Source organism: Clarias gariepinus, chromosome 2, assembly GCF_024256425.1.
Source record: "Clarias gariepinus isolate MV-2021 ecotype Netherlands chromosome 2, CGAR_prim_01v2, whole genome shotgun sequence".
NCBI lineage: Eukaryota > Metazoa > Chordata > Actinopteri > Siluriformes > Clariidae > Clarias > Clarias gariepinus.
The window spans coordinates 51875247-51947335 of NC_071101.1; the positions used below are offsets into that span (position 1 = coordinate 51875247).

General features: G+C 43.3%; 3 protein-coding genes and 1 long non-coding RNA gene across 4 annotated transcripts; 3 read left to right on the forward strand and 1 right to left on the reverse strand.

Moving 5' to 3' along the window:
* The first annotated feature begins 1349 nt into the window (after positions 1 to 1349).
* Positions 1350 to 32143, forward strand: dse (dermatan sulfate epimerase). Its single transcript, XM_053487808.1, has 6 exons — positions 1350 to 1474; positions 25216 to 25665; positions 29236 to 29489; positions 29593 to 29832; positions 29966 to 30173; positions 30254 to 32143. Exons 2-6 carry the CDS (start codon positions 25247 to 25249, stop codon positions 31935 to 31937), a joined length of 2805 nt encoding a protein of 934 aa, XP_053343783.1. The 5' UTR covers positions 1350 to 1474; positions 25216 to 25246; the 3' UTR covers positions 31938 to 32143.
* Positions 32144 to 33354: 1211 nt separating this feature from the next.
* ndufaf4 (NADH:ubiquinone oxidoreductase complex assembly factor 4) lies at positions 33355 to 34713 on the forward strand. The gene is made up of 3 exons (XM_053488710.1): positions 33355 to 33613; positions 34167 to 34249; positions 34384 to 34713. Exons 1-3 carry the CDS (start codon positions 33478 to 33480, stop codon positions 34687 to 34689), a joined length of 525 nt encoding a protein of 174 aa, XP_053344685.1. The 5' UTR covers positions 33355 to 33477; the 3' UTR covers positions 34690 to 34713.
* A 2053-nt stretch (positions 34714 to 36766) lies between these two features.
* Positions 36767 to 41572, reverse strand: gpr63 (G protein-coupled receptor 63). Its single transcript, XM_053488048.1, has 2 exons — positions 41473 to 41572; positions 36767 to 38460 (listed from the first exon to the last, which is right to left on the reverse strand). The coding sequence occupies exon 2, from the start codon at positions 38309 to 38311 to the stop codon at positions 37169 to 37171; it is 1143 nt and encodes a 380-aa protein (XP_053344023.1). The 5' UTR covers positions 38312 to 38460; positions 41473 to 41572; the 3' UTR covers positions 36767 to 37168.
* A 28266-nt stretch (positions 41573 to 69838) lies between these two features.
* Positions 69839 to 71299, forward strand: LOC128517981 (uncharacterized). Its single transcript, XR_008357552.1, has 3 exons — positions 69839 to 69924; positions 70771 to 70817; positions 71002 to 71299. It is a non-coding gene; the product is annotated as an uncharacterized LOC128517981 (long non-coding RNA).
* Positions 71300 to 72089: the final 790 nt, after the last annotated feature.

Consider the following 72089-nt stretch of genomic DNA (forward strand, 5'->3'; position numbering starts at 1 on the left):
GTGTGTGACTGATCGCGCTTAGTTAGTAAGCCAATGTATTCAATCTATTTAATGATGTAAACTTCAAAGCACTTTTTGTAAGTCGCTCTGGATAAGAGAGTCGTCCAAAGGCCTAAATGTAAATGTAAATTATGTGCTACTTTGTGTCGGTCTGTCACAAAAAATACCAATAAAATATGTTTATGGTTGTGGTTATGACGTGAAAAAATGTGGAAAAGTTTAAGGGGTATAAATACTTTTGCAAGGCCCTGTATGTAGAAGCGAGGTCCACGCTTTCCTTTTCACCGATGGCTCTGTTACGTGATCGTCTCGGTGTAAGTTGAAACCTGAAAATGTAATCCGCTGTCAGGGGTAGAGAGTCTGCGCCAGGTTTCAGTGGAAGGGAGCAGAGACGCGTCTGGGTGAAAAGCGAAGGGTGCGCAGTGATAAATCCTCACAGGCTGAGCTTCACTAACACACACCAGAGCCCCTCCCCCGTCTGCGTCTCCTCCTCGTCTCACAGACGGCTGCTGTTCCTAAGAAAATCTCTAGAACCTGTCCTGGTTTGGGGGGACGGTGTGGACTGGTGAAGGGTGTTGAGCCGGTCTTCTTAAGTGAACATAATCAAAGAAAGAATTCGAATTACAACATAAATAACAAAATGACTTCAATATACAAAGACTATTTTTCTTTTTTTACAATAAATACATAGCTCCAAAGTGTTAAAAAGGTTTCATTTTGTACTTTTAGATTTCCGTAGTGTACTGTAGGTCAAGACGGCCTGTACTTGTCCTCATATACCTCATAGAATCTATTGTTCTTAATGCCTCACACACACACACACACACACACACACACAGGCGCCTCTGAAGTGTGTGTCTGAGTGATAGAGAATAAGAGATTTGATTTAGGGAGGTGTGTGTGTGTGTGTGTGTGTGTGAAAATGTTTTATACAATGAGAAATGCTCTAACACAACATGACTGAAACTGTCTACCTTTATTACTCTGTAGATTTGAATGATTATTCATTATTAACATCTGGATCTGGATGGACAGAACGTCACCTGGGTGTAAAGCGGTCCACATGAGTGATTTTATTCTACAAGTACTGTATAAGGGAGAGGTTTTATTTAATCCCCCGAGGGCTTCTCAGACCCTCAGATGGTCACGGTGGGTTTGAGGCAAAGCTGAGGACTTACTGGTGTTTTAGCTGAAGCTGCTTCAAGGTGAAGATTTCTGCTCCTCAGTATTCTAGGAGGGATGAGGCAGATGAAAGGGAAGTTCGCACCCTAAGACCGAGGCCACACACACAGCACTTTCACAACCTTAAAAGATTCAGAGACTGGGAGTGTACACTAACGCACCGGCTTCTGCAGAGTTCTTATGACGAGTCAGAAACGGCGGCTCACACGCTGCACGACGAGCTCCTGCAACCGAACTCACGGCAGCTCGAGGAGACTTTCAGGACGAGGGAGAAGACAATACATAAGGACTGGTGAGTAAATAAAGACGTTTTCAGACACACCTTACTGTGTGTGTGTGTGTGTGTGTTATTGTGTCTCTGTACTCAGTAAGGACTCACTGTTGACCTGAACATTACACAATTCCACACACTTTCCTCTCTACTTTTATGTTAACACGTGAATCTGATCGAGTCTCTGACCCGCAGTGTTCTGGTTCTGAATCAGTGTGTGTATGCACGCCTTTATGTATGACTGATTCATTTAGTATATGTAATAAATTACAATAACATAAATATAGTATATTGATAAATTGAGCGATTACACTGATTATAACATCATCCTGTTTTACACACCTGTCACCTCCTATCTTCATCATCATCTTCTTCTTCACAGCACACAGACTCATATCATCTCATCAGGTCCCATTAATCTATGTAGGTTTCTGTTCCTGGTCTTTCTTCATAACACACACACACACACACACACACACACACACACACACACACACACACACACACACTTTAGAGATTAGTTAGACCTGTATTTTTTATTTCGTTTGTATACAGTATACTGTTAAAGTGTGTTGCTGTGTGTGTTGCAGTGTGTGTTGTGTTGCTGCATGATGAAGCTCTTCCCAGTTAGATCGGACGTGTTTCTCAGTATTAGTTTTTGTAGTGTGTAAGTTAAGTCTGATGCTTATCATCAGCCTGGTCTGTAGGGTTACCTCCACCGCGCTTCACCCATCAGATCGTATCTCAGCAGATATTTCACATTCCAGCATTTATATGGACATGGTATAGATTCTTCACTTCTTCACTCAGACCTTCACTCCTGCCCTATGGGGGTTGTTGCTGGTGTTCTCCGTGGCCGACGTGCTCCATGTCTGGTTGTTAGTACGGCAGGTTTCTTATTTTTCAGGACAGTCCACAGTGTTGTGATGGATTGTTCGTCCTTTCTCAGCATTAGTCTCACTTGCTTCTCTCCCATAGACAGCTCTCTCATTTTTAACACCGCAATCTTCACAGGAGAAACTCAGGACTCTGTAAGAGAAGACGTCCAGAGCTATTAAATGTTTAAACAATCATGTCTGAGCAACCAGACAAATCCATCAGTCACATGTTTTCCGATCACTTAAAAATTAAATTGGGTTAAAAAAAAACACATTTGAAGGTAAATATCAGAAAAGCTGAAACTTCTGATCTCATTTAACTGCAGTTCTATCAGAACTCAGCCTGAAGATGTTCATCAGATCATTGCTGTTCATCACTTTTCCAGAGCAGTATAATGTCATCTTTCTCAGCACTAATCTCAGATGCTTCCTCTGTACAGATGATGTACGGCGCTACTCTGCACCATGATGTTTTATCCAGTTAGCAGGAAACACACCCTAACCCTAACCCTAACCCAGGCATCACCATTTTTCCTAGACTTAAAATTTCCTTTTAATGTTTTTAAAGCTTTTTAATAGTGTTTGGATTTATAATGCAGGAACCATATGTGCAGAATTGAGACGCTGTTCCCGATCCTTTGAGGGGAATGTGTAATGAAGACTTTGATTGAAGGAAGTCATCCTTGACAAGTTGATGATTAGTAATTACATGTTCATGGTTTCTGACAGAAGCAGCAGGGTCTGCACTTCATAATAGTGTGAGGGAGACACTGCCTGTGTCCCGCTGTCGCTGTCCCTCGCTCTCCCACACACCATGAAGTGCTTCCAGAGGCTCATCCTGAGCCACATCAGGACCTCTCATTAGACCCCTGCAGATTGTGTCTGGTCCCAACCACTCATTGGGCGACATCATTGCCACCATCCCCCACATTGCCTTCAGCCACCTGGACAATAAGAACACACGTGATGTTGCTGTGAACTGTACTGTGGATAAAATGAGTGTGAAAAACAACAATGCTGACAAAGGGGTGGTAGTAAAAGTTGTCAGTACATATCATCCGTCTTTAGTAAATCCATCAACAAAGAACGAGGACATATGGCACAATTCTTCTCGTAATTGAAGCCATAGTTAAAGGAATGTCAGTAGTTCTTCAGCATTGAAGAAATTCTCCTAAATGTTCTGCAGAACAAGTTTTACCTCATTGTGTTTCACACCATATTTGCAGGGTAGCGTAGGATCTGTTTGTGTCATGTGACAATGCTGCATACGCACCTTAAATGTTCTTTGAACAATACCAGGATCATCTTCACAGAAGACAGCAGGCAGAAGTGGCATCAAAATCAAACTCCAAACATCTCCACGAATTAATCTGTAATGCATTGTTTTTTCTTCAGATAATCAATCAATCAATTAAATTTATTTATAAAGCACATTTAAAACAACTTCCGTTGACCAAAGTGCTGTACAAGTATAAAACAATAAATTAGCAGGTACTATACAGGGTGTTAAAGTTTCATTTCTATCCGTCATGTCTATGTGCAATATGTTGTTGTCATTCATCCATTTAATAATAATCCAGATATAACTTCTGAGTATTATTTATTTGTTGGTTTACATCTCAACGCACTGGTATAACATCAGAGCTCGAGGGAGAAGCAATCACACACAAAAAAAACCAAGTACACAGCACTAAGTTCAACATTCACAACTAGAGTCTAAATAAAAGTCCCGTTTGTTAACACTTGCGCACAACGAACTCTCGCACATTTTTGGCATAGAACAGTCAGTAGTATAATCTAAAAAAAAAAAATACATAACAAAACATAAATTTATATGACTCAACACCCCCACTTGTTCTCATCATCTTAAGCCATGTACAATGTCATCACAAATATTTAGTTCCCAAACAGAAATCCTTTGAATTTTAGAATTTTAATTTTTGAAACAGATTTTGTCAAAATGTCTGCCACCATGTCTTCTGTTGGGCAGTACACAATATGTACTCTTCTCTTACTGACAGCATCACGGATAAAGTGATATTTCACATCAATGTGTTTAGATCTAGATCTATTTACTGGATCTCTACTCAGTGCAATGGCCCCCTGATTATCACCATACATTGTGGTGCAAGTGTAAACACTACTGTCCATGCCATTTAGCAGTTGAGTTAGGTACAGTACATGCTTTCCTGAGTAGTGTTTTCTAGACCAATGTATTCAGCTTCGCAAGTCGACAGTGCCACTGTCGGCTGTTTCTTAGACTTCCATGAGATAGCAGGGCCTTGTTCTGTCAGGCTGAAACAGTATCCTGAAGTGCTACGTCTATCTTCTACAGAAGATGCCCAGTCAGAATCACTGAAGGCTATTAGACTTAAAGTCTTGTCTGTTTTCTTGTAACACAGCTCGTAGTCAGTTGTTCCTTTTAGGTATCTCAGGACATGTCTAGCAGCTACTAAATCATGTGTTTTAGGCTTTGCAAGGGTTTGTGACAGTTTACTGACTATCCAGCTAATGTCTGGTCTGGTACAGGTCATTGCATGGATCAAGCTTCCAACAAGTTCACGATATTCTTTGGGGTTCTCAATCTCGTTGTTGTTTTCTTCCTCATTCATATTACACCCACTTTTAACTCACTTGGGGTAGCTTTTGGTTTACAGTTTGACATTCCAAACCTTTCAAGCATTTTGAGGATGTACTTTTTCTGATTCATTTTAATTTCTCCCTCTTTTTGCGCAAACTGAATCCCCAAAAAATAAGATATTTTTCCTAAATCCTTCATGTTAAATTTGGACTTCATTATTTCTTTAAAACTGTTGAGCTGATCATTACTGCTTGCTGCAATTATCAAATCATCTACCCAGATGATCACTATGATTGTCTCATTTTCAATCTGCTTTCTACAGTGATCAGACTGATTTCTTTCAAAGTTGTTTTGTTTCAAATAATCATTTAAAAGTTCGTACCAGTTTCTTCCAGACTGCTTTAGACCATACAGAGATTTTTCAACTTGCATACTAACTTGTCTCCTATGTCAGATGTTTCTTCAAAACCCTCTGGTTGTTCTAAATATATGTCTTCCTCTATTGGAGCATGTTAGTATGCTGTTTTGACATCCATCTAATGAACTAAGAAATTGTTTCGAGCAGCTATTTGCATTAATGCCCGTACTGAGGTGAGATTTGCTGTAGGAGCAAATGTTTCATGGTAGTCTATGCCTTCAGTTTGGTTGTATACCTTTGCAACATACCTAGCCTTGAAGATTTTTCCTGTTTCTGCATTTTCTTTAAGGGCATATACCCATCTTCCCCCTACTGTCTTTCTGCCCTCTGGTAGAGTTGTCAATTTAAATGTGTCATTTTCTTTAAGTGAGTCCATCTCTTCCTTCATAGCATGCTCCCATCCGGGAGCCTCAGGTGACATAAGAGCCTCTCTATAGGTTTGGGGGACTCCACACACTGCCCTGTAACAATAATTTGAGTGGTAATGTTTTTGACTAGCCGTGTCTGTTGGACCTGTACTGTTTTTGTTGTCTTCTGTGTCTACTTTTTCTGTCAGTTCCATCATGTTCTGACACCTCTGTATTGTCTGTATCAATAGTCTCCATGTTTCCATCTAGGACCCTGTTCTCTGTGCTTTCCTCACTTTGTGGGACATCACCACTGTTCCCACTATCCTGTGTCCTGTCTCTGTATTGTATTTCTAAGTAATCTTCTTCGGTTTGTGTCTGCTGTTCAGCACCGCTCTTCCTAATGAATTTCACCAATCTATGTTTTGACACCTTTTCTGTCTGTGGATTGTATACCAGATAGGCTGGGCTATTTTTACTATACCCCACAAATATTCCTTTCTCACATCTAGGATCCAATTTCTTATGATTGTGCTTGTACGCATAGCATTCTGACTCAAAAACCCACATTTTAGAATGGTCTGGCTTTCTTCCTGTCAACATGAAGTATGGAGTATTCTTAATTCTGTCATTATAGCATCTGTTTCGGATGTAAGTTGCAGTTTGGACAGCATAAGGCCACAGAACTTTTGGTAATCCCTTCTCTATTAGCAGACACCTTCCCATTTCAAAGATGGTTCACCATTGTCTCTCAGCTGTACCATTTTGATGAGGAGAGTAGGGAGATGACATGTCTTATACCCTTTTTTCGTAACAGTGACTGAAATGCATTGCTTGTGTATTCTGTGCCATTGTCTGATCTTATGCATTTGACTCTACCGTATGGTGCACTGTCTGCAAGGAACTTCTCTGTTGCTAGAGTAGTGTCACTCTTGTTCTTAAGGAAGTAAACAGATACTGCCCCTGAAAAATCATCTGTGAATGAAACTGCATACTTATATCCATCTTGAGAAGTCAATGGGACCTGCTAAGTCAGTGTGTACCAACTCTAGGGCCTCACCAGCTTTTGTGTCAGTTTTCCTATTTCTGTTGTTGATGAACTTTCCCTCAGTACAAACATTACAGTCTAATTTGGTATTACCTGTGATTTTCATACCCTCAACCACTTCAGGTAATTTCAACACATCACTAACATTACAATGTCCCATGGTCTCATGCCATGTTTCAACATCACAAGTTAGACTCACTTTGTCCCTGGACATCATATCAGTAACTGATGCATCAACACATTGTTTGTTGTTATTTACTGTTTTCAGATAGTACAGTCTCTCATGCTCTTCTATGCGGAACACAGCTCCATCCTTGCTTATCAGTTCATTCTGTCCTTCCTGGAAGATCACCCTGGCCCCATCTGTTGTAGCAGCTTGAACGGAGATGATGCTCTGTGGGTATGATGGTATGAACAAGGCCTTCTTTAGAGTGATCCTGACGCATTTCCCTTCCACGTCCAGCAGTAGCACCTCTGCGTCGCCCCGCTTTAATGCCATGTTGTTCATCCTGGCTCCATCCGCTAGCTCCATATAGTGTGATTTTGGGTCGAAACTTTCGCCAAATTTCGTGAAATCGTTCTTCTCTGTTAAGATGTGGGATGTTGCTCCACAGTCTACCATTAGTCTATTTTTTGTAATATTGTCTGGAAGAAATGTTTGACTGACTTTGAACACAAATGTTTGTTCTTTCTCATGCTCCTCTTGTTTTTCTGCAGCCTGTTTTGCTTTATCTTTGTGTCCGTCCTTTCTCCGGCGGCATGTCTCATCACTGTGTGTTGAACTTCTATGGTAGTTGCACCACTTAGGTACGCTTTTTTGGCGGCAATCGCGCGCAATATGACCGCGGTTTCCACAACCGTAGCAGGTCACGGATACTATGTGCACTTTCATCACATTGTCAGATTTGGGTTTATCATCAAATTTTTCTGTCTCTTCATAGCTTCTTAGTTTGCTTTTGAACTGGGTAAAAGTCAATTCTTCACTACTCTGTGTAGTATGGATAGCGAAAGGTTTATAGGAATCTGGAAGGCCCTTTAGGATCATAGCTATTATCAGACCGTCACTTATTACTTCTTTTGCATTTCTTAGCGAAGTCACCGCTTTCTCAGCTCGGATAATGTAGTGTGTTATCGTCTCGTCAGATTCCTTCTTTAACGAAGTTAGTTCAGTGTATAGGGCGATAATTCTAGGCTTACCCTGACTAGCGTAGTGATTTCGAAGTATTTGCAGAGCTTTCCTGCCGTCATCAGTCGCCTCTCGCATCACCAGTGACAAGCTTTTATCATCGAGAAATTTAATTAGTTCAGCGTAGCACTCCTCATTTGTTTCCTCGTCTATGTCCCCGGTAGACAGTATTGTTTCTTTTAAACCTATTATTCTCAGATGGCCAAGAAATTTTACTTCCCATAGTTCGTAGTTGTTTTCGTCTCCGAAACATGGTTTTAAAATGATTAACATTCTGGGCGGCTCTCAACTACAAAGGGAGGCTGTTCCACAGGCTGGGGGCTACTACCGGCTCTGCCACCTCTGGTTTTGAGCTTTGTTCTGGGGATGTGCAGTAGTTGATGATCAGAGCATCGCAAGTCTCTGGAAGAGGAGTACGGAACAAGAAGCTCAGACAGATAAGCAGGTGCCAAATTATTTAGGCTTTTTAAAAACAAGAAGTAATATTTTAAACTGGATCCTGAAATGTACAGGAAGGCAGTGAAGGGAGGCCAGTATGGGTGTGATATGATCACGTTTTTCCCAGTCAGAAGGCAAGCTGCTGCATTTTGAACGGCTTGTAGCCATTGAAGTTGTGACTGACTGAGACCTATATATAACGAGTTACAGTAGTCAAGGCAGGACGTGATGAAAGCATGAATTATTGTTTCAAACCGTTTAGGGGGGATATAGTGCTTAACTTTACTAAGAAGTTGGGAAAAGCTGGACCTTACAACTGAGCTGATCTGTTCATTCACCTTAAAGGCAGAGTCAAAAATTACCATTATTAAATAATAATGAACCCTGTTTAAGTCAGGTGCCATAATTTTATTTAAACACCTGCATATTCACATAACTTAGGCATGTTTCAGAAAGTTTTGTAAAATGTAAAGCATTTTTTTTTGGTTTAGCGTATAGGATGTGAAGAAACTTTTACATGTCGGATGTCTTGTAAAACTCCTCCATAATAGGAATCTTATTTGAGGTGCGGGTGACTTGTCTTTATCGACAAAGAACTGGTGGATCGTGTTGTTCTTCATTCTGTGAAGGCAGAGTGATGAAACCAAGGTCAGGTTAATAGGAGCAAACGCCAAATGAACGACTAGATAAGTGTGTGTCTCCAAAATGTATATTGTAGAATATCATATCATTATCAAGTAAGTACATGTTAGTATCCATCAGTGACAGTTAAAGAGTTTGTAGAAAGAGTTACAATGTTAAATCTAAAAATAATCTGCTGATCTTTAATGTAATCAGTGATATTATTATTATTATTATTATTATTATTATTATTATTTAAGGTTGAAGCCCACGTACATGTCTGTGTGTCTCTCTGTACAGCAGAACTCTCTGTCTAACTTATTAATACAAAGAAATCCCATTCTGTAAGGTTGAGTATCTTACGCCTTGTTTACACTAAGTTGTCCTTCTTTGGTGGTCAGACAAATACACTCCCTGTTCGGTAAAATTCACTTATACCACTATAGCATTCTCACATTATCCTGAAGAATTCTTTGATACACTTGAGAATTCATTTCCTCCTCTATGAGTGCAAGCTGGCCACGGCCTGAAGCAGCAAGCAGGTCCAAATCATGATGTTTCCTCCACCGTACTTTACATTACAAAAAACATTTTGCCAAAACTGCTGTGGAGTGTCAACGTGCTCTTTCACAAACTTGCAGCCATGTTCTTTTCAGTTGTTTAGACGGCTTCCTTTGTGGTGTCCTGCCATGGACACCCTGCTTGTTTGATGTTTTATGTCCTATGTAAGTCATGAACACAGATGATAGCCAGTTCCAATGATTTCCTCAAATCTTTGGCTGTCACTCAAGGCTGTTTCTTTACCTCAGTGATGAGTCTTCGTTGTGCTCTTCGGGTCATTTTGACTGGGCGTCCACTTTTTGGTAGAGTACAGATTAGCTGTGTCTCTCCACGTTATCGATTAGAAATATGAATCCGACTACTAAAGACAGATTCACAAGTAATCTACCGGATCTGTCCCAAATTCTTATTAGACCCCTAAATGCGGACGATCTGGATGAAATGACTAGCAGCATGGGTACTATTTTTACCAGTACATTAGACACTGTTGCTCCCATCAGATTAAAAAAAGTCAGAGATAAAACACTTGCTCCTTGGTACAATAGTCATACTCGCGCCCTAAAGAGAGCAACCCGTAACCTTGAGCGAAAATGGAGAAAAAATAAATTAGAAGTTTTTCGAATTGCGTTCAAAGACAGTATGTGCAGCTATAGACAGGCTCTAAAAACCGCTAGGACCGAGCATCTTAGCCAACTGATAGCAAGAAACCAAAACAATCCCAAGTTTTTATTTAGTACAGTAGCCCGCCTAACAAAACCTAAGATGCCCGCAGAGAGTACTCCACAACATTTTAGTAGTGAAGATTTTATGGACTTCTTTAATGAAAAAATCGATAGCATAAGGAAGAAAATAACAGAGGTTCAACCTCTAATAGCATCTCATGATCTAGTTCAGGTACAGGTATAGGACAGGAAGAGCTGTATAAACTTATCACCTCAGCTAAATCAACAACGTGCCTGTTAGACCCAATACCAACCAGATTTTTAAAAGAAGTGATGCTTACAGTTGGAGAGCCACTTCTAAACATTATTAATTCTTCATTATATCTAGGTCACGTCCCTAAACCTTTGAAGCTGGCAGTTATTAAGCCGCTTCTTAAAAAATCTAATTTGGACGCGAATGAAATAACAAATTATAGACCGATTTCAAACCTTCCGTTCATATCAAAAATATTAGAAAATATAGTATCAGCTCAAATATGCACATTGTTGCAGGAAAACAACATCCTAGAAGAATTTCAGTCAGGTTTCAGGCCCCATCATAGTACAGAAACTGCACTAGTTAAGATTGGAAACGACTTGTTTTTAGCTTCAGACCAAAGCTGCATCTCAATACTAGTCTTACTTGATCTAAGTGCTGCATTCGACACCATAGATCATAATATTCTCATAGATCGCCTACAAAATCATATAGGTATTCAGGGGCAGGCATTAAAATGGTTTAGATCATACCTGTCTGATCGATACCATTTTGTAGATCTAAATGGAGTACCGTCTGATGTAATGCCAGTGAAATATGGGGTCCCACAAGGGTCAGTTTTAGGACCTCTCCTGTTCTCAATTTACATGCTTCCCCTGGGAAACATCATTAGAAGGCATGGGATTAGTTTCCATTGTTATGCTGATGATACCCAATTATACATCTCAACAAAACCAGATGAAATACCCAAGTTGTCTAGATTAACAGAGTGTGTCCAGGACATAAAAGATTGGATGACCAATAACTTTCTTTTACTAAATTCAGATAAGACAGAGATATTGCTCATCGGCCCAAAAACCAGCACACAACAGCTTTCACAATTCAGCCTGCGTTTAGAAGGATGTACTGTTACTACCAGCTCAACAGTAAAAGACCTGGGCGTGATATTAGACAGTAACTTGTCTTTCGAAAATCATATTTTCAATATCACAAAAACAGCCTTTTTCCATCTTAGAAATATTGCCAAACTTAGGAGTATCCTATCCGTATCTGATGCAGAAAAGCTAGTTCATGCATTCATGACCTCCAGACTGGACTATTGTAATGCATTACTAGGTGGTTGTCCAAAATGCAGCCGCCAGGGTTCTCACTAGATCCAGAAAATATGATCATATAACACCTATACTATCATCCCTGCACTAGCTACCTGTTCAATTTAGAATTTATTACAAAATAGTACTACTTACATGCAAGGCTTTAAATGGTTTAGCTCCCACATACCTAACCAGTCTTTTAAAACGCTATAATCCGCCACGCTCCTTAAGATCACAAAACTCTGGACTTCTGGTAGTTCCCAGAATTTCAAAACCTACAAAAGGGGGTAGGGCTTTTTCATATTTAGCTCCAAAACTTTGTCAAAAACAGTCTCCCAGTTTAAAAGTAGACTCAAGACGCATCTCTTTAATCTGGCATACGCATAACTCATCCCATAACTTCATACTCCAGTACACCTATCCTGAATGGCAGCTACGCTAATTCTCTCCATCTGTTCTGTATTTTTCTACCCATCCCGAGGCATCTGGAGATTGTGCCAGCTTTAGTAGACAAAGGCCAACCCTGCGAGGTTTCTAAGGCATCTTGAGAAGGACCTGCTCCAGCTAGATTCTGCTTTATGATGGCTGGAGCTACCATCCTGCTCCTGTGCTTCCAGTGATCCTGACCCCATCTGCCCTCTGCACCTACTGCTGAACTGAATCTACACAACTTTTGTTATATTGAACCTTCACCTGCACAACACACATGATGTTATTTCTATCTGTTATCACCCAGATGAGGATGGGTTCCCTGTTGAGTCTGGTTCCTCTCAAGGTTTCTTCCTATTGCCATCTCAGGGAGTTTTTCCTTGCCACTGTCGCCGTCACCCTTTGCTTGCTCATCAGAGACATTTCATTCATCATTCATTCATTTCATTATTATCTAGACACATTTTTCTCACACATACACACTTCCAAATATTTTCTTTTCTTTTCTTTTCTGAAAAAAAAAAAAAATCTTTAATTTTTTTTTTGTGAAGCTGCTTTGAGACAATGACCATTGTTAAAAGCGATATATAAATAAAATTGAATTGAATTGAATTGAATAGAGTAGCCACAGTCCTTAATTGTCTCCATTTGCCTAACTGGTGATTTGACTAGTGAATTTCCAAAGTCTAGAAATCACTTTGTAGCCCTTTCCCAGCTTTATGTACATCAATAATTCTTGATCATAGATTCTTTGAAAGCTCTTTAGGGTGAGTCGAGGATGACATTAATGTATTCTTCTTGTGCGGAGCAAACTTAAACTTAATCAGATCACACTGTACGACAAATTCCAAAAGGTTCACATACTTTCTCTTGCCACTTTACAGACAGACAGACGGACAGGCAGGCAGACAGACAGACAGACAGACAGGCAGGCAGACGGACAGGCAGGCAGACAGACAGACAGGCAGACGGACAGGCAGACGGACTGGCAGGCAGACAGACAGACAGGCAGACAGACGGACAGACGGACAGGCAGACGGACAGATGGACAGGCAGGCAGACGGACAGATGGACAGACAGACAGACGGACAGGCAGGCAGACAGACGGACAGATGGACAGGCAGACGGACGGACGGACAGGCAGGCAGACAGACGGACAGATGGACAGACAGACAGACGGACAGGCAGGCAGACAGACAGACGGACGGACAGGCAGGCAGACGGACAGATGGACAGGCAGACGGACAGGCAGGCAGACGGACAGATGGACAGACAGACGGACAGGCAGACAGACAGACAGAGCCGGGTTTCTGGTCCTCCAGTGTATGAAACATAAAGACATATCAGTGAGAGAGCGGGTTCTGACCCAATGTACAGACGGAACCTTCACACACACACACACACACATACACTCTAAACTCAGACTCCTGTCTCTGTTCCACTGATTAACTATTTCACTGTGTGTAAACTTTTCCACAGTATTCTCATTTGTTCAGTGTGTGTGTGTGTGTGTGTGTGAGGTAATGTGCCCCCAGCGCAGACAACTCCCGCGCGCCCCCGCCACACACACACACACACACACACACCTAGACTGATGACGTTACACCACCCCTCCCCCTCCCCCTGCGGTGTGTGTGTGTGTGTGTGTGTACAGACGGTTATAAGCCCGGTCACCGGGGCTCTCGGTGATGCACGCGGGCGACAGCAGCAGTGATTAGTGTTTACCGGAAGTGCGACCGGAAGTCATCGGCACGCGCTGCTTTTCTTTAATGTGTGTGCGCGCGCGTGCGTGCGTGTATAATGGGACCGAGAGCGGCGCGAGCCGGAGCTTCATCTGAGCGGAGTGTGTGTGTGTGTGTGTGTGTGTGTGAGAGAGAGGAGAGAGAGAGGAGTGTGAGAGGAGTGTGAAGGGTGAGTACAGACTTTTACTTCTCTCTGTAATAACAGTGTGTGTGTGTGTGTGTGTGTGTAAGAGTTTATACACTTTATACACTCTCCACTGTAACACTCATCTGTCTGTGTGTGTGTGTGTGTGTGATCATACTGTAGCTTTAGCGCTTAGCTTCCACCGTGTGTGTGTGTGTGTGTGTGTGTGTGTAATAAAAGCCTCTTGTTGCTGGTTAACCGCTCCTTCAAACCCCAAACCCGTAAACCCCAGAGTGTGTGTGTGTGTGTGTGTGTGTGTGTGTGTGTGTGTGTGTGTGTGTGTGTGTGTACAGTTTACAGTAAACTCTGGTGTTCTGTGAGTTTTGCTCCTCATTAGGACCAGCATTAGTCCTGAGAGTCTGATACACACACACTCCATCACACACTCCATCACACACACTCCATCACACACACTCCATCACACACTCCTATAACAACAGAGTTAATGACAGTTCAGTCAGTCCCGTGACCTCCAGAGTGAGTTGTGATTAAGTGTGTAATTACATCTAAAATTTCAGATTCAGTTAATTCAATTTAATTTTATTTGTATGGTGCTTTTAACAATTGTCATTGTCCCAAGGCAGCTTTACACAATCAAAAGAATTATTGAAGTGTGTATGAGATGTGTGTGTGTGTGAATCAGAATGATCAGATCGTCCCTGATGAACGAGCCGAGGGTGACGGTGCTGAGGGAAAAACTCCCTGAGATGGTAATAGGAAGAAACCTTGAGAGGAACCAGACTCAACAGGGAACCCATCCTCATCTGGGTGATAACGGATAGCAGGGATTGATCTGCACTCATACTGTGTGTTAGGAGGCTGGAGGTTCAGTATAACAGTTGATGGTAATTGATGTTAATATGGAGTCCAGTTGGTTGGAGACAAATGCAATCTTAAACTATCGAGGAACTGCAGCCAAGTCAAGTCCTCAGAGAAACAGTTGCCAACACCAGTCGAGGCCAGAACCGTCTTCATGGTAAAGTAAAGCCATTCCCAGACACCAGACGCATCCCAAAGAGACACACGGGGCATCCATGTGACGAGATCTCCAACCAGAAGCGGGGCACCAGGATGGGTCAGACAGGTCCGGAGGGCAGAGGGAGTCACTGGCAGCTCAGGAACAACATGTGTAGCTCGACAGAGAGAGGGAGGGAGAGACAGACAGCCAGCCAGAAGGAAACACAGACATTTAGGGGAAACTGAGATGTAAAGCAACCAATCACCTCACCGTCAGCAAACCTGAGTGATCAATGAGAGTGAGGAAGACAGCATCCAAACATACCAGTTCACCATAATACTCTACGTCCATGAGTCCCCCAGATCTGCTCCTTTACCTAAGGCTAATCTATTTATAAAAATGCTTGGCTAAATAAATAGGTTTTTAGCCTGGACTTAAACACTGAGACTGTGTCTGAGTCCCGAACACTATTTGGAAGACTTTGATCGAAGTAGGCGTGGCGGATCGTAAGACACTAGCAGTTCACTCAGGTACTGCGGCGCGAGACCATTTAATGCTTTATACATCAAGAGTAGTATTTTAAAATCAATGTGAAATTTCACAGGGAGCCAACGCAGTGAAGATAAGATAGGGGTGATGTGCTCGTATCTTCTGGTTCTAGTGAGGACTCTCGCTGCTGCATTCTGGACTAGCTGAAGCTTATTTATGCATCTAGCTGAACAACCAGACAGTAAGGCATTACAATAGTCCAACTTAGAGGTGATAAAAGCATGAACTAGTTTTTCTGCGTCGTTTAGCGACAATAAATTTCTTATTCTGGCAATATTTCTGAGGTGAAAGAATGCTATCCTGGTAATATTATCTACATGAGCTTCAAATAAGAGGCTGGAATCTATAATCACACCAAGGTCTTTAACTGTTGCACTTGATGGAACCGAAAGGCCATCTAAAGTTACAGTGTGATCATAAAGCTTACTTCTAGCTGCTTGTGGTCCTATGACTAGAACTTCTGTCTTATCTGGATTAAGCAGAAGGAAGTTAATTAGCATCCAATCCCTCATGTCCTTTATGCATTGCTTAACTCTAGCAAGCTGGTAAAGCAATCTGTGAGTTACAGTAAAAACTAATTTACATTAATGAGTAACACTACAGTCTGTCTCTCTCTCCATGTCTCTTTCTCTCTCTCTCTCTCTCTCTGTCTCTCTCTCTCTCCATGTCTCTCTCTCTGTCTTTCTCTCTCCATGTCTCTCTTTCCATGTCTCTCTCTCTCCATGTCTCTCTCTCTCCATGTCTCTCTGTTCATGTCTCTCTCTGTCTCTCTCTCTCCATGTCTCTCTCTCTCTGTCTTTCTCTCTCCATGTCTCTCTCTCCATGTCTCTCTCTCTCTGTCTTTCTCTGTCCATGTCTCTCTGTCCATGTCTCTCTGTCCATGTCTCTCTCTCTCCATGTCTCTTTCTCTCCATGTCTCTCTCTCCATGTCTCTTTCTCTGTCTCTCTCTCTCCATGTCTCTCTCTCTCCATGTCTCTCTCTCTGTCTCTCTCTCTCCATGTCTCTCTCTCCATGTCTCTTTCTCTGTCTCTCTCTCTCTCTCTCTCTCTCTCTCTCCATGTCTCTCTCTCTCCATGTCTCTCTCTCTCTCTGTCTCTCTCTCTCCATGTCTCTCTCTCTCCATGTCTCTCTCTCTCTGTCTCTCTCTCCATGTCTCTCTCTCTCTCTCCATGTCTCTCTCTCTCTCTGTCTCTCTCTCTGTCTCTCTCTCTCCATGTCTCTCTCTCTCTCTGTCTCTCTCTCTCCATGTCTCTCTCTCTCTGTCTCTGTCTCTCTCTCTCTCTCCATGTCTCTTTCTCTCCATGTCTCTTTCTCTCCATGTCTCTCTCTCTCCATGTCTCTCTCTCTCTCTGTCTCTCTCTCCCTGTCTCTCTCTCTCCATGTCTCTCTCTCTCCATGTCTCTCTCTGTCTTTCTGTCTCTCTCTCCATGTCTCTCTCCCTGTCTCTCTCTCTCTCTCTCTCTCTGTCTCTCTCTCTGTCTCTCTCTCTCTCCATGTCTCTTTCTCTCCATGTCTCTTTCTCTCCATGTCTCTTTCTCTCCATGTCTGTCTCTCTCTCTGTCTCTCTCTCTCTCCATGTCTCTCTCTCTCTCCATGTCTCTCTCTCTCTCTCAATGTCTCTCTCTCTCTCTCCATGTCTCTCTCTCTCTCTCCATGTCTCTCTCTGTCTTTCTGTCTCTCTCTCCATGTCTCTCTCTCTCCCTGTCTCTCCCTCCATGTCTCTCTCTCCCTCCATGTCTCTCTGTCTCTCTGTCTCTCTGTCCATGTCTCTCTCTCTGTCTTTCTGTCTCTCTCTCTCCATGTCTCTCTCTCCATGTCTCTCTCTCTGACTCTCTCTCCATGTCTCAGAGGGAAATAACAGGAATAAATAGATAAAACTGTTTGAATAGAATGTAGAATGTTAGAATTACATTTTTGCCACAGCACTTATAGGAGGTTTATTACATTATAAAAAAAGATCTACCTGCATTTATAAACTTATATAACATTATGCACAGATTAAGTATGAAATCAGAATATAGTAGGTAAATAATAACAACAACAAAAACTATCAGTAACTATCTGAACAGTAGTGAGGTTTAATTGTGATTAGTTGGGGACATTCAGAGTGTGTCTCACTGTGTGTCTCAGTCTCACTCCCAGTCTCACTCTATGTCTCACTGTCTCTCAGACTCTCACACACTGACTCACACTCTCCAGCAGGGCCAGCAGTAAGGTCTTCTCCTAAGATTATTCCAATTTCTCACCAGTGGTGTCAAAAGTATTCACACCCATTACTTGAGTAGAAGTATAGATACTAGGGTTTAAAAAGACTTCTTTAGAAGTTGAAGTATCAACTCAAGCTTTTTACTCCAGTAAAAGTGTAAAATTACTGGTTTCAAAACTACTTAAAGTATAAAAGTAAAAGTAACGTGAGGGGGAAAAGCATTAAGAATAAAAGCTTAGGCTGTGCCACGGGCCTATAAACAGCACTAACACCTCATAAACAAAAAGAAAAATGTGTTGTTCCCATCAAATGTGTTATATATATATAATATATATATATATATATTTTTTTTTTTTTTTTTGATGAATAACTTTGATTAATCCTTCATTCTGACAGCACTAATGTTTATTGTAGACAACCATACAAGGGTAATTGTTACTAAGCCTGCCCTGGGCGCACTAATTTTCTTGTATGTTGCCCTCACAGATTCCTGCAGCTAAGCTAAGTATGTACATATATACAGTGGTGTGAAAAACTATTTGCCCCCTTCCTGATTTCTTATTTTTTTGCATGTTTGTCACACAAAATGTTTCTGATCATCAAACACATTTAACTATTAGTCAAAGATAACACAAGTAAACACAAAATGCAGTTTTTAAATGATGGTTTTTATTATTCAGGGAGAAAAAAAATCCAAACCGTGGCCGTGTGTGAAAAAGTAATTGCCCCCTGAACCTAATAACTGGTTGGGCCACCCTTAGCAGCAATAACTGCAATCAAGCGTTTGCGATAACTTGCAACGAGTCTTTTACAGCGCTCTGGAGGAATTTTGGCCCACTCATCTTTGCAGAATTGTTGTAATTTAGCTTTATTTTAGGGTTTTCTAGCATGAACCGCCTTTTTAAGGTCATGCCACAACATCTCAATAGGATTCAGGTCAGGACTTTGACTAGGCCACTCCAAAGTCTTCATTTTGTTTTTCTTCAGCCATTCAGAGGTGGATTTGCTGGTGTGTTTTGGGTCATTGTCCTGCTGCAGCACCCAAGATCGCTTCAGCTTGAGTTGACGAACAGATGGCCGGACATTCTCCTTCAGGATTTTTTTGGTAGACAGTAGAATTCATGGTTCCATCTATCACAGCAAGCCTTCCAGATCCTGAAGCAACAAAACAACCCCAGACCATCACACTACCACCACCATATTTTACTGTTGGTATGATGTTCTTTTTCTGAAATGCTGTGTTACTTTTACGCCAGATGTAACGGGACACGCACCTTCCAAAAAGTTCAACTTTTGTCTCGTCGGTCCACAAGGTATTTTCCCAAAAGTCTTGGCAATCATTGAGATGTTTTTTAGCAAAATTGAGACGAGCCTTAATGTTCTTTTTGCTTAAAAGTGGTTTGCCCCTTGGAAATCTGCCATGCAGGCCGTTTTTGCCCAGTCTCTTTCTTATGGTGGAGTCGTAAACACTGACCTTAATTGAGGCAAGTGAGGCCTGCAGTTCTTTAGATGTTGTCCTGGGGTCTTTTGTGGCCTCTCGGATGAGTTGTCTCTGCGCTCTTGGGGTAATTTTGGTCGGCCGGCCACTCCTGGGAAGGTTCACCACTGTTCCATGTTTTTGCCATTTGTGGATAATGGCTCTCACTGTGGTTCGCTGGAGTCCCAAAGCTTTAGAAATGGCTTTATAACCTTTACCAGACTGATAGATCTCAATTACTTTTGTTCTCATTTGTTCCTGAATTTCTTTGGATCTTGGCATGATGTCTAGCTTTTGAGGTGCTTTTGGTCTACTTCTCTGTGTCAGGTAGCTCCTATTTAAGTGATTTCTTGATTGAAACAGGTGTGGCAGTAATCAGGCCTGGGGGTGACTACAGAAATTGAACTCAGGTGTGATAAACCACAGTTAAGTTATTTTTTAACAAGGGGGGCAATCACTTTTTCACACAGGGCCATGTAGATTTGGAGTTTTTTTTCACCCTTAATAACGTAAACCTTTATTTAAAAACTGCATTTTGTGTTCGATTATGTTATCTTTGACTAATAGTTAACGGTTTTTGATGATCAAAAACATTTAAGTGTGACAATATGCAAAAGAATAAGAAATCAGGAAGGGGGCAAATAATTTTTCACACCACTGTATATAGGGGTGGGCGATATAACCAAAATCTTCTATTACGGTAGAAGCAATTTTCTACCTCGATAACAATATATATCACAATATAGCAATTTGTATCTGAAAATGCATAAATAAAAATTCAAACATAAAGAAACTGTTTTAAATAATGTAATTTTATTTAAACTGTGAATTGCTGGAGTTTGCCGCATTTTTGTACTTTGGCCATATTTGTTTGGATGCTTGCATTTCAGATGATAGAAAAGGTTTGACGTGTTTCCACCACTTGTTAAAACAGTGCACTTGCGTACCTTGCAAATCACGTTCGTCTCATTCGTATCACTTTTCTTATACCCAAACCAATTCCACAACACAGACGATGCACCTTTTTTCTTTACAATCTCCTCGTTGTTGGTTTTGTCACATGTAAGTAAACTCACTGCTGCTGCACCATCTTCTTCCATTGTCGAAGTGTATGTGAAGCCAAACACATCAAAAGTGGGGCGAAACCGTGGCACCTGATTGAACCAAATATCTGCGCGGCCCAGTGGACAGCACAGCTCGACTATCTGGATAGCGCAGAGATGATCTGGTTTATTCGCGCACTTGGTGGATCGCGCAGCGCAGACTAAGTTGAGCAGCGCTGCTCGAATCACAACCCACTGGTTTTTATTAAAAAATTTTTTTTTTAAATGTCAGGACTGTTTAATATTGTTTCCGCCTTGCCATGCCTGGTTTGTACGTGCGCATCCCAGCGGGCTAAAATGTATTTTGATGGTTGGCGCGGTTTATTTCTAACAGCGTCACACAGGTTTGTGATTTGAGCAGCGCTGCTCAAGTTGGTCCGCGCTGTGCGATCCACCGGGTCTGGATATTTGGTCTGCCCACGCCGGCTCAATCGGGTGCCACGGTTTCGTGCCACTTTAGATGTGTTTGGCATTCCATAGAAGTGAATGTGTATTGCGTGGTTACGTAACGTGCAACGGCACTCGATCTCAACCGCGATTAAGACGATAGACCAAAATCTCTATCGGTTGACAAATTTCTACCGGTTAACCGTGTCTACCGGTATATCGCCCACCCCTATATACTGTTACCTTCCTGGTGCTGTTACCTTCCTCGCTGGTGCTTGGTTGTGACATTTCCCTCGAATCTTGAGTCTCTATCTATCACAACCTTATCAACCGAAATTGCTATTTGACGTCATGTGCAGGTTTAATAGATCGCGTACCAACCAATAGGGTGTCGGAATGGTATGTTTATACTTCTCATCCAACCACAATCAAATTCGCTCCATCCGGATGGCGTGATTTATCCCGATGTTTTTTTTTTTTTGTTTTGTTTTTTGAATGACAAGCTGAAATAAAATAGGAGTAACGAGGCTATTTTTAAAATGTAAGGAGTAGACATAAAAAGTCGGCTGAAAAAAAATTACTCCAGTAAAGTATAGATACCCAATATTTCTAATTAAGTAAGGTAACGATGTATTTGTACTTTGTTACTTGACACCTCTGTTTCTCACTGTGTGTAAGTGAGTGTGTGTGTGTCTGAAACTAAGACTGTGGTGAGCAGTGCTGCTCTAAGACTGCAGTGTGAGTAGGGCCAAGGGCCGAGCTCTTGGGTTCTCAGTGCTTCGTACTGCAGCGTGTCTCATTACTTAGTTTAAGATGTTTAGAATTTTACTGCTCTTTTTTGGACGGCTATAATCAGCGGGAATCAACCCAATTCTGCCCTGGATGCACCGGTTGATGTTTTTTCTCTAAGATTTCTACAGAATTCTGCATGTAGGGACTCTGTGGGATGTTTGTCCCAGCTAGTGTAGTCGTGTTTACTGAGTGGACCCCAATCCGTACAGCGCAATAGGCGCGATGACGCTATCAAAGATTTTACACCAGATTCTGATTGGGATGTGTGTTTTGTAGAATCTTTTCTTAATTGCATATAGAGCTCTTCATGCTTTTTCTTTCTGTGCATTCACTCCCAGTTCAAAGCTTTCGGAGAGGCTGAGTTTCAGTCCCAGGTAGTCCTAGTGTAACGCGTGCTCTAGGGCGGTGTTTCCCAGAGTGAACGTGTGTGTTTTCTTGAGATCTGGCCTTTTGGGCAGATTGCGTGTCAGGAACCAGTTGTGACGGTGTCGCTTCTGCAGGTCCAGCAGGTCCAACAGGTCCAGGAGCTGCTGTAAGCCGTGTTCAGTAGGAGACAGCAGCACCAGGTCATTTGCGTAGAGCAGAAATTTGACTTCCCTGTTGTTTAGGGTGAGTCCAGGAGCTGCAGATTGTTTCTGTAACACCACTAACTCGTCCATGTAAATATTGAACAAAAGAGTAAAATTTTGTGAAATATTTTGCCCTTTGTTGCCGAGTTTTATGCTGTGATTGTTGTTCAGACTGATGGATGATGTCATATACTTTCCCCCCTACAACCCACTTGATAAACCTGATAAAATAATCCTGTTTGCCAAATCGTATTAATTTTTTTAAAAGTTTATAAAACATACAAACCCTCTCTCTAAAACCGCTACCCCCTTTTCTGTCTTTCTTTCTCTCTCTGTCTCTCTTTCTGTCTCTTACTCTGTCCCTTTCTCTCTCTCTCTCTCTCTCTCTGTCCCTCTCTGTCTTTCTTTCTCTCTCTCTCTCTCTCTCTCTCTTTGCCTCTCTCTGTCTCTCTGTCTGTATCTCTTTCTATTTCTCTCTCTGTCTCTCTGTCTCTTACAACAACTGTAAAGTCTCTTAAATATTTATTCATTTATAAATCTTTGACTTAATTTTGTACGAGACATAAAAACTACAGGACTGAAAAAGTTAAAGTCCAGCTCTTTGTCTGTCCCTCTCTCTCTCCCTCTCTCTCTCTCTCTCTCTCTCTCTGTCTCTGTGTGTTTTTCTCTCTTTCTCTCTTTGTGTCTTTGCCATCTTTTCTTCATCTGTTTTTCTTTCGTGCCTAAAGTGAATCACGTCTCCAAAACACTTTTTTGTGTGTGTGTGCGCGTGTGCTTCTGCAGGAATGTAAAGGTCAGAAGGTCAATGTGGGGAGGCGCTCCTGAGGAATGTGAGCGATTGCAAGCATACAGAGTCAAGCACTGCATGTGTGTGTGTGTGTGTGTGTGAATACAGTGTTTATGTGCATGTAGATAAACACACCATATGGAAAAAGTAAACAGAAAAGTGTGTGTGTGTGGGGGGAGGGAGGGTGAAGAGTGGGTGTAGTATTTGGGGAAAGTGGGCGTGGTCTGCGTGGGTCTAGCGTGTGTACAAGTGGAGTGTGTAATTGAGCAGGGTCTTTGTGTGTGTGTGTGTGTGTGGAAGACTTATAAGAACTTTATAAAGCCTCATTGAGATGAACCTCGTTAAAGTGGTCCAGCTGAACAGGAAGTGATGGAGAGATTCGGCCTCATACTGGAGTGTTTGATGTGTGCTGCTGAGCCACTGTAAATAACACACACACACACACACACACACACACACACACACACGTCATCCACAGATTAGATCGTAAACAGGCAGAGATAAATTTGTTGCTTGTATATTTATAACAAAAAAATCAGAAACAGGAAGTTTACCGTAACCCAGTGTTAAACAGGAAGTGGTAAGAGTTGTCAGTATGACATGTTTCTGTTAGCGTTGATGAGATGAAAAATATCCCCCCAGTCTCCCCCTGTCTCACTCTCCCCCAGTCTCCTCTTGTCTCACACTCCCCAGGCTCCCCCTTCCCCAGTCTCCCCCGTCTCACACTCCCCAGTCTCCCCCGTCTCACACTCTCCAGGCTCCCCCTTCCCCAGGCTCCCCCAGGCTCAGGCTCCCCCTCGCCCAGTCTCCCCTAGTCTCACTCTCCCCCAGTCTCCCCTTCCCCAGTCTCCCCCTGTCTCACTCTCCCCCAGTCTCCCCCAGTCTTCCCTAGTCTCACACTCCCCAGGCTCCCCCAGTCTCAGTCTCCCCCAGTCCCACTCTCCCCTTGTTTCACCCTCCCACTGTCTTACTCTTCCAATTTCACTCTCCCCCTGTCTCACCCTCCCCCAGCCCCCCAGTCTCACTCTCCCTAGTCTCACCCTACTCCTGTCTTACTCATCCCGTTTTACTCTCCCCCTGTCTCACCCTCCCCCAGTCTCATCCCCCCATCCTCACTCTTCCCCAGTCTCATTCTCCCCCATTTTCACCTTCCCTCAGTCTCCCCAGTCTCTCTCTCCCCCAGTCTCTCTCTCCCCCAGTCTCTCTCTCCCCCAGTCTCCCCCAGTCTCCCCCAGTCTCCCCCAGTCTCCCCCAGTCTCCCCCAGTCTCCCCCAGTCTCCCCCTCCCCCAGTCTCACTCTCCCCCAGTCTCACTCTCCCCCAGTCTCACTCTCCCCCAGTCTCCCCTAGTCTCACTCTCCCCCAGTCTCACTCTCCCCCAGTCTCCCCTAGTCTCACTCTCCCCCAGTCTTACCCAGTCTCACACTCCCTAGGCTCCCCCTTCACCAGTCTCCGCCTGTCTCACTCTCCCCAGGCTCCCCCTTCCCCAGTCTCCGCCTGTCTCACTCTCCCCCAGACTCCCCTTGTCTCACACTCCCCAGGCTCCCCCAGGCTCCCCCAGGCTCCCTCTTCCCCAGGCTCCCCCAGGCTCCCTCTTCCCCAGGCTCCCCCAGGCTCCCTCTTCCCCAGGCTCCCCCAGTCTCAGTCTTCCCCAGGCTCCCCCAGTCTCAGTCTCCCCCAGTTTCCCCCAGTCTCCCCTCCCCTAGTCTCCCCTCCCCCAGTCTCCCCCAGTCTCACACTCCCCAGGCTCCCCCAGTCTCACACTCCCCAGGCTCCCCCAGTCACCCCCTCCCCCTGTTTCCCCCCCTTCCCCAGTCTCCCCTACTCTCACCCTCCCACTGTCTTACTCTCCCAATTCCACTCTCCCCCTGTCTCTCCCTCCCCCAGCTCCCCAGTCTCACTCTCTCCCAGTCTTTCTCTCCCCCAGTCTTTCTCTCCCCCAGTCTTTCTCTCCCCCAGTCTCAGCCTCCCCCAGTCTCCCCCTCCCCCCAGTCTCACTCTTCCTCAGTTTCACCCTCCCCCAGTCTCACTCTCCTCGTCTCACACTCCATCTCTCTCACCCTTCCCCTGTCTTATCCACCCCAGTCTCCTGCTGTCTCTGTCTCTCCCTGTCTCTCCCTCCCCCAATCTCAGTTTGTGAGGTGTGTCTATACCCGTGGTAAAAATGATGAGTAATACGATGCTCCTGAGGATTCTGGTCTCTGTGACTATAGTTTAATTTACTGCTGATCTTCTGCTCCACCAAAGTCCAATACAAACTACAATAAATCAGTTTGATGGAACACTTTATTATAAAAACAGTAATATTAAAATAGTTGGATTATTTATATGAAATAAATCTCTGCTGTGAGGTGGAGGGGAAAGTGTGTGTGTGTGTGTGTGTGTGGTTTTCAGTAGAGATGGATTTAATTACCACAGGAATTTAGAATATTATAATGCACACACACACACAGTGTCTCTCAGTAATGGTGCTCTCTCTTGTCTTTTAGCATGACATCACTCTGACATCACGCTGATGCCATGATGACCTCGTACACCCGAGGCGCGCCCACAGTGTTCTTCATAAGCGCTGTGTGCATGTTGGCACGGGCGGGCGACTGGGAGCCGAGCGGTGGTCGAGTGCCCTTCAAAGGAGGGCGCTACTCTGGGCACCCCATGCTCTACTTTGGACGGGAGGCGGTGCCCGAGCTGCAGGGGGCGGCGCTAAGCACTCACGCTGAGCTGGCTCAGCAGGTATGGCGTGCAGGAGAGGACATGCTCGCAAACCCCGCCCAGTTCCTCCCACCGCGAGACCCTAAGGAGTTTTCCGCCCGCTGGAACGAAATCTATGGGAACAACCTGGGTGTGTTGGCGCTGTTCTGTCTTCTTTACCCAGAACGCACCGGGGCGCTCGGCCTGGCCCGCGAGTATATGGACCGGATGGCTGCTCAGCCCAGCTGGTACGCAACCTCTGTCTGTCTGTCTGTCTGTCTGTCTGTCTGTCTGTCTGTCTGTCTGTGTGTGAGAGAGACACAACATGAGGAAGAAACCTAGAGAAACCTAATTTCCTGCTCACGAGACAGAGAGACGAATATGCAAGCGGGCCTAAAGCAGAACGTTGTGGAACACAGAAAGTATTGACACCATGCTTGTTTATAGTGTAAAATTCTTCTGTCAATCAGAGTAACAACATCTTCCTGACCTGAACTCCAAAGTCAGTCAGTACTGTGTGTGTGTGTGTGTGTGTGATAGCCAGCAGAAATACAGCCCCTTTTATTATTTCTCCACATCAGCACTTTCCACAGAACTTCTGAGGCTTTTAGGAGAATCAGTAATAATAAAATAATGAGATGTGGACACTGATCATTTTCCAGCCAACACACACACACACACGCACACACACACACACACACACTTCCTGTTAAAATTTTTTTCACTGCATCAGCAATTTCTGTGGAATCACAGATAAAAAATAACACATCCTTCACTTCCTGCTTTTAAGGAAGTTACAGTAAATGAGTGATAAAGTCAGAATGTGACTTCAGGAGATGAGTGTGATTTGTTACACACACACACACACACACACACACACACACACATTTACATTTATGTATTTTATAACATTTCTTGTCTAATAGTCACGTGTTTATTTTTTTAATCATCATATGATTTTTTCTAATAATATATTCGTTGCAGCATTTTTTATTAGCATTTATTTAGGATAATTCTGTCTTTCTCCGAGTTATTACAAAAAGATTCATCATTGCTTTTTACCTGGAAACAGTAAGGTATTAATTCTGTTAATGAAATGTTCCTAAATGTTAACGTTTCAGTAGAAATACATCATTCTGTATATAAAAATAAACACTGTCCATAAACACCTAAAGTCCTACGGATGGTGTTGACATCTATATACTGTATATAAAACAGGATTTCAGTTTGTTTAGGCAGCGGGTGGGGCGGGGCGCTGCCAAACGGGGCCAGACGAGGCCAAATTCAAATTCAAATTTTATTTGTCACATACACAGTCATACACAGTACGATATGCAGTGAAATGCTTAGACAACTGCTCGTGACCTAAGAATATGAATAGGAAATAAATATGAAAATTAAAATAAAGGGTAAGTTTAACTAGAGAAAAAATATATATATACAAATAAAAGTTAAAAATAAAATATCTGTACACAAAATATACGGAAAATATATAAAAAAATGTAAAACAATAAGAGCAGCCGAATAAATGGTAATAAAAGAATGGTTATGTCCATGGTTGTGCAATCCACATATTAAAAGTGACTTGTGCAGTGCAAATATGCTTAAAGTGATTTGTGCTGGAGTGATTTAATGTGATGTGATTTGATTTGATGACCATGAAGTGCAGGGGTGTTTGCACAGGTAGTCACATGCGATTATCAGCTGTGTATACTGTGTCTATAGTGTGTGTGTTTGCGCCTTTTTAAAAAAACAATAAAAACAAAAACTAATTTTTTACTGTTAATAGATAAATAAACCCATTATTTCCATTATTATATCCATTATTTTGCCAGATAACTTCTGTAATGTGCGTGAGAGCCAGGTTGTTGTTTTGCAAAATCTGCTAGATACATATTAAATGTGCTTTAAATTCATTTATTTTACTTAAAAAAGCCCTAAATGTAATATAATTTAAGACTGATGATGTTGAAGTGTATAAATGTCAAGCCTTCAAAATATAAAAAGTTACAAGAACTTGGATCTAGATGCCTGCCTTAATTCTACGTGGCATTGATTCAACAAGGTGCTGAAAGCATTCTTTAGAAATGTTGGCCCATATTGATAGGATAGCATCTTGCAGTTGATGGAGATTTGTGGGATGAACATCCAGGGCATGAAGCTCCCGTTCCACCACATCACAATTTGAAATGATTGGAGCTTTGTGACATGGTGCATTATCCTGCTGGAAGTAGCCATCAGAGGATGGGTACATGGTGGTCATAAAGGGACGGACATGGTCAGAAACAATGCTCAGGTAGCCCGTGGCATTTAAACCATGCCCAATTGGCACTAAGGGGCCTTAAGTGTGCCAAGAAAACATCTCCCACACCATTACACCACCACCACCAGCCTGCACAGTGGTAACAAGGCATGATGGATCCATGTTCTCATTCTGTTTACGCCAAATTCTGACTCTACCACTTAAATGTCTCAACAGAAATCGAGACTCATCAGACCAGGCAACATTTTTCCAGTCTTCAACTGTCTAATTTTGGTGAGCTCGTGCAAATTGTAGCCTCTTTTTCCTATTTGTAGTGGAGATGAGTGGTACCGGTGGGGTCTTCTGCTGTTGTAGCCCATCCGCCTCAAGGTTGTGCGTGTTGTGGCTTCACAAATGCTTTGCTGCATACCTCGGTTGTAACGAGTGGTTATTTCAGTCAAAGTTGCTCTTCTATCAGCTTGAATCAGTCGGCCCATTCTCCTCTGACCTCTAGCATCAACAAGGCATTTTCGCCCACAGGACTGCAGCATACTGGATGTTTTTCCCTTTTCACACCATTCTTTGTAAACCCTAGAAATGGTTGTGGGTGAAAATCCCAGTAACTGAGCAGATTGTGAAATACTCAGACCGGCCCGTCTGGCACCAACAACCATGCCACGCTCAAAATTGCTTAAATCACCTTTCTTTCCCATTCTGACATTCAGTTTAGAGTTCAGGAGATTGTCTTGACCAGGACCACACCCCTAAATGCATTGAAGCAACTGCCATGTGATTGGTTGATTAGATAATTGCATTAATGAGAAATTGAACAGGTGTTCCTAATAATCCTTTAGGTGAGTGTATTGCACATTTGCGCACACGATGCTCATTTGCTCACTTCAGGACATTTTTCATTCATTCAACTTTTTATTTGCATTTAAATTTATTTTGTCTTCTACAGATAACCTTTTTTTTAAATATTTTGGTCTACCTTCTTATAGCTAAGCTATTTATTTATTTTTTGCTTCTTTTCTATTTTCTCTCTTTTCTATTTCTTTGCAATTTCTTAATTGTTTAAAAAACTATTTTTAAGGTCACAGGCGGTTGTATAAGCATTTCAGTACATATCGTACTGTGTATGACTGTATGTGATAAATAAAATTTGAATTTGAGAACCTAAGCAGTTGATCAGTTTATAGAGTAAACAGGAAGTCCTGAGGAGTGTACTTGGAGTTTCGGTTCACCACTTGATTGCCTGAGTTTTTTTTATTTTTTTAGAAATGTCTTGTGGATAGAAACAAAAAATTCACTAAATTAAAAATAGTTACAAAATGTAATTACTTAATTTTTTTACAGCCATGAATTAATAAATTTTATATGTAATATTTTATAAGACGTCAGTAGTCGCACCACCGCTGGTGCCATCATGTGATCGTCAGAAAAGAGGCCTACAGAGGCCTACATGGTTTCGGCTGACTCTGTAGAAATGTCAGGTTTCTTTAAAATATATTTGGGGAAAATTTTAGTTTTCAAGAATGACGTATGTATTTGTGTGTGTGTGTCTCTGTGTGTGTAGGCTGGTGAAGGATGCTCCGTGGGACGAGGTCCCCATGGCACACTCTCTAGTGGGCTTCGCGACAGCGTACGATTTCCTGTACGAGTTCCTGAGTGAGGCGGAGCAGGAGCGGTACCTGCAGGTGCTGGGCGACGCCTCCCTCTACATGTACGACAAATCGCTGCAGAGGGGGTGGGGCTTCCAGTTCCTCCACAACCACCAACCCACCAACTGTGTCGCCCTGCTGACCGCCTCGCTCGTCCTACTGAACCAGGGTCAGTGCGCGCACACACACACAAACACACACAGGAGAACGGTGTTCAGTGGCTGTGGTGTAATAGTGTGTGTGTGTGTTTGTGTGTTTGTGTGTGTGTGTAGGCTGCGTGCAGGAGGCCTACGTGTTCATTCGGCAGGTGATGCTGATCATGGAGAAGGCTCTAGTTCTGCTGCGCTCGGTGGTCGACGGTTCTCTGTCTGAAGGCGTGGCCTACGGAACCTACAGCACACGCTCCCTGTTCCAGTACATCTTCCTGCTGCAGAGACACTTCAACGTCTCACACTTCACACACCCCTGGCTCCTCAAGCATTACGACTTCCTCTACAGAACGCTGCTGCCAGGTACGCACGTGTGTGTGTGTGTGTGATTTTAAAATGGTGTGATCAAAGTCGAAGTCAGGTTGAACTCTAATGACTGCCAGTTGTCTATTATGGGATGTTTTGCTCAGAAACACGCTTCGTTTCGTGCGTTCAGGGTTCCAGAGGAACGTCGCCATCGCCGACTCCAACTACAACTGGTTCTACGGTCCGGAGAGTCAACTGGTGTTCCTCGATCGCTACGTCCTGAGGAACGGACACGCTAACTTCCTGGCAGAAGAGATCCGCCGCCGCCGCGTACAGGAGGGACCGGGACAGCCATCGCGCGCACAGAAGTGGTGTACACTACACACCGAGCTTATCTGGTACACACACACACACACACACACACAGACAGACATACTAGAGTTCTTTTTACTAACCATCTTGTTCTCTCCTTGTGCAGGTACGATGCTGGTCTCAAAGCCACGCCCCCCGCGGATTTCGGAACACCGCGCCTGCACTATTTTGAGGATTGGGGTGTGGTGACGTACGGAGGTGGTCTGCCCGCAGAGACGAATCATTCCTTCCTGTCGTTTAAGTCGGGGAAATTGGGCGGTCGCACCATCTTCGACATCGTGCATCAGCGGCGCTACAGCGACTGGATCAAGGGCTGGAAGAACTTCAACTCTGGACACGAGCATCCCGACCAGAACTCCTTCACCTTCGCACCCAGAGGTTTCCCCTTCATCACAGAGGCGTTATACGGGCCCAAGTACACACTCCTGAACAACGCCGTCCTGTTCGCGCCCTCCGCCGACGGCGCCTGCTTCTCCCCCTGGGAAGGTCAGGTGACCGAGGCATGTGACTCCAAGTGGTCAAAGTACAAGACGGGCCCGGCCGCAGACTGTGAAGGTCGCGTGGAGGCGGCGCTGGAGCGTCAAGGGGTCGTGTTTATCCGCGGCGAGGGAAGGGCAGCGTACAGTCCGTCGCTGAGGATAAAGAACCTCCAGAGGAACCTTGTGCTTCTGCAGCCCGACCTCCTGTTGCTTCTGGACCACGTCCACCTGGACTCCGAAAGCCCCGCCCACAGCATCAGCGCCTTTTTCCACAACATAGACCTCCCCTTCCAGCGCACCGTTGCCGAAGACGGCGTCCACGGCGCCTCCGTCCAGCACGGGCAGGACGCGTACACCATGCTGTGGAGGGACGACACGGGCTACAGCGGGAAGGCGGACACGGCGTACTGGGGCTACCCACAAGGCTACCCCTACAACGGCACTCACTACGTTAACGTTACTATGCCGCTACGCTTCCCGCACACGCGTATCGCGTACGTGTTCTTCGGCCCAGACGTGGACGTCCTCGGCCTCAGTCTGCGTGGAGACTCAGAGAGGGTGGACGTCCAGCTGAGCACGAGAGACCACACCTTCACTGTCCACATCCTGACCTCGGAGAACCCCAGCAAACCCCTGTTCGCCATGGTGCTGAAGGACCAGGCCGAGAAGGTGGTGTTTGAGCGTGCGGCGGCGGTGCGGGAGCGCCCCCTGTTGGAGGTGCCGGACTACAACAAGGAGGTGGATCGAAACATCCGGCAGATCAAACCCGTGTTCCAGCAGCTGCAGCGGCGCGGTAAGACGCGCCTAATCAACGCCGAGGGATTCCGAAAGATCGCAGAACGGCTGAAGAAGACCTCGGAGAAGAGGAGGAGGGTGCAGAAGAAGGTGGCAGAAGCCGTGGAGAACATGTTCTCATCCAATCATAAACTGGAGAAGGTGAAGGCACTGAAGAAAGTCACTAAAATTCGTGTGAATGAGTCTGCAGAGAAGGAGCAGCGGCAGAGGGGGGGGGCGTCGAGGCCGGAGAGCAGCACAGACGGCGGTGACGTCCCCCGGGGCAGAAAGGACGCCGGAGCGTTTGAAGACGTCCGCGCTGCAGCGGGCATGACCGAGGTGTCCGCCCCGCTCTCCTACATACGTGTGTTCCTGGTTCTGAACATCGGAGCGTTCTTTCTGCTGCTGGCGGTTCTGCTCACACAACTGCAGCGCGCGCCGAGCCTCCACACGCAGCGCTGCATCTACTGTGTCCTGCTGCTCGACAGCTTCATCCTGCTCGGCCTCTACTCATCCTGCTCACGCGGGGACTGCTGACATCATCAGTGTGGGACAGAGAGAGGACTCGGGGTGGGGGGGGCTACAGTCTGGGGCAGTTATATGGGATGCAGAGGGTGTGTGTGTGTGTGAATGTATCTAACAAATGTGATAAATGTATATTGTAGGTGTATATTTTTGGGGTTTATTTCGTAATCTTTGCAATTAAACAGCAGATTCAGAAAAATGTGTGTTTACTAGCAAAAGTGAAGACAAAACATTCAGAGAGAAATGTGAATCACCTTCTGTTCTCTTAAAGAGAAACTTCAAATAGAAACAATCCAGTACTCAAAATTATTACAAATATAGTAATGATACTATAATTATATATTATAATTATAAATTGAACAGTGTCCAGTTTAAATATATTAAATGTAGTTGTGTACAATATATAAAAGAGCAAAGAACATCACTAACTCAGCCAGTAATAATGTTCTCTAATAATCACTGCCATCTGCTGGTTACTTAGTGTTACTGCAGAACTTTTACTGCTATCTCCTGTAGAGTTACAGCAGCACTCTTACAATTGATGTCATTGCAGGGTTTTTTTTACTGCCACCTGCTGGTTATTCGGTGTTACTACGGAAGCAAATCAGTCTAATTAATAATTCACACGACAGACACGATGCACCGGACTTGGACATCATGATGGTTTGGTTCATGTCTTGGAGAGACGCCACTGAACACTGACCAGCTACAGTTCATTTGCAGACAGGAGCTGGAGGTTACTGTCGGTGAAGAATGAAACATTATGTAATAAAGTAACACCTTACACGTGCATCCTGTTTTTGGTTTGAGTCGGTTAAACTTCATTCCGTTCTAATGAACTCGGATTGAGGAAGAGGTGTGTAACCCTGTGTGTAACACTGTGTGTAACCCTGCGCTCCTGGAGGCCTGGGATTGGTCGAATGGTGACGTCACATCTGATTGGCTGAAGCGTGTGAGTGAGCAAAGTCTCAAACACACACACACACACACACACACGGAGGATGATTTTCACATTCACAGTCCGTCATACACTCGTGAATTTAAACATTCAAACATTGTCCATCTGTGAATTTGTAAATCTTATATTATCTCTATATATATATATTCGTGCACGTGAGTTGTGATACACGTGTGTGTGTGTGTGAATTATTAATGAGATGATTCGCGTCCACGCGTTACTGCAGTGTTCTAAACGGGTATAAATGATCCACCACGTGATCTAACACGAGCGCCCGTGTGTACTGTGACCTCTGACCTCTCATTAACACTTCACCCTCATCGTTTATTAGTGTGTGTGAGAGAGTGGAACTGTGTGTGTGTGAGAGAGAGTGGAACTGTGTGTGTGTGTGTGTGTGTGTGTGTGAGAGAGAGAGTGGAACTGTGTGTGTGTGTGTGCTGGAACTTTTATTTTAAATTAGCTCTTCAGGAGACCGGAAGTGACTTCATGTCCCGAGTTTGCGTCACTTCCTCATGTGCTTGTCCTCCACTGGTCTCTGTCCCGAACACACACACACGCACGCGCGCTGCTCCTCGTGAGGTGAGGCTGTGAGACATGGGCGCGCGCGTGGGTCGCGTCTTTAGGAACTTCAATCTGGAGTCTCGCGCGCACCGACAAATCGGCAAAAGCAAACCGGAAGCGGCGCCTCGACATCCGGTACCGAGTAACCATGGCAACAGCGTCCCGCCTGGTAACGTTATCATGATGACCTGAGAGCAGTCTGACTGACACACACACACACACACACACACACTGACTACAGAGGAGTGTGCAGGACAGCGCGCGTGTGTGTGTGAGAACTGTTTAATAATCACTAACAGCTGCTGCATCAAGATTTACCTGTGAGAGTGTGTGTGTAACTGTGTGTGTGTGTGTAACTGTGTGTGTGTGTAACTGTGTGTGTGTGTGTGTGTGAGTAACTGTGTGTGTGAGTAACTGTGTGTGTGTGAGTAACTGTGTGTGTGTGTGTGTAACTGTGTGTGTGTGTGTGTAACTGTGTGTGTGTGTGTAACTGTGTGTGTGTGTGTGTAACTGTGTGTGTGTAACGGTGTGTGTGTAACGGTGTGTGTGTGTGTAACTGTGTGTGTGTGTGTAACTGTAGGTGTGTAACGGTCTGTGTGTGTAACGGTGTAGGGGTGTGTGTGTGTGTGTAAAACGGTGTAGGTGTGTAACGGTGTAGGTGTGTAACTGTGTAGTTAACTGTGTAGGTGTGTAACGGTGTGTGTGTGTGTGTGTGTTTATAGTGAATGAGATCCAAAGGAAGGATGATTCGCTCCTTAATCGACTCAGACAAGTTTATGTGGAATCTAAGGACCCACAAACACCGGTACACACACACACACACACACACACAGAGTTAAATATATTAATAATGTAAAACTCACTAAACTTCTGAACATGTTTTTGTAATACGTAATTATTTTTTTTACTTCGTTATTAAATTGTGTGTGTGTGTTACAGACATTGGCGTGTGTAAAGACGCCGCGGCCGGTGGATCGTCGCCCCCTCAGCGCCTCACTGGCGCCCCCTGGAGTGTGTGATGTCACAGATGTGCCCAAAGGCAGGCTGACCCTTGTGGAGGCGCTAACGGCGCTAAACAAGCACAAGCTAACGCCTCAGGAGTGGCCGGCTGAGCGGATAGCGCAGGAGCTAACGCTAACACACAGCGACGCCTGCGCGCTAACGCGCTACTTTATCCCCTTTAACATTAAAGTCATTAAAGTGCCGCGTGCTGACAATATACAGACACACATTTCTGACTCCTAACACACACACACACACACACACACACACACAGAGCTTATGTATTGTTTATGTAAAACATTCAAATAAAAATGTTTGATGATTACGGCTTCGTGCTGTTCTGTTTTCCTGTTTAAACTTCCTGCACAGAAACACACTTTTAATTAGGAAAAGTGTTAATGTTAGGTAGTGTTAATATGTGTGTGTGTGTGTGTGTGTGTGAAACATTTTGCTATAAATGATAACATTTACATTTAGGCATTTGGCAGACGCTCTTATCCAGAGCGACTTACAAAAAGTGCTTTAATGTTTACAACATAGGATACATACTTACACTGGGTTAACTAGGTTAATAACTAAGTGCCATTAGTCCAACACAACTGGGAAGAGTTTTTTTTTTAGTCCAAGTACTGGAGAAACAGATGAGTCTTGAGTCGTCGTTTAAAGATAGTCAAAGTCTCTGATGTACGGACATCTAGAGGAAGTTCATTCCACCACCTAGGTGCCAGAACAGAAAAGAGCCTGGATGAATGCCGCCCTCGATCCCTGAAAGATGGTGGGATGAGGCGAGCAGTGCTGGAGGATCGGAGGGAACGTGGTGCAGTGCGTGGTGTAATTAGCGCAGATAACATTAGTAGGTAGTGTGTGAATAGGATGATGGTTCCATATTCTTAGCCGTTACACACACAAATCAATTTCCACCAATTTATTCAGTTACATCCCTTACAGCATTAGGAGGCGCTGTAACGCTTATGGTGGAAACGTTTAGTGAGCAAAGGCTAAATGCTAAAATGCTAACATCATGGCTACACTGGAGCTGCAGAGTCACTCGAAATCAGTCAGACCTGACCATAAATGATTGGAATGAACCACCCTACAGAGATCCACCTCACTGGAGTGTCCAGGTCCAGCAGAGGGACGAAGGACAGAGCTGAGACTCAGAACCTGGTCATGTCAAATCACAGGAAGAGCAGCGGAGTGTGTGTGAAGTGTGCGCATGTAAGTGTGGATTGTGACGAGTGTGTGGGGGGTGTCTTGTCCAACATCACACACACAGCTCTCAGCTAATTTCATGTTGTCTTGGATGATTTTTTTCTCCTTTTATTGTCGTGTCTATGACAAACACTAACCTTCAGACTCAACTCTGTCGTTGCTTTAATTTTAACATTAAACTCATTATTTCAAGCAAAACAGGTTTTAATTTAAGACACACTTTCAGCTCAAGATAATAAAACCTATTCACATTGGGGGAAAGCCGGCTGATCTGGCAACCCATTAAGAGTCGTCCCACTTTACGTACCACACCCTACTTCAGGACACAGTAAACGTTTGTGCGTGTGTGTGTGTGTGTGTGTGTGTGTGCGTGTGCTGATCCAGACACGAACCAGAAGTGAAGTCAGATTTATGGAAAGATCTCTGTATGGGGTTTTAGAGGAATCCCCTTATGACATCATCAGGCTCATTAGAGGAGCGACAGTAAACATCAGACGCTAACGCTCTCTCCAGTGACCTTTTAATATCAGGCTTCTGTTGCTAAGCAACAGTGTGTGTGTGTGTGTGTGTGTGTGTGTGTGAGAGAGTTCACTGTGTGTTCAGTAAGACGAAAACACGGAAAAGCAAACAGGGGGGATGTGTTCTGTCATCCATTCATTATTTTTGTGTGTGTGTGTGTGTGTGTGTGTGTGGACACATAAATCAGAATAAAAGCACTGAGCATTCTGAGAAAAATCACATGATCACATGACCAAAACATCACACAGGGCATGCTTTAATTACAACATCTCAGTTTCCTGTTTACTTCCTGGTTTCTTCACTTTACCCCTGGCCACGCCCCCTGATCCTCCTGTGTCTTACCTGTCTCATGTTAATTAGTCTCAGCAGGTCTCATTTATATAGTGTGTGTGTGTGTGTGTGTGCGCGCGCGAGCTCTAAGGAAGAGTTTGCCTTTATTATAGCTAACTCACCTTCCTTATGGTGTGTGTGTGTGTGTGTGAGTAATTTACTGAGATACGGACACGGTGAGAGTGGAGCAGAGACAGAACCACCCAGAACATCACCAGTTCACACCAGATGTGTTTTTATTATTATCATCACAGTCATGTTCGTGAACAGAGCGAATCTCTGAGCTGATTGGTGGAAGTAAAAAGGTTTCAATAAGGCACATCATATTTTATTAATAAAGAGTTTAAAACAAAGCTGCTGATTGATCAGTTGTTTTTTAGCCCCTTATGACATCATCAACAGTCAGGGGGAACCTATATTCCTTAACGTCCACATCCGCAAAATATTTACACCTTAATCTGAAACACAAATCACCCAAATGTGTGTGTGTGTGTGTGTGTGTGAGAGAGAGAGAAATGCAGCACAGTGTGAGGAAACACAAACATGATTTTAGAAATGAAATCTGGACTTTTTTTTTACAAATTACACACAGTCTAACATACACACACATCAGAAATGAATTACAGGCACATTAAAGGTGTATTTGGTGTGTGTGTGTGTGTTAGATGCTGGAGCGATCGTCACTGCAGGCGTACACGACGCTAGGCCTCATTTTGCGCTGGGCCTGGCGGGGCAGAGGTGGGCGGAGCCTGCAGAGGAAGGGCACCCAGCGTGCACAGGCGTGGCGGAACTTCCTGATGCGGCAGTAGTATATGAGGGGGTTGAGGGCGGGGCGCAGGAAGCTGAGGATCAGTAGCCAGGTACTCAACTGGAAAAACTCCGGCCCATTATACACGGCACTGCTGAACGCTGCGCACAGGCTGAACACCACCAGGGGCGCCAGTGAGGCGAACGCCAGCACAAACAGCAGCAGGATGGTGAAGAAGGCTCGTGTCTTAAAGCCAACATCCACGCTTAGGTGAAGGGGGTGGGGCTTAGACAAGGAAAGGGCAGAGTCACAGCGGATCCGAAGCACGTTGTGCCTGATGGAGCTCAGGATCGCGAGAAAGGCGCACGCCATCACGGCAAACGGCACGAAGAAGCTCAGTAGGGCCAGGATCACCACGTATCCATGGTAACTGGCCTCGGTGGAGTAGCTAAGCACGCACTGCGGTGCACTGGGGGGTACCTGCTGCGATGGATATTCGAGAAACAGCGGGAAAGACAGGAAGAAGGCGACAATCCAGGAGGCAGAGATGAGGATCTTGGCACGGTGTGGCGTGAGGCGGTCCTGTCTCCGCACGATGATCAGGAAACGATCGACGCTGATCGCCAGCAGCATAGCCACGCCCACTGACACGCACAGCCATAAGAACATGGCCGACGCCCGGCAGAGAGTGGCACTAAACGGCCACTGTGTTGTCACCACAGTGACAAGGTCGAAGGGCACGGCGGTGACCGCCAGCGTCATGTCGGCGAAGGCGAGGTTGGCTAGCAGGAAGTTGATGGCGGAGCGCATGGCGGCGCGGCGGTACACCATCACACACACCACCGCGTTCCCACACAGTGCCAACAACAACACGCACACTATCAGCACGCTGAAGACCACCTGCAGGGGCACGCTCAGGACACGCCCACCAGCACCCTGCCCCGCCTCCTGCACCACTGCCTGCTGGGTTACCTGTGCTGTGGGTGTTACCCAGAGGGTCCTGAGCACCAACGAGTTGCTGTTCCCCCACTGTGACCAGTAGGAGGAGTTCTCCATTGAGTCTGATTGGCTCACGGCAGCACGTGGGCGGAGCAGGCCGAGTCAGTCGCTAGCAACAGCAAAAAGCATTCCTGCGGCGTTCTGGACACCATGGCAACCGCCGGTTTGTCATCCAACACCGAAACATATCAGCTAACAGGAAGTGACTGTGGAGGAAGAGGAAGTGGAAAAGTGAAAAAAATTTTACCATCAACAACTTTACAAATGTTATTTTTACACAGACCTTATAGCTGAACATACTGCGAAGATCATTAAAACGTGGTGTGTGTGTGTGTGTGTTAGCAGAATGAGAGTAGATAAACTAATGAGAGTAGATAAGTGTTTAATCCCAGCTGATAAAATCCCTAACGTTTACACGTCATGCTAAAATCACCATGTCTCCAAGCACACACACACACACACACACAGAGGGTGAACTTTGAGCTTTGTGGTAAAGTAGACACAAAAAAATTAAGATTTTTAAAAAATAATTTCTAGATTTAAAATGAGTTTATTTAGTAGTGATGTCACCAGTAACATCCTGCCCTAAATATGATTAAAAATGTTTAAAAAACATGAGACGATGTGATTAAGATATGGACACACACCTGATCAAATAGAGCTATAACAGAGTGTGTCGAGCTGAGAGCTGGACTCGGAGTGTTAATGCGTTTATTGTGACGCTTTAAAGTCGAACATTTAGATCAGGAGAAAATGAACATCACACACACACCGGCCCACACTGCAGTTACGCCTGAGAGAGATGCTGTACGGGTCCGGCAGTAAGGGGTGTGGCAACAAGCGATGGTGGGGCTTTAACCCGGATACTCAGATCTACAGATTAACAATTTAAAGGCTTCACCGCCTGAGTCACCACTAGAGTGAAGATACACACAAAACCAACACTGTTGTGAAGTCGGTTCTCCATCACCAGCGAGGTTCCTGATATCTGCCTGGAGCTCAGACTCTACAGATCAGACTGCTGGAGGGTGCTTTGTAGTATCGCGGGGTATCGAAACCCGCTGCTGATATAACTGGTATGTACTAGTGATGGGTTGTTCATAAACGGGTCGTTATTTTCCAACAAATCTTTAACGTGATCAGATGAACGAGTATCTCAAAAAATGATTCGTTCATGTTCTACTGGGCACGCATCCACAAATCATCACAAATCCTCCGTAGGTTCTGTACAGGAAACAGAATTGAGCGATTCTTTCTTAATGACTCTTCCACTCCGACTCATTCGTTCTTTTGTCATGTGACTCCCATAGACACTATGCGTTGCAATAGATTAAAAAGAATGAACGACTCTGACCAGAAGATATGATGTTGAGCTGCTCATTCTGTTTATTATAATATGTCCTTAGCAGCATTGTAATATCTTCATTACTGGAACGATAGACAAATTGTGTGTATGTAGACGTGTTGGGGGTCTGTTTATTGAAAATGCAACATTTTATATTATTTCTGATCAAAAGAATGGAATCAACTAAATGACACAAAAAAAGATTAGTTCATTTTGATAAACGAGATTCAAATAACCGAGTCACTAAAATGATCCAAACTTCCCATCACTAGTGAACTACAACTGGATCAGAGCGCAGATTTCGGTGCCTCACTTTGGTGCCGTCGCATGAGAAAAAATATTTCCTGACTGTAAAAGCGCACGTGAACACGAGTCAGGTAGCTCCAATAACACAAATCCAGCTGATCTCCGTAGTAACGCGAGTGTCCATGTTGTTTTTTACATTCTGACTTAAAATCACAACCTGGAAGTGACTGCAGTAATTACACTCGATCTGACGGCAGCCGGTAGCGTTAGCTCTCCAAGCTAAACACGCTTACATTAAAATGCCTGAGACAGTGTGTGTGGGTGGCTGCATTTCACAACAAAGGACTCCGACACCGTGACGTGCAACACATGTCCTTCACGAGTAAAACACGTAAAACCTAATGAGACATGTGAGGACACACGAGATGAAGTTGAAATCAGACAGATGCGGTACGTTTAACATCGCATGGACATCAGCTGGCAGTGTGTGTGTGTGTGTGTGTGTGAGAGAGAGTCACACCAACACTGGCACAGTCAGGAGAGGTGTGGTGTTTTACCAGATACGGTCATGTTTCTGTTAAAGAACTGCTGAGATTTGAAGCTGGTTTGTATCAGACCAAATATATCACCGACTGCACTGTTACTGGAGTTTAGATTACTGTAGTCGGGTTACACACACGGACCTACTGTGGACATCAGTTGTGTTTTTATATCTAATTATATTGACGTAGACTTTACACTGAAGACAATAAAAAGACGGTATCAGTTCAGGCTGCGGTGGATTTTAATTTTAAAAAACGATACACAAACCCAGTGTTTTGTCCTGATTTGTGTGCAATGATGTTCAGGTCACCAGTGCTCTTTCCTCTCTCTCTCTCACACACACACACACACACACACACACACACATCTGTGGTGTTCTACTGGTCCTGCTTAAGATCCTAAAACAATCAGACACACCACAGAGTTCTCCATCATCCATCTCCTCATCAGTCTCATCCTCTTCATCATCCTCCTCCTCATCAGTCTCATCATCATCCTCATCAGTCTCATCCTCATCCTCCTCCTCAGTCTCATCATCATCCTCATCAGTCTCATCCTCCTCAGTCTCATCATCATCCTCATCAGTCTCATCCTCTTCATCATCATCATCCTCCTCAGTCTCATCATCATCATCCTTGTCCTCATCAATCTCATCATCATCCTCATCAGTCTCATCATCATCCTCATCAGTCTCATCATCATCCTCATCAGTCTCATCCTCCTCAGTCTCATCATCATCCTCATCAGTCTCATCATCATCCTCATCAGTCTCATCCTCTTCATCATCATCATCCTCCTCAGTCTCATCATCATCATCCTTGTCCTCATCACTCTCATCATCATCCTCCTCAGTCTCATCATCATCATCCTTCTCCTCATCATCCTCACAGCTCCACCAGGGAACACTGAGTTACTACAACACCTCTGGAGAGGACACACACACACACACACACACACTGTTCTTCCTGTGTTTAATTCATCATTGATGTACTAACACACACTCACACTACTATATTTACACTCTATATAATGTCAGACTTTAGATTTTTATAATAATAATAATGAGAGTAAAGAGGAGTGTTACCTGTGGTGATGAGAAGCAGAGTCACATCGAGCTGAACACACACACACACACACACACACGGACTCTATAACCGCGCGCAGAAACCAGAGTAACAGATGAAAGAGGACACACACACACACACACACACAAAAACACACACAGAGCCGCCCGAGTTCAAACCGCGCAGTCTCTCTCTCTCTCTCTTTCTCACACACACACACACACACACACACACACACAAGCGCGCGCGCACCAGCTCCCAAACGTCCAATCGGTTTCCCCAGTGGGCGGAGTCTAATTGAGTGACGTTTACTTTGACCAATGGGGAGACAGAAGGCGGAGTCTCAGGTTCTAATTTAACCCCTTCATCACCGCTGAAACTGTGTAGTAGCAAATGTAGAGGATAATAATAATCATAATAATAATAGTTATAGTAATAATAATAATAATAGTAATAATAATAATAATAATAATAGTGATAGTAATAATAATAGTTATAGTAATAATAATAATAATAGTAATAATAATAATAATAATAATAGTGATAGTAATAATAATAGTTATAGTAATAATAATAATAGTAATAATAATAATAATAGTAATAATAATAATAATAATAATAATAGTTATAGTAATAATACTACTACTAATAATAATAATAGTGATAGTAATAATAATAGTTATAGTAATAATAATAATAGTAATAATAATAATAATAATAATAGTGATAGTAATAATAATAGTTATAATAATAATAATAATAGTAATAATAATAATAATAGTAATAATAATAATAATAATAATAATAAAAATAGTAATAATAATAATAATAATAATAATAGTTATAGTAATAATACTACTACTAATAATAATAATAGTGATAGTAATAATAATAGTTATAGTAATAATAATAATAGTAATAATAATAATAATAATAATAGTTATAGTGATAATAATAATAATAATAATTATAGTAATAATAATAATAATAATAATAGTTATAGTGATAATAATAATAGTAATAATAATAATAATAATAATAATAGTTATAGTGATAATAATAATAATAATAATTATAGTAATAAAAATAATAATAATAATAGTTATAGTGATAATAATAATAGTAATAAAAATAATAATAATAATAATAGTTATAGTGATAATAATAATAATAATAATTATAGTAATAATAATAATAATAATAGTTATAGTGATAATAATAATAATAATAATAGTAATAATAATTGTAACGCTGTGCTGTAAAAGGCTCACAATCACACTGAAGACGTCCACTACAGTACACATGTGTAACTCTGCTGTGTGTCAGTAGAGGGCGCTCCTTCTCTAACATCACTACTAATAACTCACACACACACACACACACTATGTCTGCAGTGCACTCTGATCTCCTCCTACCCACTCAGTGCAGATAGAAACAGAACATTTATATTATAAATTCAACTTAATTCAATTCCCAATTTCACACACAAAACTTTATTTAACCCCAGGGGTCAATTCAAAGCACACAGAGTAGTAAAAAGTAAATAAATAAATAATAGAATAAAATAAAACTGTTGTAATGAAAGCTGTGACTGCAAATCAGGGTTATTATTCCACCAAATACTGATTTCTTAATGTTATTTAGCCAAAGCATTAAAACCATTTGCTTATAAATTATTTGCATTTTGTTTTATTTTAGTTATTAAAGCTCTGCAAATACTGCATGATCTTGGGTTATTTTGATGTGTTGTAATGATGTCATTTCCTTTAAATATACACAGTAAATAATAAATATACACAACATAAATAAATGTTGACAAGACAAAGGAGATGGTTGTTGACTTTAGGAGGACACGAGGCGACCATTCTCCGCTGAGCATCAACGGCTCCTCTGTGTGAATCGTCGAAAACACATAATTCCTGGGTGTCCACCTAGAGAAGGACCTCAGCTGGTCCCTCAACACCAGCTCCCTACACAAGAAAGCCCAACAGCGTCTCTTCTTTCTGAGAAGACTGAGGAAGGCCCAGCTTCCACCACCGATCCTGACCACCTTCTATAGAGGAACTATCGAGAGCATCCTGAGCGGCTGCATCACTGTCTGGTTTGGGAATTGTGCCATATCGGACCGCAAAACCCTACAGCGGATAGTGAGGACAGCGGAGAAGATCATCTGGGTCTCTCTCCCCTCTATTGAAGACATCTACACCACACGCTGCATCCGCAAAGCCACCAGCATTGTGGCTGATCGGACACACCCCTCTCACACACACTTCACACTCCTGCCATCTGGAAAAAGGTACCGAAGCATTCGGGCACACACATCCAGACTGTGCAACAGCTTTTTTCCACAAGCCATCCGTCTCCTTAACAAAAAGGGACTAGACTGATAAACACACACACACACACACACACACACACACACACACACATACACACACACACAAACATTATCACACAGCTTAACTCAACTACCTCAAAACATGGGGACTGGACTGACTAATCAACACAAGTGCAGACACACTGACCTACACCACCAAATTATCGTACACACCAACCTGTAAATGCTTCACTGTTTATCTTTTGCACAATGATCATTACTGGACTGATTTTTGCACTTATTCCTCAATTCTTCCTCCTGTTTTTAAAGAATGTTTATGTTTACCCACTACCTCAACACCATATTTTTATGTTCTGTTATGTCATGGTTGCGCACTGTCACTTTGTTGTTGCTCTTGTTTGCACATTTGCACGTGCACTTTATGTTGTCTATAAAACCTGTAGCTATACTTAGCTAGTTAGTTTTTGTTAATTTATGTTGTAATTTATGTTAGGTCTCTCTGTCCTGTCTCTGCTAGCCAGTTAACTAGGCCTCTTGGTTAGCTAGTTTAGTGTCTCTGTTAATTTATGTTGTAAATTTATGTTGCATGTAGCACCTTGGTCCTGGAGGAACGTTGTTTCGTTTCACTGTGTACTAACTGTATATGGTTGTAATGACAATAAAGCCTACTTGAAGTTGAACACACACACACACACACACACACACACACACACACACACACACACCAGTAAGAAAAAAACCCCAAACAAAACATAACATACGAAACTGATTAATTTGGATGGTCCTTATTTTCCCAGAGCTGTATATTAAACTGTAAACCTTTTTCCATTTTCCTCACTGCAATTATTTCTTATTGCTTACTTCAAGTCAAGTCAAGTAAGCTTTTATTGTAATTACACCCACATACAGTTCAGTACACAGTGACATGAAATAACATTCCTTCAGGTGCTACATAAAACGTCAATTAACACCATAAATAACCAAACTATCTAAGAACTGTACAAAAGTCGAAAACTGTGCAAAAGTGACAACAGCACACAATACTCAATACGCAATACTTGTTGTATAATCTGGAGTGATACAATTTCCCTTTGGGATTATTAAAATACTTTATCTATCTCTTTATATCTCTCTCTCTCTCTCTATCCATCCATCCACCCATCCATCCATCCATCCATCCAGTACATACAGTATGTAATGTGTAATATTGCACATTTGCTCAGAACACAAGGTGGCGCTGTTTAGTCCTATTTAGGAACTTTAAGGAAACAAATCTCACTCAGTTTTTCAGGGTACATTTCACCCCATATTTTGAATGAGGAAACACATCATAATACTTAAGTAAAATCTTCTCCTCACAAACGGAGCTTAGACTTGAACATGGTCAGCATAAAAAAACATCATCATAAAATCACAGGCATAGACAAAGTTAGAGTTCCAGCTTCTTGTCTGTGTGACTTGTGACTTTTCTAATAGTGGAACAGATAAATTCACACAGACGTCCCACACTGTCCATCTGTCTGTCTGCGTCCCCATGTCATGTGTTCTGAATAAAAGAACCTTAATAACAGAGTAATAAACGGTAATAATAATAATAATAATAATAATAATTAGAACTTTATTAATCCCAGAGGGAAATTGCTCAATTTTCGCATATCCCAATTAGGAAACTGGGGTCAGAGCGCAGGGTCAGCCAGTTTTACAGCGCCCCTGGAGCACATAGGGTTAAGGGCCTTGCTCAAGGGCTCAACAGTGGCAACTTGGCGATGCTGGGGTTTGAACCCCCGACCTTCCGATCAGTAACCCAGTAACCCACAGCCTTAACCGACTGAGCCACCACTGCCCTAATAAACAATTATCTAACAGGGACGTAATGAATCGACACCTAATTCTTTCATGTTTATGTCACTCGAATACTTTTTTTTTTTTAACAGATAAGGAATATTTGTTACAGTTATTATCACAATATTTATTTTAGATCTGAAGCTGTTAGTAAATGTTCTGTATCAAGACACATCAAACTATAATGACTATAACTAGTGTAGTTTTTATGAATACACAAAAAAAATTTACCTGTTGAAAAATTGCTGTGTTAAGAAAAAAATATTTCCAATATTCCAAGTTTCAGTTTTTGCAGCCTAATTTGATAAATATTTACAGTATTTGTATATTTCTTTTCCCCCTGTACTCTTAACTCCGGTGTGCCGTGTATGAAGCTTTAGTTTTAAATCAAGGTTGTATGTAAAGGACAAAGGGACAGAGAGGTTTGCATAAGGCCATTTGCCAGATTTCCACATGGAGATGTGTGTAGTGTTACAGTGCATATAACAAATCTACACTTCCCTTGTGAAAACTTTAGTTTGATGTAAAACATTAACACTAATGATACACCAGGTCAGGTCATCTTTCATGTTGATAAAGAAGCAAATAAAATTTAAGTAAAAAACTTTAGGAAAAAATGGAACAAAAATACAATGACCCAACTGCAGATGTCTGCAGTTTATATTTTTTAATCCTATTCTATTCTTTTATTTGTATGGCGCTTAAAACAGTTGATATTGTTGCAAAGCAGCTTTACATAAAAGAATGATTGAAGTTTGTATGAAATGTGAATGTGTATGAATCAGCATGATAAGATTATAATTGTAATATGTAATATGTATTTGAGGCAGTTACTGGCACATATAGGAAGTAAACAATACCTTTCACATGTTTTTGCAGCTCCTTTAAAGGTGACGCATGTCTCTCAATGTCACCATTTTGTCCCTTTTTCCTATTTGTTAAAAGATCACCTTCACACTCTTCTCTTCTGGTCTTTCTTACACCCACTCCAAATCGATACTTTTCCACTACGAGATCCTGCATGTGTCCGAGACTAGGAGGAGATTAATAAGCTCTCAGATATACAGCAGCGTTTTTGTTTTTGTAGTGTGTTAAGTTTACTTTCTCAGGCATTAAGTCAGTGGTTACGTTACGGACAAGACAAACTATAGCACTAAGATCCAGTTCCCACTTCACATACATGTCCATTTCATTGTATATATTGTTATATTTATTATATTTTACTGCAATTGTCTTGTATTTATTCTTTTCTTTATTCTTTTGTTTATTCTTAAATTTCTTATTACTGCTGGTCTCTGAGAGAAACCAAATAAATTTCGCTGTATGACTACAATGACAATAAAGTCTCTTCATCTCTTTATGTTTAAAGAATTATATTAATTTAATTTAATTCAATTATATTTGTATAGCGCTTTTAATAATTGCAGGATTCAAGATGGCGGTGCGGCAGTATCATGCAGCGGATGCTCTGGAGCCAGAATGGTGCTACGTTGTTTATGTTTTGTGTGTAGCGCATTTATTTTACTCTGTGTATGGATATCGTCGCGACTGGTGTCCGTACATACAACCACCAGACTCTTTTGTACCTAAATAACCCGCTTAACGACACCCACGATGAGCTGCAGGAAAAGCAATGCGACCTCGGCTTGCTGCGGGAACCAGGCCTCGAAGCCTCAGCGTTGCCTCCGGCGGCCGGAGAAGGGGACATCGGAAGCGGTGCGCGAGGAAGCGGAAGCGCGGCAAGCGGTCGGGAGTCTGTGCTAGGCTAAAAACAAACCCTAGCCGGCCGGCTCTCCCGTCCATCATCTTATCCAACGTCTGCTCTCTGGACAATAAACTGGACTACGTCCGACTCCAGCAGGCTACACAGCATGAGGTTAGAGAATGCAGAGTACCGGACGCCGCTATTCAGCTAGAAGGACTAGTCTCGTTTCGCGCTGACAGAAATGCAGCTCTGTGCGGTAAGACTCGCGGTGGCGGCTTGTGTGTTTACATCAACACGAAATGGTGCAAGAACTCTGTGCTAGATTTTAGTTTTTGCTCATCGCTGGTGGAATTTGTGACTGTAAGATGCAGACCTTTTTATTTACAACGTGAATTCACCACTGTTTTCATTATTGGTGTGTACATTCCACCTAGCGCTAATGCTAAGGAAGCACTATAGAAACTGTATACAAAGATCAGTGAACTGCAAAATACACACCCAGATGGACTGTTTATTGTTGCTGGAGATTTCAACCATGCAAATCTCAAGTCAGTGCTTCCTAGATTCCATCAATATGTGGACTTTGCAACAAGAGGGGAAACACGCTGGATCTTGTTTACACAAACATCCCCGGCGCATATCCGGCAGAGCCCGGCGCCCACCTCGGCTACTCGACCACATCTCTGTTATGGTAATTCCAGCATACAGACCATTCGTCAGGCGTTCAAAACCATACCTAACTGTTATTTCTCCATCTCTTTTGCTCTCTCCTTTTCTGCTCTGTCCTCTCTCTCTCTCCGTCTCTTCTTTTTCCTCTACCTATCTCTCTGTCGAGCTATACATGTCGCTCCTGAGCTGCCAGTGATCCAGACCTCCTCTGCCCGCTGGACCTGTCTAACTCATCCTGGAGTCCTGCTTCTGGTTGGAGATCTCATCATTGGATGCCCCGTGTGGTCTGCCTGGAATGCGTGTGGTGACTGGGGATGTTTCCACGTTTCCATTAAGGTGGTCCTGTCCTCGACTGATGCAGACTGCTGTTCTCTGATGACCTGTGACTTCAGCCGCTCAATAGTTCAGGACTGGAATTTCTTACAGTCTACCTGAGCCTCCAGGAACAAACTGGACTTTAATCTTACACATCTCCTCTTATACTGATCTTCCAGTCTCGCATATTATTATGCACATCAATCCCTGCTATCTGTTTTTACCCAGATGAGGATGGGTTCCCTGTTGAGTCTGGTTCCTCTTAAGGTTTCTTCCTATTACCATCTCAGGGAGTTTTTCCTTGCCACTGTCGCCGTCGTCCTAGGCTTGCAAATCAGGGACAATCATATAATTTTGATTCATACACATTCACATTTCATACAAACTTAATTCTTTTGATTGTGTAAAGCTGCTTTGTGATGATGTAAATCATTAAAAGCGCTATACAAATACAATTGAAATAAATTGAATTGAAAAACCGGTTCTGAAGCAGGTGAAAACCTGGCCAGCCGGCGCTATCTCTGCTCATCAGGACTGTTTCATGAACACTGACTGGAACATGTTTAGGGAGGCTGCAACGTACGCTGACTTCACTGATTTGGAGAAGTACACTTCATCAGTGACCAGCCACATCAAAAAGTGTACCGATGACGTCACTGTCTCCAAGAGCATCATTTCACGACCCAACCAGAAACCGTGGATTACTGCGGAAGTGCGTGCACTTCTGAGGACCCAAGACTCTGCCTTCAAAGCGGGAGACAAGGTGGCCCTTAGAAGAGCAAGGGCCAAACTTTCTCAGGCCATCAGAGAGGCGAAGCGCGCACACGCCCAGAGAATTCACAATCACTTCAGGGACAGCGGCGACACACAGCGCATGTGGCAGGGTTTACAAGCCATCAAAAACTACAGGACAACATTACCTGCCTGTGACAGTGACGACTCCCTCCCAGATGCGCTGAACAACTTCTACACTCGGTTCGACAGACAGAACGACGTGGCGGCGAGGAAGACCACGCCTCCTCCAAATGACCAGGTGCTGTGTCTCACTACAGCTGAGGTGAGGAAAACTCTACATAGAGTCAACCCATGTAAAGCTGCTGGGCCAGACAACATCCCAGGCAGAGTGCTCAGAGAATGTGTGGAACAGCTGGCAGATGTTATTACCGACATCTTCAACATCTCTCGGAGCAGCGCCGTTGTTCCCACGTGCTTCAAGGCCACCACCATCGTTCCCATGCCCAAGAAGTCTTCTGTGTCCTGTCTAAATGACTACCGTCCCGTTGCATTTACACCCACCATCATGAAGTGCTTCGAGCGGCTCGTCATGAGACACATCAAGACCCTGCTGCCCCCCTCACTGGACCCACTGCAATTTGCGTACCGTCCTAACCGCTCAACGGACGATGCCATCTCCACTACACTCAAGAAGGAGACATACGTTCGAATGCTGTACATACTTTTTAACTCAGCATTCAACACTATCATCCCCCAACAACTCGGGAAGCTGAACCTGTTGGGCCTGAACACCTCCCTCTGCAACTGGATACTGGACTTTCTGACTGGAAGGCCTCAGTCAGTACAGATCGGGAACTGCACCTCCAGCACCACCGCACTGGGGTCCCACAAGGCTGTGTGCTGAGTCCCCTGCTGTTCACACTGCTGACTCACGACTGTGTAGCAACACACAGTTCGAATTACATCATCAAGTTCACTGATGACACGGCCATGGTGGGTCTCATTAGCAAGAACGATGAGTCAGCAAACAGAGAGAAAGTGCAGAGGCTAACAGACTGGTGTAAAAAAACAACAACCTGTCTCTGAATGTTGACAAGACAAAGGAGATGGTTGTTGATCTCCCTCTGTGGAGATCGTCGAAAGCACCAAATTCCTGGGCGTCCACCTAGAGAAGGACCTCAGCTGGTCCCTCAATACCAGCTCCCTGCACAAGAAAGCCCAACAGCTCTTCTTTCTGAGAAGATTGAGGAAGGCATCTAAAAAATATCTTCACCTATTTGGCTCCCTGTGAAATTTCGCATTGATTTTAAAATACTACTCTTGCAATTGTCTCCAATAACTACTTGGACTTCATATTTACATCAATTAACATCAACTATTATAGCTGAACTGCCTGCCACCTAACACACTGTATACATGCAGATCAATTCCTGCTTTCTGTTTCACCCAAATGAGGATGGGTTTCCTGTTGAGTCTGGTTTCTCTCAAGGTTTTTTCCTATTACTATCTCAGGGAGTTTTTCCTTGCCACTGTTGCCTGCGACTTGCTCACCAGGGACGATCTGCTCATCTTGATTCATGCACACTTACATTCCATACAGACTTAAATAATTGTGTAAAGCTGCTTTGCAACAATGACAATTGTTAAAAGCGCTATACAAATACAATTTAATGAAATTAATAAATCTACTACAAATTTAAAGAACACAAAGTATAAGATGACACAAGACACGCGTAGTTTTTCTAATTACACATAATAGAATTTAAAGGCTTAACATGTTAACATTTACTTTGCTTAAATTCGATCTTAAAATATTAAATTTAATGTAATTTATACATTTGTACTGTAATGTTACTACTGTAATTATGAATTCGTTTATTTATAATGTTTCACTTGATGTTATCTGCAACTACATGCAGCTCTAGATGAGCTGTGGCTTATTAATCCTGTTGAGAATAAACTAAGGCCTGAGTGTCAGTCTATAGTTATATAGCGCCACTCAGTGGTAAAAGCCAGCAAACACACAAACCCAAATGCTATCGCCATGGGCTGCAACGGTAAAAGTTCAATACCGCTTGTCCACCTACTGTATAGGCCTAGCGGAGCAAGAAAAGACAGGTGGGTTTCTCAGGTGGTCTCCCCTGAGCAGCCGGATAATCATAGGGTCCTTCCGTTGGACTTGCGATATTTTGTACAAGTCCCTGGGTAAGTTGGAGGAGGGCTTGGCGGTCGTGATGGCTAAACATCACTTACAACGATGACGGCGCTTGGGAGAGGGCATCAGGCCCCAGATTTAAGCAGCCTTTTCGGCAATGAACCGTGAAGACGAATTGTTGCAGCTTCAGTCTCCAGAGCTGGTTTTAGGGCAGTTGAAGGCCCAAGACAGGGCAGCATGGTCGATGAAAATGTCGAAAGCCCTGCCTTTAAAGTAGTGCCTCCATTTTTTCACTGCCCACACAACTGCCAAACACTCCTTCTTTGAAGAGGAGTGTGCTTCTCTTAAGGTTCAGGATGCATAGGCTACTGCTCGTTCTCCTTCAGCTGACTTTTGGGTAAGGATTGCTTCCAGGCCCACATCGGTGGCATCCATGCACAGTTGAAAAGATGGGTTAAAGTCAGGTTTACCAGAATAGGTGGATCTTGAGGGGCTTGTTTGAGGATGGGCTGCATCTGTTTACTCCCATCTCACTCCATTTTTCTTCAGATGGATTAATGGGGCAGTGATGTCAGCAAAATGTGGAATTAACTTACCAGTCAGCTAGTCCCAGAAAACATTGTAAGGCCTTTAAAACTTAAGGTGGTGGATATTCAGCCACTGCTCAGGTCTTTTCAGGATCGATCTGCGCTCCATCCTCTGAAATGATGTATGCCAGAATCTTGAGTTGCGGAGCAAGACACTCTCTGGATTGTTTTGTTTGTTTATTGCATATATGGACTTATGTGGATGGGAGAAATGACTCTTATGACTAAAAATAATTAGACCAAGTGGGTGTGGTATGCGAGGTGGATGGGTGATTAAGGTACAGCGCACTAATTAAATGTATATACACTTGAATTGCATATATGTGTCATGAACGGGGTGTTGTGGCAGGTGTTGAACGCCGTGGGCGGAAGGAGCAGGCATAGAGGCAGAGGGGTGGTGTAACCAAAAAAAGAGTCTTTTTAATAATGAGTGAACACAAAGTATAAATAAAGATACAAACAAAGGAACAAACTCAAACCATACTTAACTTTATGCTAACAGGGGCTCTCTGGCAAGACACAGACAGGGGAGCAAACACACGCCCTGTGGCGAGACACAGGCAGGGGGATACACAAAACACATCCTGTGGCGAGACACAGGCAGGGGGAGACACAAAACACGTCCTGTGGCGAGACACAGGCAGGAGGAGACACAAAACACGTCCTGTGGCGAGACACAGGCAGGAGGAGACACAAAACACGTCCTGTGGCGAGACACAGGCAGGAGGAGACACAAAACACGTCCTGTGGTGAGACACAGGCAGGGGGTTACACGAAACACGTCCTGTGGCGAGACACAGGCAGGGGGACAAACACATAACTGGACACAAACGAGGCGTGGAGCTGAAACTGGACACTAGAGAAGAACGGAAGACACTAGAGAAGAACGGGAGACACGTAAAGACTAGAGACAAGAGAGGGACGGGACGAGGGCTAAAGACATGGCAATCAGCTAGGCATGGCTTTTAGCTAAACATGGCTAAGCAGTGCTTAACCATGGCAGTTAGCTACACATACACCTAGCTAAGCATGTCTTTAGCCCCAACATGCACTAAGCTACACTTACCTAATAGCTTAACACACACTAGGGAATGGGTCACAGAAACACAGACAAGGGATACCCAGTGGCTAGGCGAGGCAGCCCTCCAAGACTAAGCGAGGCGGGACAAGGGATACCCAGTGGCTAGGCCAGGCGACACTCAAAGGCTAGGCCAGGCGACACTCAAAGGCTAGGCCAGGCGACACTCAAAGGCTAGGCCAGGCGACACGCAAAGGCTAGGCCAGGCGACACGCAAAGGCTAGGCCAGGCGACACGCAAAGGCTAGGCCAGGCGACACTCAAAGGCTAGGCCAGGCGACACTCAAAGGCTAGGCCAGGCGACACTCAAAGGCTAGGCCAGGCGACACTCAAAGGCTAGGCCAGGCGACACTCAAAGGCTAGGCCAGGGGACACTCAAAGGCTAGGCCAGGGGACACTCAAAGGCTAGGCTAGGGGACACTCAAAGGCTAGGCTCACTGGGCAACTAGGGAGGTAGGAAACACAGGACAGCTAGAGACACAGAGGGGCTATGGCTAGAAGCATGCTAGTACCGTAACTGTACTATAACTCAACATAGAATTTAGCTAATCATGCTCCTAGCCACACACACACCTAACTACTTACCTGCTCTAGCTAACCACAAGAACACAGGAGGACAGGACTGAATCAGCTCCACAAACACAGACACACAAAACATACACAGAGACATTGCCAATAAGAGAGCCCAAGTCAACACAACTAAAATCAAAGTACAAATTAAACAGATAACAAAACAAACCAAAATGCCCACATAACTGACAGTGGTATTACCAAAAATGCTCGACCCAGTTTCCCAGTCTAAACAGCTATTTATAGATTGATTGATGGCTACCTCGGTTCAGGTGTGCACTGCATCACCTGACCGAGGTGCCTGCTGGGAAACTGAGTCGGCCAACAAAAACTACAAAATAAAAACAGTGACCTCTAGTGGAGGACCCTTACAGTACCCCCCCCCTTAAACCGCTCCTCCGGAGCGCTATTGGTGGTCCCAAGGCACTTCCCTGGTGTCCCTTCACCCGACCCCGACGGGCTAGCTCCCGTAGTCAACTGTGTGGCGGAGGCAGCACCGGATCGCTGTTGTAGGCCGGGCGGAGGGGGCAGCACTGTATTGCTCTGAGACGTAGAGCCCCTGAAGACAGTGCTGTGTTGTCCCCCAATCCGGGCGGCCGATGCAGTACTGGCTTTTCCTCCGCCGTGCAGCGGTGGGTGCCCGACATCAAAGCCGGGTGCTGGACGCTGTGCTGGGGTGTCGCTCCGAAGGCGGTGAGCCTTGAATAAGGGCTACTGGACGAAGGTGGGGGCCTCCACATGAGGCCTGCTGGTGTTGCTGGGACCTCCTCGAGGCGCTCGGCGGCTGCTGCTGCTGGGACCTCCTCGAGGCGCTCGGCGGCTGCTGCAGCTGTGGCCTCCACGTGAGGCTGAAGGGTGCTGCAGCTGTGGCCTCCACGTGAGGCACGAAGGGTGCTGCAGCGGTGGCCTCCACGTGAGGCGCGAAGGGTGCTACAGCGGTGGCCTCCCCGTGAGGCTCGAAGCGTGCTGCAAGGGTGGCCTCCACGTGAGGCGCGAAGCGTGCTGCAGCGGTGGCCTCCCCGTGAGGCATGGCTTTTAGCTAAACATGGCTAAGCAGTGCTTAACCATGGCAGTTAGCTACACATACACCTAGCTAAGCATGTCTTTAGCCCCAACATGCACTAAGCTACACTTACCTAATAGCTTAACACACACTAGGGAATGGGTCACAGAAACACAGACAAGGGATACCCAGTGGCTAGGCGAGGCAGCCCTCCAAGACTAAGCGAGGCGGCACTCACAAGCTAGTCGTTACTCCCCAGCCAGGAGGAACAGCACTCTAAAACTAGGCGCACTGGGACAATAGGGGGAGAGGAAACACAGGACAAGGGATACCCAGTGGCTAGGCCAGGTGACACTCAAAGGCTAGGCCAGGCGACACTCAAAGGCTAGGCCAGGCGACACGCAAAGGCTAGGCCAGGCGACACGCAAAGGCTAGGCCAGGCGACACGCAAAGGCTAGGCCAGGCGACACGCAAAGGCTAGGCCAGGCGACACTCAAAGGCTAGGCCAGGCGACACTCAAAGGCTAGGCCAGGGGACACTCAAAGGCTAGGCCAGGGGACACTCAAAGGCTAGGCTAGGGGACACTCAAAGGCTAGGCTCACTGGGCAACTAGGGAGGTAGGAAACACAGGACAGCTAGAGACACAGAGGGGCTATGGCTAGAAGCATGCTAGTACCGTAACTGTACTATAACTCAACATAGAATTTAGCTAATCATGCTCCTAGCCACACACACACCTAACTACTTACCTGCTCTAGCTAACCACAAGAACACAGGAGGACAGGACTGAATCAGCTCCACAAACACAGACACACAAAACATACACAGAGACATTGCCAATAAGAGAGCCCAAGTCAACACAACTAAAATCAAAGTACAAATTAAACAGATAACAAAACAAACCAAAATGCCCACATAACTGACAGTGGTATTACCAAAAATGCTCGACCCAGTTTCCCAGTCTAAACAGCTATTTATAGATTGATTGATGGCTACCTCGGTTCAGGTGTGCACTGCATCACCTGACCGAGGTGCCTGCTGGGAAACTGAGTCGGCCAACAAAAACTACAAAATAAAAACAGTGACCTCTAGTGGAGGACCCTTACAATATGGTGTCTCTGGTGGTCCTTACCTACTTTTCTGCTAACGGCTAGCTACTGTTTTACTTATAGAAGGCAGTTTGTTAATATTTAATAATAATTGTTATTGAAAAAGTTCATAAAGTCCTCACTACTGTATGTTGTTTTTGTAAAGCTTTCTGCAGCGGTCTTGTTTCCAGTTAAATTAACCATGGTATGAAATAAAAATCTAGGGTTATTTTTGTTTTTTTCTATAAAAGTGGAGAGATACGTTAATCTAGCTACACTAAGAGCTTTTCTATAGTTCAGGATGCTCTCCTTCCATGCTATTTGGAATACTAACAATTTAGTTTGATGCCATTTGCGTTCTAATTTCTGAGCAGTCTGTTTTAAAGTGTGTGCATGGTAGTTATACCAGGGAGGGAGTTTCTTATCTCTGATCATTTTCCTTTTAACTGGAGCTACATTATCTAAGGTATAATGAAATGTCAACCCTATATATTCAGTCACCTGATCGAGTTCTGTAGAGTCAGATGGCGATTTAATAAAAGTTGATAACTCTGGGAGATTACTCATAAAGCTCTTTGTGGTATTTGATGTGAATGTAAGTTTAAAGCGGTAGTGCGGCGCTTTGTGTACATTTTTACAATGACACACTTTAATTGAGACAAGACAGTGATCTGAGATAGCAACTGGAGTTGTGGTTGTATTTCTTATAATTAATACAAACATATCCACTTAATTCACAATTAATATCCACGCCTAAAATATTGCTGGATCCAGGTACGGAAAGTAGAAGGCGAAGCGGAAGTAAGCAAACAAGGGAACTCTAATATAGACATTTCACCTCAAAGTGATGATATCACTGACCATCACCTTCTGATATATACTCTACCTGTAGAACAGATTAGCTGTGTCTCTCCACGTTATCGATTTGGTAGAAATATGAATCCGACTACTAAAGACAGATTCACATGTAATCTGCTGGATCTGTCCCAATTTCTTATTAGACCCCTAAATGCAGACAATCTAGATGAAGTGACTAACAGCGTAGGCACTATTTTACCAGTACATTAGACACTGATGTTCCCATCAGATTAAAAAAAGTCAGAGATAAAACACTTGCACCATGGTACAATAGTCATACTCGAGCCCTAAAAAGAGCAACCCCTAGCCTCGAGCGAAAGTGGCGAAAAGCTAAATAAGAGGTTTTTAGAATTGCTTATAAAGACAGTATGTGCATCTATAGACAGGCTCTAAAAGCTGCTAGGACCGAGCATCTGAGCGAACTGAAAGCAAGAAACCAAAACAATCCCAGGTTCTTATTTAGTACAGTGGCTCACTTTACAAAATCTATGATGCCTGCAGAGAGTATCCCATCACAAGTGAAAATTTTATGGACTTCTTTAATGAAAAAATCGATATTTTTAGAAAGAAAATAACGGAGGTTCATCCTCTAATAACAAATTTATGATCCAGTTTAGTCTAAAGCTTCACATTTAGATTTTCAGTGCTTTACAGGTATAGGGCAGAAAGAGCCGTATAAACTTATCACCTCAGCTAAATCAACAACGTGCCTGTTAGACCCAATCCCAACCAGATTTTTAAAAGAAGTGATGCATACGGTTGGAGAGCCACTTCTAAACATTATTAATTCCTTATTATATCTAGGTCACATCCTTAAACCTTTCAAGTTGGCAGTTATAAGGCCTCTAATTTAGACCTGAATAAAATAACAAATTACAGACCGATTTCAAACCTTCCGTTTATATAAAAAATATTAGAAAAGGTGGTGTTAGCCCAAATATGCACATTCTTGCAGGAAAACAACATCCTCGAAGAATTTCGGTCAGGGTTCAGGCCCCATCATAATACACATATGCAATACACATATAATACAATATGACATAACTTACAGCAGGTTATGGTCGCTGAACCGCTGGATGTCAAGGTGGTGCTCCGAAAACAACGTGGGCTTCATAGATAATTGGAAGACCTTTGAGGGCAAAGCTGGCCTGTTAGGGCGGGACGGTGTCCATCCCACTCGGGAAGGTGCTGCTCTCATTTCTTGTAGTATAGCTCATAGTCTTAGAAAAGGCCTAGTTAATCGGTGACAATCCAGAGCCCAGGCCAGGGAGCAGACAGACAGGCTAAACCAACCGTCTGCTAGCTGCATAGAGTCGTCACTCAGGGTTCACTCTATTGAGACTGTGTCTGTTCCCCGAGCTAAAATCAAATTTAGAAAGACTCAGAAAGTCTGTTTTAGTAATTTAATTAGCATAAAGACCACAAACTTGGATCACACTGAATGCGCAGCCGGCACCTCTGATCTGAAGCTAGGATTGTTAAATATTAGATCTCTCGCATCTAAAGCAGTTATAGTTAATGAAATTATCACAGATCAGGAGTTTGATATACTCTGTTTAACAGAAACCTGGATTAAACAGGACGAGTATGTAGCTCTAAATGAAGCTAGTCCTCCTGGATACAGCTACATACACCAGCCTCGGTTAACTGGTAGAGGAGGAGGCGTCGCAGTTATTCACAATGATAATTTGACTATTGTACAAAAACACAGACACAAATTTAATTCATTTGAAATTCTTTATAGTAACATAAGTGTATTTAACTATATTAAGTCAGCTCAGTCGATCCCGCTAATTGTCATTTACAGACCTCCAGGGCCGTACTCGCAATTTCTTAGTGAATTTGCAGATTTCCTCTCAAACCTAGTCGTTTCTGTAGACAAAATGTTAATTGCTGGAGATTTTAATATTCATTTTGAAAACCCAGAAGACCCTCTGAGAACTGCATTTATGTCTATACTGGACTCGGTAGGAGTAAATCAGTGTGTAGTAGGACCCACTCATAAAGCAGGTCACACTTTAGATTTAATAATATTATTTGGATTAAGTATAAAAAATTTATTCACAATACCACTATCTGAAGTTATCTCAGATCACTATCTTGTCTCAATTCAAGTGTGTCACAATAATAATGTACACACAGCGCCGCGCTACCGTATAAAACGTACATTCACATCAACTACCAAACAGAGTTTTATCAGTAATCTCCCAGAGTTCCCAACTACGATTAGATCACCGTCTGACCCCACAGAACTCGATCAGGCGACTGAATATTTAGAGTCGACATTTCGCTATACCCTAGATAATGTAGCTCCAGTCAAGAGAAAAATTATTAGAGATAAAAAACTTGCTCCCTGGTATAACGATCACACGCGCACTCTAAAACAGACCGCTCGGAAATTAGAACGTAAATGGCGTCAAACTAAATTACTAGTATTTCAAATAGCATGGAAGGAGAGCATCCTGAACTATAGAAAAGCTCTTAGTGTAGCTAGATCAACATATCTCTCCACTCTTATAGAAAATAACAAAAATAATCCTAGATTCTTATTTAATGCTGTAGCCAAATTAACCAGAAATAAGACCACTGCAGAAATCTCCACAACAACATCATGCAATAGTGAGGACTTCATGAACTTTTTTAATAATAAAATTGTAAATATTAGGCATAAAATTGAGGTTTTGAAACCGAACAATGTAATTGATGCAGATGTTAATCTAGCCATGTCAGACCAGAACCTAGAATACTTTACTCCCCTTGAAGAGAATGAACTAATTTCACTCATCTCTTCTTCAAATTCATCAACCTGTATATTAGATCCTGTACCGACACATTTTCTTAAACAGATAGTACCAGCAATAATAGAACCCCTGTTGAGAATAATTAATTCTTCACTCAGCATTGGATATGTTCCAAAATCTTTTAAATTAGCAGTTATCAAACCAATAATTAAGAAACCTGACCTCGACCCCTGTCAGCTGTCCAGTTACAGACCAATATCAAACCTCCCCTTTATCTCTAAGATCCTGGAAAAGATAGTAGCGGAGCAGCTATGCTCATATATACATAGAAATGGCATACATGAACTGTATCAGTCAGGATTTAGGCCTCATCACAGTACAGAGACAGCGCTCGTTAAAGTAGTAAATGACATTCTATTGGCCTCTGATCAGGGTTGTGTAACTATGCTTGTATTACTTGACCTCAGTGCAGCTTTTGACACTGTTGATCACGCTATTCTTCTTCACAGATTAGAAAATGTAGTGGGAATTAAGGGTACAGCCCTCTCCTGGCTCAGATCCTATCTGACCCATCGTTATCAGTATGTAGACTTAAATGGTGATTATTCTGCATGTTCTCTAGTGGAGTTTGGCGTTCCGCAGGGTTCAGTTTTAGGTCCACTGCTTTTTTCCCTTTACATGCTTCCTCTGGGCAACATAATCCGTAAGCATGGTATTAGTTTTCATTGTTATGCTGACGATACACAGTTATATGTCTCAGCAAAACCTGATGAGAAAAACCAGTTTACTAAAATTGAGCAATGTGTGCAGGACATAAGAAATTGAATGCTAATTAACTTCCTTCTGCTAAATCCGGATAAGACAGAAGTTCTAGTCATAGGACCGCATACAGCTAGGAGTAAAATTTTAGATCACACCGTAACTTTAGATGGCCTTTCTGTTCCATCAAATGCAACAGTGAAAGACCTTGGTGTGATTATTGATTCCAGCCTTTCATTTGAAGCACATGTAGATAATATTATCAGGATAGCATTCTTTCACCTCAGAAATATTGCCAGAATAAGAAATTTATTGTCGCCAAACGACGCAGAAAAACTAGTTCATGCTTTTATCACGTCTAGGTTGGACTATTGTAATGCCTTACTGTCTGGTTGTTCAGCTAGATGCATAAATAAGCTTCAGCTAGTCCAGAATGCAGCAGCGAGAGTCCTCACCAGAACCAGAAGATATGAGCACATCACCCCTATCTTATCTTCACTCCATTGGCTCCCTGTGAAATTTCGCATTGATTTTAAAATACTACTCTTGACATATAAAGCATTAAATGGTCTCGCGCCGCAGTACCTGAGCGAAATGCTAGTGTCTTACGATCCGCCACGCCTACTTCGATCAAAGGATGCAGGCTGCTTGTCAGTACCGCGTATTATGAAAAATACAGCTGGGGGCAGAGCTTTTTCTTATAAAGCCCCAAAGTTATGGAATAGTCTTCCAAATAGTGTTCGGGACTCAGACACAGTCTCAGTGTTTAAGTCCAGGCTAAAAACCTATTTATTTAGCCAAGCATTTTTATAAATAGATTTGCCATAGGTAAAGGAGCAGATCTGGGGGACTCATGGACGTAGAGTATTATGGTGAACTGGTATGTTTGGATGCTGTCTTCCTCACTCTCATTGATCACTCAGGTTTGCTGACGGTGAGGTGATTGTTTGCTTTACATGTCAGGAAGCCCTCATGTTTGTGTTTCCTTCTGGCTCTCCCTTTTAGTTATGCTGTCATAGTTAGTCCTGCCGGAGTCTCTGCTTGCACTCTACAGTTAATATACATTCACATTATACATTGTGTGACTGTGACCATACCTAACTCTCCTCTTCTTCTCTTTCCCCCCTCTTTCTTTTTCCTCTCTCCTCCTGTCCCCCCCTTTCACTCTTTCTCTCTCTCTCTGTCGAGCTACACATGTCGTTCCTGAGCTGCCAGTGATCCAGACTCCCTCTGCCCTCCGGACCTGTCTGACCCATCCTGGTGCCCCGCTTCTGGCTGAAGATCTCGTCACATGGATGCCCCGTGTGTCTCTCTGGGATGCGTCTGGTGTTTGGGAATGATTCTCTCCACCTAGAAAATGGTTCTGGCCTTGACTGGTGTTGGCAACTGTTTCTCTGGGGACTTGACAGTTCGATAGTTCATGACTGGAACTTCTTACAAGTCTACCTGGGTCTTCAATAACTACCTGGACTCCATATTAACATCAATTAACATCAGCTATTATAGCTGAACTGCCTCCCACCCTACACACTGTATAAATGCAGATCATTTACTGCTTTCTGTTTCACCCAAATGAGGATGGGTTCCCTGTTGAGTCTGGTCCCTCTCAAGGTTTCTTCCTATTACCATCTCAGGGAGTTTTTCCTTGCCACTGTCGCCCTCGGCTTGCTCACCAGGGACAAACTGACCATTTTGATTCATACAAATTCACATTTCATACAAACTTAAATAATTCTTTTGACTATGTAAAGCTGCTTTGCGGCAATGAAAATTGCTAAAAGCGCTATACAAATAAAATTGAATTGAATTGAATTGAATAATACAAAAACTGCACTAGTTAAGTTTGTAAACGACTTGCTTTTAGCTTCGGACCAAGGCTGCATCTCAATACTAGTCTTACTTGATCTTAGTGCTGCATTCGACTGCATTGAATATTATATAGATCATAATATTCTCATAAATCGCTTACAAAATCACATAGGTATTCAGGGACAGGCATTAAAATGGTTTAGATCATACCTGTCTGATCGATACCATTTTGTAGATCTAAATGGAGAACTGTCTGGTGTAATGCTAGTAAAATATGGGGTTCCACAAGGGTCAGTTTTAGGACCTCTGCTTTTCTCAATATACATGCTCCTTGGGTAACATCATTAGAAGACATGGGATTAGTTTCCTTTCTTATGCTGATGATTTATATATCTCAACTAAACCAGACGAAATACCTTAATTGTCTAGACTAACTGAGTGTGTACAGGATATACGTAAAAGATTGGATGACCAATAACTTTCATTTACTAAATTCAGATAAGACAGAGATATTACTTATTGGCCCAAAAAACAGCACACAACAGCTTTCACAATTCAGCTTGCGTTTATAAGGATGTACTGTTACTACCAGTTTGACAGTAAAAAACCTGGGCTGATCATCATTTATCTCATTATTATCTAGACACGTTTTTCTCACACATACACACTTCAATAATTTTTTTTTTATGTTCTTTTTATTTTTGTACTTCTTTGAGACACTGACCATTGTTAAAAGCGCTATATAAATAAAATAAAATTTAATTGAATTGAAAGGAAATAGGTGTTGTACTTTCTAATAAAAAAATTACTTCTGCACTACCATACCAAGAGTCAAAGTGAACTGTGAGACCTGCTGGTCGTTCCACAGGGAAAGGTAGACACCGTTATGAACTATGCACCTTGCTCCCACACCCACTTAGTAGACACCTGGGAGAATGGAACACAATAGAACAGGTGTTCTAACACCTAACAGGTTTCACTGGCTGGGATTAGATGATGAAGGAAGGAATTTCTGCACGGAATGTCAGAAAACTGCTCCGCGGAAACCTGCACCCATCTCATTCATTCCGCTTCCCATTATCTGCATGCGCTTGAGTGCTATTGTTCATCTGTCTGGGTCTGCCGAAGGAATTATACACAGACCAGGGCACACCCTTTATGTCCGAACAGATGGCCGACGTATGCCGGCTGCTGCAGATCAAGCAATTGGGCACTTCTGTATACCATTCACAAACGGGTAGCCTGGTAGAAAGATTCAGTCAGACGTTAAAGAAGATGTTACGGTGAGTGGTAAATAAAGAAGGATAAAACTGGGACCAGCCACCCCCGTATGTTCTATATGTGATCCGGGTAACCCCTCAAGTCTCCACAGGTTTTACACCATTTAAATTATTATTCCAGAGAAGACACAAGGTTTCTTGGATGTGATGAAAGAAGTTTGGGAGGAACAGCCATCACCTTTTCGCTCAGTGGTAGAATAAATATGAGATCTACAGGAAAAAATAAGCCGAATACAACCTATTGTACGTGAGCATATGGAAAATGTGCAGATGAAGCAACAGCATATATAAACACCCAGCACAGCCTCGTGAATTTTGGCCCGACGATCGAGTACTCTTCCTGCTCCCCAGCGCCAATTAAAAATTCCTGGACCGCTTGCAGGAACCGCACACGGTGGTAGAACGAGTGGGGTGCGAACTGGAACTGGAAGTGTTCAACAGTGACTTGTCTGAATGAACTACCATCTGCTGCAGCCCGGTAAGAAAAAACAATATATATCATGGAAATTTATTGATTTACATGATCAATAAACCCCCAGCTTCAGTCATAAAAGGGAGACAAACGCATGTCAGCACAACATCAGGACCTGAATGAGCTTCTGGACCAATTCAAGACGTGCTCTTCATCGACCCGTGGTTAACACACCTACTGTAGTATGGAACGAAATCAAAACTCTGCCTGGCAGGATCGTTCGCCAAAGACCTTACCGGGCCCTAGAGGCCCGTCGCCGTGCCATAGAAGCAGAAGTGGAAAACCTGCTTCAAAACGGCATCATAGAGGAGTCAACTAGTCCCTGGTCAAGCCCAATAGTGATGGTGACCAAACCTGATGGACGCTCAGACTTTGCAATGACTTCTGATTGTCTAAATTTAGATTTTAGAGTTTGACGCTTATCCATTACCCTGGGTGGACAACCTCATCGATCGGCTAGGAAAGGCCCGATTTATCTCCACCCTTGATCTAACAAAATGATACTGGCAGGTGGCGCTAAAGATGATAGCAAAAGAAATAACAACCTTCAGCAGGGTACAAGGACACTGGCAATATCGTGTCCTCCCGTTCGGACTCCATGGGGCCCCAGCCACATTCCAAAGATTAATGGACTTAGTGCACCACCACCTTATGCGGCTGCATATCTAGTTGTTGTGATCATCCATTCGGGCGACTGGAGCGAGCACCTATACCACCTCAGGGGAGTCTAACAAGAACTCTGAAAAGCAGGTCTGATGGCTATTCCAAAAAAAATGTCACCTTGGCTGACCAAGGCACAGTACCTGGGATATAGGATTGGCCGTGGCCTGTTAAAGCCGCAGGAGAAAAAGGTTGAAGCAGCCCGAAAATACCCACGACCTACATAAAAAAAACTGGTACGCAATAATAAATTTTTTTGGGGCAACTAGCAAGTTATTGTAGACGATTCATCTATACACCACTACCATAGAATGAGAGGCCCTTGCCATTAAATTGGCTGTGGAGGAATTAATATACTACCTAGCTAGGTCACACTAATTACAGACCATGCACTTCTACAGTGATTGGCAAGGGCTAAAGATACAAACCCTTGCATTACACACTGGTTCCTCTCACTGCAAGAATTCTCCTTTTCAGTTCAACACAGGTCCGAAGCACAACATGGGAATGCGGATCGTTTGTCAAGGTGTCATGGCTCTTCTCCACAATAAGGACGAGTTCAAAGCAGGGGCAGTGCACCTTATACATAAGCAGCTTCTCACTCATCCACATAATATCAAACACTTCCTGCACCGGGAGCAGCTGTGCTAAGATGGAAAAGGGGATGGGGCGCCACAAATCACCGGCTTTGGTTACAGCGAATCACCTGCCATCCCTGACGGCTCCCTATTAAAGGACCCTGGTGGCATTAGCCGTTGAGTAGTATGAACAAAGCATGTCACTCATACTGTGCTCTTGTGTTTACAGATTCTGACACCAGCAAGAGCACTGTTCCTTGCACATCACCAAAGCAAAGTCAGCGCCGCCGCGCACCTGAGCTCTTTGTTGCAGGTTAAACTTCATGCATATACTACTGCAAAAGTATTAGTAAATTATGTTTAGCCAGTTTTGTGTGAAGCTGTGACAAAATCTGACAGGACATACATACAGAAAATTTTCTGAGACTGGTTTCTGTTCTCTAGGCTTGTTACAGGCTTTCAGTCAAGTCCAAGACAGAGGCTTAAGGGGAAAATGTAAGATAAATCCACACAAGTCATAATACTTCAATTCCAGCAGCATGACATGAACGCCACGAAAGAAATAAAGGACAATCTGGAGAATCTGAATGTGCAGAGAGGAACTAAATACCAAACGAACTGGAAGTGTTCTGAAGTGTTCTCAAACAGTGACTTGTCTGAATGACTTCTGACCCATAGCTTTAACCCCAGGAGTAATGAAGTGCTGTGAGAGGCTGGTCATAACTCATATCAAAGCCTCTATAGATGCCACTGGGGACCCCAATCAGTACGCATACAAGACAAATCGCTCCGCAGATGACGCTATCTCATCAGTGATCCACACTTCCCTTACACACCTAAAGAATAAGAATTCCTATATCTGCCTGCTTTTCCTGGACATTTTCTTTGCCTTTAAGACCATCTTTCCACAGACGTTAATTTCTTAAGCTTTCGTCACTTAGCTTAAGCCCTACAGTAGGGAACTGGGTCCTAGACTTCCTGACCAACAGATCTCAAACTGTCAGGATCCATGATACCATCTCCTTCACCATCACCCTCAGCACAGGCTCGCCTTAAGGTTGCGTGCTGAGCCCCCTCCTGTTCACTCTATTGACGTATGACTGCATAGCGAGACACTCCAGCTGTCATATAGTTAAAATCGCAGATGACACAGCAGTAGTGGGACGCACCACTGACAACAATAAATCCTATTACAGAGAGGAGGTGGAAAAACTGGTACAGTGGTGTATAGACAATAACCTCTGCATCAATGTAAAAAAAAGAGCAAAGAGATGGTTGTGGACTTCAGAAAGGACAAGCGAACTTCTCTCCCCCTACAAATTGATGCAGCAGCTGTGGAAGTGGTCTTTAAGTTTCTTTAAACTTTAGGTATCTAGGCGGGCTTGGGAGCCTGGTTCTGAAGAGTTCCTATCGAGGAGCGGTAGAAAGCATCATCAGCTCCTACATCACTGTGTGGCATGGCAATAGCATCACAGCTGAGAGGAAAGCCCTGCAGAGAGTAGTTAAGGCTGCACCGAGGACGGTGGGGAGCAGGCTCCCTTCTATCACTAAACTGTACACAGCAAGATGCAGAGGAAGAGCTCTCCGCATTATTAAGGACTCCACTCACCCTGCACAGGCTCTATTTTAACCTCTTTCCTCAGGCAGAAGGCTGAGGAGCCTTCAGTGCAAGACCACCGGGCTCAAAAACAGCTTTTACCCTGAGGGAATTAGACTGCTGAACTCTAGCTGTCCTCTGTAGGTCCTCTCCCATCAAACACAATCAAACACAATCACAAGCTGCTAACTTTGGATAGTATTTTATTACAACATATCTCTATATTTTTTGTGTAATATATAATCCTATGGTGCAATACATATATAATCCTATAAGTCGAATGTACAATGTGTGCAATACAGTTTCTGGAAATGTGCAATACAATATGTATAGTTTATGTCTAAATTCATGCATAATATATCTCTGACTGCTCTTATTTATATTCATGTGTATACATATATACATTCTCATATTTCATATTACTCTGCTAACTATGTGGCTTAAATGGGACCTGGGTCCTAATTTCATACCAGAACATGGAAATAAAGAATCCTTGAATCCTTGAAAGTGGGTTTTGTCCAGAAAAAGAGGAGCAACGTTAAACAAAGGAAAGGGTGGGGCCAAGATGCCGCTGGTGAGGTCGGCTGCCATCACGACTGCTCCGACCCCCTTTTCTTTGTTTTTGTTTTTTAAGTTAGTTTTTAGCATTTTAAAACCAGTTAAATCATCACCATTGAGTACATTAGGTATGATACAGACACCCTAGTTTTTATTAGTATACAATGTACTCACAATTCGACGTATTAAACTCCGGATCCAAGCTGGCCGAGTGAGATCCTGAGGGAGAACAATGGATATCCCACCTCAAGGGACAGTGGCTCTAGTGGGTGGCCTCAACCGTTTAGTTTCACAAATGAAACGGGCAACTAAAGGGTGCTTTCCCACAGAAACCCCATCAATTAGAACATGGCAGCCTGAAATAGCGGCTATGTACGTTCTGAGAGTACTAGGACACAAGCCAGTGGACAACTTTTCCCGCAGAAACTCCAGCACTGAAACAATTCGGCAGTGGACTGGGTCTACATGTTTTGTCATGCACCAACTTTCAAATACATTCCATTTGAGGGCATAAGCTCTTCTAAAGGAGGAAGCCCTAGCACTTCAATTACGCTAGCTGGAAGACCAGCTTGACTTAGTTGGTCCCGTTCAGGGGCCAAACGTGAAGGTTCCAAAGCTCAGGCCGGAGATGAAATATTGTCCCCTGCGCCTGAGACAGAAGATCCCTCCTCACTGGTATCAACCATGGTGAGCCGTCGAGGAGAAATATTAAATCCGAGAACCACACTCTGGTAGGCCAATGGGGCGCTATCAATAAGAGGCGCAAACGCTGTTGACGGACTCTCGCCAGGAAATGCATAAAGGCATAATTTGGCCCACGTATGTGCCATCGTGTCCAGACCCAGGGGAGCTGGGAGAGTCAGAGAGTAGTAGAGGGGACATTGTGCTGTCTCTTGGAAGGCAAAAAAGGCCACTTCTTCTATAAAGAATCTTTCCCAGATTTGACTGACTACTTCGGGGTGGAGTCTCCATTCCCCGTGTGTCACAGCTTGTCTGGACAGTAAATCTGCTCCCACATTCATGTGCCCTGGAATGTAAATCGCCCTGAGGGACAGGAACTTGTCCTGTGCCCAAAGCAGAACCTGGTGCACTAGCTTGTTCAAGCGGTGCAGTCCACCCTGGCGATTTATGTACGAGACTACTGATGTGTTGTCCACCCGCACTAGAACATGGTAGCCTCTTAACTGCTGAAGGAAGTGCTGTAGGGTTAAAAATAGAGCCATCATTTCAAGGCAATTGATGTGTTATGCGAGAAGATGGCCTCTCCAGCCTCCTTGGGCTGGATGGCCATACAAGGCCACACCCCGGCCGGTAAGGGAGGCGTCTGTTGTTAGCATTTTGCGACGACAAGACGGACCTGGAGTGGAACTCAAAGTCAGAAACCAGGGTCTGAACCACATAGAAAGGGTACAAAGAGCTTTGCGCGTAACCCTAATTTGCTTTTGGCGATTGGCCCTTAAGTGAAATCCCCTGGCTCTTAGCCACAACTGAAATGCTCTCCTGAAAATATGTGTCCTTCAGATCTATTGTCACAAACCAATTCCCTGGTGGATTTGTAAAACAATGATTTTGACAGTCAACATTTTGAATCTGTATTTCTTGAGATAGCGGTTCAGCCTGTGAAGATCTAGGATTGGACGCAGCCCCCCGTTTTTCTTGGCCGACAGTCCAGACTCTAGAGCACGACGTGGGAGAAATTTCCCGAAGGCCTGTTCATATAGCCTGGCTTGTTGAAACATAGTGGTAATGGAATTAACAGCATCGCCGAACAGGCTGGAAGATGAGACAGGGGCATCAAGGAGGAATTTTCAATCCTTGTCCTCAATGCCAGTCAAGTTTAACCACAGGTGCCTCTCTGCGGACACCAGGGAAGCCATAGAACGGCCGATAGCATGGGCCGACTGCTTAGTCTGTAGCCCGGCGTAATTCTGTGAATCCTCTATTATCCACAGTGCCGCTAGTGCTCAAATCTCTTAGCAGATCAGCCTGGTATGCCTGTAAGACCGCCATGGTGTGCAATGAATCGCCGGCCTGACCTGCTGCTTGTAAAGCCTTTCCTACCAGGGTGGAAGAAAGTCTACAAGGCTTGGAGGGAAGTGTTGGCTTCTTTAGGGAGGATGATGTCCCAGGAGAGAGATAGCCTGTGAGCGTCTTTTCAATCTGGGGCATCATCATATAACCTTGAGCTTTCGCATCAACGATATTCGCATAAAATTAAGTCGATGGTGAAAAAAAAACGGAATGAGTAGGGCTTGCTTCAAGAACGAGTTAATTCGTTTTGGAGGTTGTCAAAAAAGGTGAGAGAGCGGCGTTGTGGCTCCATCTCCTGGCCCAAAGGGGGTGGGGGTGGAGATCCGTCTCACGAACCTCTGCCAGATCGGCTTGTGAACCCCAGGAATGCAGCATGGCTCGTGGTTTTCTAAAGAAAGCAAGGCGCGCACGAAGCACTTTCATGGGGAGAGGATCACAGTGTTCACAGTCTCCTTGAAGCCCAAGGAGAGCGTGCTTTTCGCCCAAACACCTAAAGCATAAAGTGTGGAGATCGCCCTCCAAAAGGAAATTTTCACAAGGGGGGGACACATCTCAACACTCTAAAAAATGATTCTGTGGCCTTGTAAATTTCACAGTTATAAAAAAGTTATGTTACCTTAATAAAATCTCTAAAAGTCACATACATGATTGTTTGAGTTAGACAAATCAAAATAAATGCCTAAAAAAACAATTATTCATTTTGTCTTAAATTTACACTATAATTTAAGTTTACTTCACTAGTAAAAATCAGTATTTGACTAACTGAATTATATTTTTAACATGCACTTATTATTTTTTGATACATTTCAATCAAAATATCTGTTAATGGAGTAATTGTACTGATTAGTTTCAAGAACTACAATTATCACTCATTCCAACTCAATATTCTTTATTTTTAACAACAAAAACTTAAATAATTGAGTAAATTGCCCTGTGCAAGTGCTCATGGGAAATCTGGTGTAACATCAGAGACAAGAAGGCTGTGAGGATGTGAGAATGGACATGAAGCACCTGGAACATTCTGGAACACTCCTTACAAATCCTGGTGAGTAAACAGCTAACACAAGTTACTGTAATAATGACTCTGTCTGCCTGCACACACAACTTTATTAGGTTTGAGTTACTGTTCTGAATCCTGTCACAGCCGAGCTCCAGAGCTAACGATAGCTAGCAACAGGCCAGTCCTGGGGTTCATTGTGATTTAGCTTGTTTGTTCCAACCACCAAACTGCTCAGCTAAAGCGCGTTTAATACAGACACTTAAAATCTGGTGTAAAAGGAGAGATTTAACACCGAGCAGCAGCGCGTGCATGTCCGGGTTTCTTCCGGGTTTCTCGGTGTAAACGGCGGCGGTTGTGCCGCAATATTTGAATTTCTCCCGCCAAATGCGGTGATATTGCGCAGCCTACCGCCACTGTGGAGAGGATATAAAACTAACATGTTCAAATAATTCCCGCATGTGTACCGGTCCACCTCACACACTGAACCGCGAGTCTGCTCATTTCACTCCGACACTTTAAGAAAGAAACTTAGAACAAATCCGGTTTAAACAGCAGAAATGAGGTGCAGTGTCCGGACTCTGGTACTGTTTTATCCGTTACTGTATATAAGTATTTTTAACATGATTAAACACTGAGCACGCAGCAGCAGATGTTATAAAATAAATGTGCTAAGTACTGTACTAATAACTAAAGCTATGAAATATAAAGATTTAGTGAAAATACAACATTTCTCTCAGACTTAGAATTGGGAGAAAGTAATATGAAATTAAAATACTGAAGTGAAACATTATGTATGTTCTGATATGTAAGTAAAAGAACCTAAAACTGATTGATTTTGTGTGTGTGTGTTTGTGTGAAACATGTTATATATTTTCTATATCTCTTTCACAGCACCAACACCACTAATGAAGAGAAGTTGAATAGAGATAAAACAGGAGGTAAATGTCAACTTTTTTTAAATGTTACAGAAGTATTAAATGTGTAACCATTGAATCAAAGATAGAAATAGACTATTAGTCCAAAAAGTATGTATTTGAACAGAAGTACTATGTTACCAGTCTGGTAGACTTTATATTAACAGTCACACTTGTACTTACTTGTACACTATTGTTCCTTTTTCAGGTGCCAGCATTATGGGATGGCGGTGTAAGCTCTGCACATTTGTCGTATCATCAAAAGGAATTTCTATAATTACCGAGTGAAGCATGGTACTGTTGGTCATGGATATTTAGTGTCCTGTGTTCATTTAGACTGTCATTGCTTCTTTAAGACCTGAGAAGGTCTGCACACACATTTGTATGGATCCCACAGTTTGCAGGAAACTGAAGTGTGAAGGTGTGCAATCTTTCAGATGTAAAATGTGACTCATTAGATTCTAATACAAAAGTCTACTTTCCATGTGTTAACTGTATAATACTTGTGGCAGAAGTATTGTTTGTGAAACTGTTTACTGATAAGATAAATCCAGCTCTCTGTTTATGATCTTGTTACAAGTCATTTGCAAAGTAAACCAGGTTGAGTTTAGACTTCATGTCTTGTCAAATTTGGCAAATAAATGTTTAATTAAAATGAAAATGAAAATGTGTGTATTGTTTCTTTTATTCAGTTAAAATATTTAGTAAATGTAGCACATTTGTTTGTTAAATAGTAGTATAATTTTCAGTATCTTCTACCTTCCATTTCAATTATATCTACTAAATTATTTTACTCATTTTCACTTTTCATTAACTTCTACTTTTCATTACATTTACTCGATTTTGTACATCATTGTACTAAATATAGTTATTCAGGTCTACTTAATTTTTTTACTGACTTGTACTCAATTCATGAAGTATATTTTACATGATTTTTATATTTTTTTTATGTTTACTCAATATTTTTAAGTGTAAAAATGTTTCACCAAAAAAATTGAGTACAGCACAGTTTTATTTTTTAGAGTGAATGTAAACTCTGCCATTTTATTGTGAGTAAACACTTTTCTTTACTTTTAGCTTGCTTGTAAACACACACGACACAATGCGGTCTAAAGACAAAAAAATCTGAGGAATGTTTCCGATTTACTCTGCAGGCGCGAGTGGTCTATTGTACAGTAATAAGTCACCTTAATAAGACACTTTTCATGCATATTTGCACACGCTCTTTCTTTCACCAAATTTCTAAATTTTTAAATGGTCTATTGTACAGTATATTTCTATTTCTATTTTTATGTA

What these genes read in the sequence shown, in the direction of transcription:
- dse (XM_053487808.1), top strand. Translation starts at nt 25,247, where the DNA reads ATGATGACCTCGTACACCCGAGGCGCGCCCACAGTGTTCTTCATAAGC. An exon ending in ATGGCTGCTCAGCCCAGCTG is followed by an intron (nt 25,666 to 29,235) that starts GTACGCAACCTC and finishes CTGTGTGTGTAG; the next exon opens with GCTGGTGAAGGATGCTCCGT. An exon ending in CTACAGAACGCTGCTGCCAG is followed by an intron (nt 29,833 to 29,965) that starts GTACGCACGTGT and finishes TCGTGCGTTCAG; the next exon opens with GGTTCCAGAGGAACGTCGCC.
- ndufaf4 (XM_053488710.1), top strand. Translation starts at nt 33,478, where the DNA reads ATGGGCGCGCGCGTGGGTCGCGTCTTTAGGAACTTCAATCTGGAGTCT. An exon ending in TGGCAACAGCGTCCCGCCTG is followed by an intron (nt 33,614 to 34,166) that starts GTAACGTTATCA and finishes GTGTGTTTATAG; the next exon opens with TGAATGAGATCCAAAGGAAG. An exon ending in CTAAGGACCCACAAACACCG is followed by an intron (nt 34,250 to 34,383) that starts GTACACACACAC and finishes TGTGTGTTACAG; the next exon opens with ACATTGGCGTGTGTAAAGAC.
- gpr63 (XM_053488048.1), bottom strand. Translation starts at nt 38,311, where the DNA reads ATGGAGAACTCCTCCTACTGGTCACAGTGGGGGAACAGCAACTCGTTG.